This window comes from Pelophylax lessonae, assembly GCF_965119305.1.
Source record: "Pelophylax lessonae genome assembly, chromosome: 4".
Lineage (NCBI taxonomy): Eukaryota > Metazoa > Chordata > Amphibia > Anura > Ranidae > Pelophylax > Pelophylax lessonae.
In genome coordinates this window covers 668809954-668862166 of record NC_138771.1, presented here as the reverse complement: position 1 = coordinate 668862166, position 52213 = coordinate 668809954, and the positions used below count along the sequence as shown (strand labels likewise).

Below are 52213 nucleotides of genomic sequence, written 5' to 3'. Positions count from 1 at the left end.
ATAAAATGCATCAAGGACCAGTACTGGGTGGCAATGTACTTAGACCCCCGGTACAAACACAAAATGGCGGAAATGTTACCACAATCATAGAGGGTGGTCAGAATGTAGCACTTACAGGCCTTGCTGCGGGAAATGCTGCATTCTGCTTTTCCGTGCGCTGGCAGAGGAATTTCCAGTCACAGAGAAACAGTTGCGGGTAGCAATCCAACAGTGCCTGCAAGAAGAGGGCGGTTGGAAGATGTCTTGGTCACTTCAGATATGAGATCCTTCTTTCAGCCGAACCATTGACAGCTGTACTCCGGATCCAGCATGAGGGAACGCCTAGACCGACAGGTGTCCGACTACATCGGGTTAACGGCCGATGTGGACGCTCTGAGGAGTGATGAACCCCTGGACTACTGGGTAGGCAGGCTTGACCTCTGGCCAGAGCTTGCAAAATTTGCAATGGAAATGTTGGCTTGCCCCCCGTCCAGTGTCCTGTCTGAAAGGACGTTCAGCGCAGCAGGGGGGATCGTGACCGATAAGCACACTCGCCCAGCTCATGACAGTGTTGACTACTTCACATTTATAAAAATGAATGAGGCATGGATCTCGCCATCCACCCACAACAATTCCTGGTCCTTGGCTTCGCTACATACAGCGGCATAAAAGGCATTTCATGTCCATTGAATAGCAAATTTTTGGAGCCTTTCAGGGCCGACAATTATTTTTTCTGTTGAATGCCTAATGTACCTCCAGCCACCAAAAACAAAGTTCTTTGCTGTCAGTTCAAACCATGTGAGCTAATTTTTAGAGCCTATACAGGCCAACACTTACGGTTCTGTACCCTGTGAACGCCTACTGTACGTCTAGCCATCATATACTGCATTCTTTGCTGTCAGTTCAAACCATGTGAGCTAATTTTTGGAGCCTATACAGGCTGACACTTACCGTTCTGTGTACTGTGAACGCCTACCGTACCTCTAGCCATCAAAAACGAAGTTCTTTGCTGTCAGTTCAAACCATGTGAGCTAATTTTTGGAGCCTATACAGGCGGACACTTACCGTTCTGTGTACTGTGAACGCCTACCATACCTCTAGCCATCAAAAACAAAGTTCTTTGCTGTCAGTTCAAACCATGTGAGCTAATTTTTGGAGCCTATACAGGCCGGCACATACCGTTCTGTGTACTGTGAACGCTTACCGTACCTCTAGTCATCAAAAACGAAGTTCTTTGCTGTCAGTTCAAACCATGTGAGCTAATTTTTGGAGCCTATACAGGCCAACACTTACGGTTCTGTACCCTGTGAACGCCTACTGTACGTCTAGCCATCATATACTACGTTCTTTGTTGTCAGTTCAAACCATGTGAGCTAATTTTTGGAGCCTATACAGGCCGACACCGTTCTGTGTACTGTGAACGCCTACCGTACCTCTAGCCATCAAAAATGAAGTTCTTTGCTGTCAGTTCAAACCATGTGAGCTAATTTTTGGAGCCTATACAGGCCGACACTTAAGGTTCTGTGTACTGTGAAAGCCTACCGTACCTCTAGCCATCAAAAACTAAGTTCTTTGCTGTCAGTTCAAATAATGTGAGCTAATTTTTGGAGCCTATACAGGCCGACACTTACCGTTCTGTGTACTGTGAACGCCTACCGTACCTCTAGCCATCAAAAACGAAGTTCTTTGCTGTCAGTTCAAACCACGTGAGCTAATTTTTGGAGCCCATATAGGCCGACACTTACTCCTGTATACTGTGAATGCCTACTGTACCTCTAGCCATCAACAAATAAGTTCTTTGCTGTCAGTTCAACCCATGTGAGCTAATGTTTTGAGCCTATACAGGCCGCCACTTACTTCTGTATACTGTGAACGCCCACTGTACCTCTAGCCATCGTATACTACGTTCTTTGCTGTCAGTTCAACCCATGTGAGCTAATTTTTGCAGCCTATACAGGCCGACACTTCTGTATACTGTGTGAATGCCAAATGTACCTTTAGCCACAGAATACTACATTCTTATCTGTCAGGTACAGGCATGTGGGCTAATTTTTGGAGCCAATACTGGCTGACACTTACTTCTGTATCCTGTGAATGCCTAATGTACCTTCAGCCACAGAATACTACGTTCTTAGCTGTCAGGTAAACGCATGTGGGCTACTTTTTGGGGCCTGGAATGGCTGACACTTACTTCTTTATCCTGTGAATGCCTAATTATTCGGACTGGAAATGAAAAACAATGGGTCTGTAAAGGTTCCGCCAAATTGTGGAATGGATGCGGACCCATTTTACAGATGTGTGAATGGACCCTATATGTATTAGACAATGTATTTACCGGCTGCTGTCAGTTCTGGCTGACTTATAAAAAAAATATATATTTTTTGCTGTAAAAAAAAAAATTTAGGGCAACTTTTTCAATTACAATACTTCTGTTATGACATTGTCCATGTGCTGGGACTATTTGTGCACAGCTAGTATGTCTTTTGTGGCTGCAAATATGACCTAAAGGTTTTTAAAGTTCGCCTCCCATTAAAGTCAATGGGGCCTGCCGCGAACTCGCGGTTCGTGGACTTTTGAGAAAATTTGCGGCTGGCGTTCGCGAACCGCCCTGGCCGATGTTAGTCCATCACTAACCAGCATATCTCAGCATTGCATCCAGGTCCAGCCCCCTGGTCAGCAGATACTCTTATAACTGGAAAAGAGCAAGGCGGGGAGAAAGCTGAAGCTGCCCCATCCACTATTGTATCCAAGAGTACAGAGGTATGCGCGCAAGGGACAAGGCCCAGATCATGTTCCAAGATTTGTTTAGTGACTGTGTATCCCTCTAACAAACCTGAGTGTGCAGTAAAAATGTATGCAGTTTTAGATGATCAAAGTAATCGGTCATTAGCCAAATCAGAGTTATTTGATATGTTAACATTAGTGGTGAAACACTTTCCTACACTATAAAAACATGCTCAGGCATTATGGAAAAAACAGGGCATAAGGCGTCCAACTTCACTGTTCAGTCTATTGATAGGCAAATACACATAGAACTTCCCACAGTCATTGAATGTGACATGATACCTGATGACAGGTCGGAAATTCCAACACCTGAGGTTACACAGCATTTCTCTCATCTGAAATCCTTAAAAGACAAGATCCCAGAACTTGACCCTAATGCCCAAATTCTTCTCTTGCTAGGAAGGGATATCCTAAGGGTGCACAAGGTACGTGAGCAGATTAATGGGCCCCATAACACCCCTTATGCACAATGTTTAGATTTAGGTTGGGTTATAGTTGGGGAAATTTGCTTAAGAGAAATTCATAGATCTGTGCTGTGAACACTTTTAAGACAAATGTGCTGCCAAGTGGACGCACTTCTCTATTCAGCTATATGCAGGTTAAAGATATTTATGATGCTAGCAAACAGCCACGCACCCTCTCACTATCCTATTTAGGAACTGCAACTAACAGTGTAGACAGTTTAGGTGATAATGTGTTTGTTAGAACTTTAAATGATGAGAAATCTGCTATGTCTATTGAAGATGGAATGTTCCTTGATATAGTTGAAAAAGAGATGTTTGTTTACAAAGAAAATTACTGGGTAGCACCCCTACCATTTTGCTGGCCACGTCCTAGACTGCCAAACAATATAAAGCAAGCACAAAAAAGATTCCTGGCTCTACAACGCTCTCTTGAAAAAAAACCTGAGTTAAAAGAACATTTTGTGAGGTTTATGACGAAGATCTTTGACAACAACCAAGCAGAACCTGCCCCACCATTGGAAACAGGTGAAGAATGCTGGTACCTACCAATCTTTGGCGTCTATCACCCTTATAAACCAGAGCAGATCAGGGTATTTTATGATTCAAGTGCTCAGTATCAAGGCATCTCATTGAATGACACACTTCTCAGTGGACCCAATTTGAATAATACACTGTTAGGTGTCCTTCTGCATTTCCGCAAAGAGCAAGTTGCAATTACTACTGATGTACAGCATATGTTTTACTGTTTCACAGTTCGAGAAGATCATCGCAACTTCTTAAGGTTTCTTTGGTTTCGAGACAACGACTGTAACAAAGAAATTACAGAGTTCACAATGAAAGTGCATGTCTTTGGAAAAAGCCCTTCTCCTGCCATAGCCATTTATGGTCTAAGACAAAAAGCTAAGCAGGGAGAGTATGAGTATGGTGAAGATGTAAAAGAGTTTATCTTAAGTTTATCTTAATTATGAAATTTTTACATAGATGATGGACTCACTTCCTTGCCTACTGAAGCTGACGCAGTCAGTCTTCTGCAAAGGACCAGGGAGATGCTTGCAGAATCAAATCTAAAGCTACACAAAGTAGCGTCCAATAGAAGTTCAGTTATGGAAGCATTTCCAGAAGATGACAGAGCTAAAGATCTAAAGGATCTTGTTTTAGATGTCAACCCTCTGCCACTTCAACGGATCTTAGGAGTGAGTTGGAATCTACAGACTGACAGTTTTACCTTTCAAATATCCAGAGAAGTAAGGCAATTCACGCGAAGAGGTATCCTGGCCACAGTAAACAGTCTTTATGACCCACTTGGATTTGCAGCCCCAGTCACTATTCAAGGCAAAATCTTAGTTAGGGAGCTCTCAGTAGATCAATGTGACTGGGATTTCCCACTCAGAGCGAGAAGCTCAGTGGATGATATGGACAGAAGATTTGACTAAATTGGAAGATCTCAGTATTCCCAGATCCTATGCCCCAGTGTCACTGTCTTCCACAGTGCGAAGGGAGGTGCACGTTTTTTCTGATGCTTCTACTGTGGGATATCTTAGAGTTATAGATAGCCATGGTCAATGTAATGTAGGCTTTATAATGGGCAAGTCTAAACTAGCGCCAAGACCAGCTCACACAGTGCCACGTTTAGAATTATGTGCAGCTGTTTTGTCAGTTGAACTTGCAGAGTTAATTACAGAGGAAATAGACATCAAACCTTTTACAATTAAATATTACACTGACAGCAAAATTGTTTTAGGGTATATTCATAAAACTTTCAGAGGATTTTATGTATACGTCGCAAAACAGAATAACCCGCATTAGAAATTCCACTAATCCAGATCAGTGGCATTACATTACCTCTAGTCAGAATCCAGCAGACCACGGCACCAGACCAATTCAGGCAGCTCACCTGAAATACAACAACTGGTTCTCTGGGCCAGAATTTTTACATTGTGCAGATACAAGTGATCAATCTGAAGACAAAGTATTTGACCGCATTGAACCAAATTCCAACAGTGAGATCAGACCTGAAGTGACAGTCTTAGCAACTGAAGTGTATGAACGCCATTTAGGCTCACATAGATTTCTAAGATTCTCAAGTTGGAGATCTATTGTGAGAGGTATAGTGACACTTATTCATGTTAGTAAAGCATTTTCCAGCAGCGCACAGAAAGAATCGTGTACAGGCGGGCATTGCTACAAACGATTATACTGTCCAGTAGATTTTATGCAAGCAGAAACAGTCATCATCAAATGTGTCCAACAAGAAACATTTCTAGAAGAGTTAAAGTCTGTCGAAAGGAAATAAAATCCATGATCAAAGCCCAATTAAATGTTTGAATCCCATAGTTGACAAAGATGGACTGGATAGAGTAGGAGGACGTTTGTTTAAGGCAGACATGACTGAAAATGAGAAACATCCTCTTATAATTTCAGCCAATCATCACATAGCCACTCTCTTATTTAAACAATATCATGAGAAGGTAGTACATCAAGGTTGTCACTTTACTGAAGGTACATTACGTTCAGCAGGCTTATGGATTATTAGAGCTAAGAAGCTCATCTCCATTTATGTCCATAAGTGTGTGATCTGCAGGAAGTTGAGGGGAAGGCTGCAGGAACAGAAAATGTCAGATCTCCCAACAGATAGGCTCACTGTGTAGCTCCTCCATTCTCACATGTAGGGCTCGCGGGCCTTGGAATGTTTTGTCTCGTTATATTAGAGGACACCCTGCTGAGAGTAAGAGATGGGCTATTATGTTCACTTGTTTAAATACTAGAGTAGTTCATTTGGAGGTGATCGAATCCATGTCATCTTCAAGTTTTATTAATGCCTTGAGAAGATTTTTGTCTCTTCGTGGACCAGTCACACAATTCCGATCGGACCAAGGGACAAACTTTGTAGGAGCCTGCAAAGAACTACAAATTAACTCAGAAGATCCCGAGATCCAAAAGTACTTACTGGGTCAGGGGTGCACTTGGACCTTTAATGCTCCCTACTCATCTCATATGGGAGGAGTGAGGGAGAGAATGATTGGTATTGCTAGGCGTATTTTAGACTCAATGTTGATGCAAAATAAAAACATTTGACTGTCACATGATTTTCTTACTACCCTGATGGCTGAAGTTACAGCTATAATGAACTCTAGACCATTGGTTTCCATTTCAACAGACCCTGAGAGACCTGAAATTCTTTCGCCAGCAATGCTCTTGACTCAAAAAACTTGTAGATCTTTACAAGTGTCAGTGGAAGCAAGTTCAGAACCTTAATTCTATCACATCTAGGGCAGGTAAATATATTGACTTTTTTCTTCAGCTCCTGGTCATTGAGACTCCCTCTTATTTGAGAGACTCCATGCAAGTGATTAATATCCTTAGGGAGATACAGTTGGAGGAGGGCTGTCTTTTGGTGACAGCGGATGTCAGCTCTCTCTATACTGTTATCTCCCATGAACATGGATGTCAAGCAGTTGACTATTTTTTGACAAGAGGGGGTGCCTTACACCCTAAACAACATGATTTTGTTATGAACTTGCTTGAATATTGCATGTCCCACAATTTGTTCTGGTTTTACGGCAGATATTAGTTGCAAAACAAGGGTGTGGCCACGGGGGTGAAGTTCGCGCCTAGCATGGCGAACTTGTTCATGGCCAAGTGGGAGGAGGACGTTGTCTATGCCAAACCCAGACCAGAGTTGCGTCTTTGGCGGAGGTATATAGACGACATGCTCCTCCTGTGGGCCGGTAATGTTGAGTCCCTTCAGGAATTCTTTATAGAACTCAATAACAATGACAGAGGCATTTGTTTGCAGTATGAGGCAAGTGAGAATGAGATTCATTACCTAGACTTAAACATCAGAGTTGATGGGCATTCCATCCGTACTTCTACATTTTTCAAAGAGACGGATCGGAATGGTTATATCGATATGTCTAGTTGCCATCATCCGTCATGGCTTAGGTCTGTGCCAAAAAGTCAATTTCTTCGGTTACGTCGGAATTGCACGTATCAGGAAGACTTCCTGAGGGAGTCTGAGATTTTAAAAACACGATTTCTAGAGAAGGGTTATGACCCTCTAGAGATAGATCAGGCAAGTAATAGGGACAGAGAATCACTATTAGCCCCAAGATCTAGGGAGACAACTAATGGTTTTGATATTTCCTTTCTCACCACCTTCTCCAATCAGCATTTTGCAATAAAAAGAATCTTGCGGAAGCACTGGAAGGTGCTCCGCAATGACTCTGTCTTAGGACCACAACTTCCTGATTTATAAATGAGTGCCTCCTTTGAGGCTTCAAATAGCCCCAAATGTGATCAATCCACCTAAAAACTTTCCTTTTTCTTTCAAAATATGGTAGGTTTTGTTCCATGTCGTAGGTGCTCTATCTGTTCACTTAATGTACATCGTCTTAGGAGATTTCAAAGTTTTGAGTCCTCTTCTACACATGAACAATTTGCAATCAAACAGTTCATTACTTGTTCAACTAGGTACATGGTTTATATTATTGTTTGTCCTTGTGGCTTACAATATATCGGCCGTACCAAGAGGATGTTGTTGACCAGACTGACCGTGCATGTGGCTAACATCCATTAGGGATTTCCTCGCCACAGCCTTTCGAAACATTACACCCTCTGCCACAATAAAGATCCCAAAGGGACTGTGTTCATTTGGATTGACAAATTTTTGGCAGATTGGCGTGGCAGTCATATGGTAAGGGAGATCTCCAAACTAGTAGTAAGCTGGATTTATACGGCTAAGACTTATGCTCTGCATGGTTTAAATGTGGAGTGGGATGTGAATGCCTTTATAGCAAATGGATAGGTATTCATATCCCCCCCCCCCTTTTTCCTGTCTTTTAGCTGTCAAGTTTATGTTTTGCATGTAAGCTGTACATTTTTATGGCTATGTTTTATTTACATTTTATATGTGTTATTTTTATGTATTATGAGCTGCTCTGTGTTATTTGCTTGATTGTCCACAAGATGCCGCTGTTTCCCGATTTCTATGGTGAATAACAATACAGATCGTGTATTTACATAGGTCTGCCTATTATGCTAATTTTTATAGGCATAGGGAAATTGCTCTTTCTTCCATATTATCAGAGGTCTTTTTTGTTTAAGATTTCTGATTTGTTTTGTGACTACTGTAGACCGCTACTAGATTCATATCAGCTTGTCATCTCCTTTATTGGTTAAAGATGGCGCTTCTTTGTTTTGCTTCCGGTGTGGTGTGCGCTTCCCCCGGAAGTGACATACTGCTTGTCTCAACTATATAATGAGTATGGTGGCACCCGTTGACCACACCCTGGAAGAAGTCCAACATTGGATGAAACACTGCGTCGGGCGTGACCTGTGACGCGGGACGTCACTACTGAGTGAAGCAGTGGTCAAACATTTCCGGCAGATAAGCTCGTATTACCTGTAAGCAGTTATTTGGCATAAGAAAATAAATGGTGGTTTATTAGGTGTTGCACTATGGTTTGCTTTTTTTCTGGTTTATATGAGTGATCAGTCTGCCTTGTACCATCTGTTTGGAGTCGCACCTAATTGGCTTGATCCTGGAATCGCTGAGGATTTCTGGAGGAGCACTTTGGTGGATCCTTTGAGCCTTCTTTTATTAGTGGGACGGTAAGCGGCAGTGTGATTGGGGTCACTCTCTCTTTTTGGTGGTGGTGGCACTTCAAGGAGACCAATCAGCTGGACCCTACCTATACCTGGACTTTTTATATAGCGCTGCTTTTAAATAGAGTCCTGTGCGTTTTTGTGAGCACTGCGGTGGAGTTTAGATGTGAATTCCAGGCTATTACCTTCTGTAAGAACACATGTGAATCACACATCCAATCAGTTTTGAACATAAATCCGATTAAAAAAACAGCCCCCCCCCCCCCCTTAATCCATTCTAGGCTCTTTTGGGTTTGGTACGTATTTTAAGGGGAACACCACACCAATTTTTTTTTTTTTTAAATGGCGTGGGGTTCCCTCCAAAATCCATACCAGACCCTTATCTGAGCATGCAGGCTGGCAGGCCAGGAAAAGGGACCAGCGAGCCACCCCTTCTGAATCATACCTATAGGCCACATGCCCTCAACATGGGGGTGCTTTGGGGCAGGGGGGGCTCTGCCCTCCCCCACCCTGAAGTACCTTGTCCTCATGTTGATGGGGAGGAGGCAGTGATACTCACTGATGAAAGGTACCCTCCACCTCCATGATGACGAGAAGGAAACAAATATTATCCCAAGAGGAAAAAAAAGGAAAAAGAAAAACACTTACTATATAGTACAACTGGAGAATGAGTGTAAAGAGTGAGTGGGTATAGTCCTAAAATATATTGCTATTAAAGAATAATTGCAATCTCAATCCCCTCATTGAGGCCCCCCTGGCGAGAGGGTATCGAGGGAATAGATCCAAAATGTCTCCCTGGCCCATAATTTCTTGTATCGTTCGGCCTCTGGCAAGGTTCTGGGTATTTTGTTCTAGCTCCCATACCTGTAATCCGGTAGTGCTTTTATGGTGAAACTTAGCAAAGTGACATGGAACACTGTGTTTATCTTTCACTAGTTCAATGAATCGTCTATGTTCCCCGAAACGTCGCCTGATGGCGTGAATGGTACGACCTACTTATATTAAACAACAGGGGCAAGAGAGTCCATAGATAATAAAATCAGATGAGCAGTTATAGAAGTTATCTAAAAGTTCTATTTTTAGTGTGGATGTTTTTTTTGTCCATGATGGATGAATGAGCACATTTTGCAGAGGGCTTTTCAGCATTGGAACATTCCTACCAGGGGTATGAGTACAAGTGGAGTGGGGGTCACTGTGGGAGACTTGAATTTGCTGGGAGCTAATTTATTTTTGAGATTTGGCGCCTTGCAATTGGTGACTCTCGGGCGACCCTGGATTATAGCCTTTAGCTGTGGGTCCTCCTGTAATATGTTCCAATATTTGGCCAAAATTCCTTTCATTTCCTCATGTTGGGAGTGGAAGGTGGTGGTGAATCTAATTGAATGGTCCTCCTGGATTTTGTGGCTTTCTTTGGGGGGTTTTCCATAAATATATAAATAGTACCTCCGCCTAGTGCCCTATTTTTCAAATACAGACAGCTCCATCTCAGCTTGAAAAAGGAGCGTGGCTGCCGCACCACTCGCAGCGCGCATGCTCCGAAACACATCATCTATTAGTGACGTCACGATCTTGGGCCTGCAGCGTCTCAAGCCTTCGCCTTGGTCGGACTTTCCATCACCGTATAGCCGGCTTCATACAGAGACCGAGACTGGACGACACCGCTACTGCCCTGCAAACACAGATAACATCAGGACTTGACCTTTCGCCATTTATTGCATCAGATGTGCCTGTCTACCTCTACTTCTATGTGAGTTGATATTGTCGTTTTTATTGCATTAAACTGGAAACCTGCACTTGGAGGCGCCTCTCTTTCGCTCATCTTTACTACAGCCCTGGATACCTGGTTTCAGTTTTTCCCTTTGATGGCAGCCCTAAGCTCATGGACTTCCTAGTACATATCCAGTATATTGGATCTTAATACCCTTTATCTCTGTTATTTGGTTATATTCCTTGCCATCCCCTCCCCTTTGTACTGTATCTCTAGCACCTTACTCCTTGTTGTATGGGTTACATTGTTCCCCTACTCCTTCACCAAAAAAAGCATTAAAATGAAATAAAAACACACAGATGGTTTTTGACAATCCTTTATTACAAAAATAATGCCCCCCCCCCGTGTACATCCATTGTCAATCACGACACCTGCCACCAACCCGAAGTAATGAAAAGAAAGAAAGCTCCGGTCACACCGAAGGTTCCTGCTGTCTGCCTGCTCCGCTGTTTGGCAGTTGGTAAATAGCTAAGGGGTGGGAGAACCTGGTGACATCACTGATCGGGGGTACAGCCCCTGTGTGACACCACTGATTGGTGCATTTAAAGGAAATGATAGATGTAGTTTTAATTTTTTTTCCCTGATCACTGTGATTACCAATCAGAAGCTATCACAGTGATCAGGTGACCCGGAATCGGGAGTTCTGATTGTTAGTATGGAGCCGGCTTGGTTGGTTGGAGTAACAGGGGGGGGGATTTGTGTTAAGAAGAGGAATGGGAGATATGTGCTACAAGGGGGATTGGGGGGTTTATGCTAGGAGGGGGTGGGGGGATTTGACCCCCTGTACCCTGTCCTGCTGACACCATGTCCTCCGTTCTGTTGACTTTTGTTTTCTGTCTTGCTGACCCCTGTCCATTGCCCTGTTGACAGAAATGTTCTGCCCTGCTGACCCCTGTCTTCCACCCTGCCTACCCCTGTCCTCCACCCTGCTGACCCCTGTCCTGCTGCCCTCCTGACCTCTGTACACTGCCTTGTTGATCCCTGTCCTCCAGCCTGATGACCTCTGTACACTGCCCTGCAGACCCCTCTCCTTTGCTTTGCTGATCCCTGTCCTCTGCCCTTATGATCCCTGTCCTCCTCCCCGCTGACCCCTGTATACTGCCCTGCTGACCCCTGTATACTGCCCTACTGACCCCCCTGTCCTCTGTTTTGATAACCCCTGCTCTCCACCTAGCTGACCCCTGTCCTCTGCCCTGCTGATGCATTGTACACTGGACTACTGACTCTTGTACACTCCCCTGCTGACCTCTCATTCTCTGCCCTGCTGTCCCCCTGCACATTGCCCTGCTGACTCCTTGTCCTCTACCTTGCTGCCCACTGTATACTGCCCTGCAAATCCCTCTACACTTCCCTGATAACCCACTGTACACTGCCCTACAAACTAATAGCCTCTGTACACTGCCCTACAAACTGCTGACCTTATCGTATCCATTGCCCTAGTTACCCCTATACACTGCACTGCTGACCTCACATCCTCTGTCCCCATGTTATTTTTTTTACTGCAGTCCCACATCAGACAGGCAATATCTGGCCCTTGTTATCACCATTCCCATAGCTCCAAACTGTCCCTGATTTTGAGGAACTGTCCCTCATTTGGAACAAAGTCCCTCTGTCCCTCTTTCCTCCTCATTTCCCCCTCATTTTGGACTGATCTACATATGGCACTTTTCCACTGCAAGTACCTCGACTCCACTCGGCCCTGCTTGGCCCTGTTTGGTTTTCCACTGCATGGTACCGCATGGTACGGTGTTGGAACGGTTCGGTACGGTTTGCTTTTCCACTAAAGTAAAGTGGGTGGGATAACAATGATTTTCTGACCAATCAGTGGCTAGTAGTGACAAACAGTCAAGGCTGCATGCAAAGGATTGTGGGATATGGTATCGGTATGTTACCTCTTGGAACCACAACTGAGGTTGTACTGTTTAAGCAAGCCGTATCTTTCAGTTCCATGTAGTGGAAAAGCGCCGCCGTACCGTACCGTACCACACCGTTCCAACACCGTACCATGCGGTACCATGCAGTGGAAAAGCACAAAAGCGAGCCGAACCGTTCGGTTCCATGCAGTGGAAAAGCACCAATAATTAGTTGTATATAAAATGCACTATTTATCTTAGAAAAAGTGTTTCCCAGTGCTAAACCTTTCATTCAATTTCTAAATTGCTGCATTTGTAAATTCCAAAAGCCAGTATAAAGGAATAGTAGTGGTAAAAAAGCACCTTTTTTTGTACTATTCTGTGGCAAAGGGGTGTAGCCTTTGCCTACATACTTTTTTTAATAGTGTGGCATCAGCTGAAAAGCCTTCTAACATGGTGGATGGTTGTTCTGACATCCTTTGTAGAACTACAGAAGCCAGCCAGCCAGCGGTTCTGGGCACTTTTGGCCCCCTCACTCTCGTCCTCACTAACTTCCTCTTTTAGTAATGAACACAGACATGTGAGACAAAACCGCAGGTCTGAAATAGCAATTTAGAGGAAAAGAGATGCAGAAAGAGAAGTATGTCTTGTTAAGCTGAAAGAAAAGTTTGATTTTTTGCATATGCACTTGTGACGTAACTGTGGATATATAAGTGATGTACACTCCTATTTTGGGGACTTAGCAAGCAGACATTAGCCGGGCTGAGCCAACTTTCACTAGCGAATTAATAAAAGCTTGTTTCCTATAGAGCTTGAGTCCAAGAAGTCCATTTTGGTTTTGATTACCTATTTCCCGCTACAATAGGTGTCCCTCATTCCCATCTCAGAAAGTTTGCTTTCCCCCAATGTGGCAGTGGCCTCGGCTGCAGGGACATGTGCTCCTCCTCAACCGTAGATACAATTAATTGCTGTGCATCCACTTGCAGCAAGTGGCTGATACTGTCCTTCATTAACTCAACTGACTCCCGTATCTGTGGATGAGGAGGAAGAACATGGAGCTTTAGCTGCTACTGATGACTTCAAGCGTTTCTGTTCCTGGGAGACAGAGGAGGAGGAGGGTGAAGACTTAGTAAGCCACTCCACTATCTTCTCTACACCTTTGGATGTACAACAGGTGTTCTACCAGGATGAAAGACACATGTGTCCTACCTCTAGATGCTGCATCACAACCCCTGATTTGGCCTACGAATATGATTGCTGATCAAGATGTAAAAATTATTTTTTATTAGTGTAAATGTACACAATCATCATGGGTCTTGTCCTAATCTGGCTTCGAAAGGTTTATTAACAATTCAACAGAGAGCTGAGCTCAGCCTCGCCCTGTGCAGACGAGTTGTACCGGTTCAATTGTATTTTTAGCTCCAGACTTATACTTTCGTTTCTCTTCTGCTGTCAGCGATGGCGTCTGCTGATGTGAGAGCTGAGCTGGAATGTTCCGTCTGTCAGAACTTTTCTACAGATTCTGTATCCCTAGAATGTGAGCACAACCTCTGCTGGGTTGGTATGGAATGTGTGCTGGATACACAGGAGGGGTCTGGAGATTATTCCGGTTCTGTATGCAGAGAGAAATTTCAGGATCGACCTGAACTGCAGGAAAACATAACCATGAGGAACATAGCTCAGCCAGATCAGGAGTTTGGGGTCTTCTGTACCTACTGTGTGGACTCTCCTGTACCTGCTGTTAGATCCTGTTTACACTGTGAGGTTTCTCTGTGTGATAAACACCTGAAAGTCCACAAAAAGTCCCCAGAACACATCTTAACTGACCCCACCTTGTCAGTGGAGAGCAGGAAATGCTCCGTCCATAAGAAGATCCTGGAGTATTACTGCACTGAGGATGAGACCTGTGTCTGTGTGTCTTGCTGTCTGATTGGAGAACACGCAGGACATAAAATGGTGTCACTGGATGAAGGTTTTGAAAAGAAGAAGGAGACACTGAGGAATGTTCTGCAGAAACTTCTGACAAAGAGAGAGGAGACGGAGGAAAGAGTCCAGAGTCTGCAGGAACACAGGAGGAAAGTAGAAGAAGAAGCAGCTGGTGACACCGAGAGAGTCACTGCCCTGTTTATAGATCTCAGGAGACGTCTGGAAGACCTGGAGAAGAGAGTCCTGATGGACATCTCCGGGCGGGCAGAGCGGATCTCCATCTCCATCCGGGATCTGGAAATAAAGAAGGAGGAGCTGTCCAGGAAGATGGTGGACATTGAGAAGCTGTGTAACATGACGGATCCACTGACTGTCTTACAGGAATCAGACACAGGTGACTTGTGTGATACTGAGGATGGAGATAATGAGGACAGAGAGAGACATGAGGAACTCCTCCATGATGGAGGGGGTCTGGGTGTGGCGGGGGTCTTACACACAGGTTTATCTGATATAATAACAGAGGTAAATGTATATTTCCCTATACAGGGAGCTGCAGACATATTACTGGATGGAAACACAGCTTATAATTATCTACAGATATCAGATGACAGGAAAACTGTATCCAGGTCAGATATAGACCAGAATTACCCAGAAACATCAGAGAGATTCCAGGGTTATCCTCAGGTGATGAGCAGTCAGAGTTTCTCCTCAGGGCAACATTACCAGGATATGGATGTCGGGGGGTCAGAGAGCTGGAGAGTCGGGATGTATTACCCTGCAGACATATTACTGGATGGAAACACAGCTCATAATAAACTACATATATCAGATGACAGGAAAACTGTATCCAGGTCAGATAGGAACCAGAAGCGCCCACAAGCACCAGAGAGATTCCAGTATTGTCCTCAGGTGATGAGCAGTCAGAGTTTCTCCTCAGGGAGACATTACTGGGATGTGGATGTCGGGGGATCAGATGAATGGATAGTCGGGATGTGTTACACCAGTATAGACAGGAGAGGACGTAAGTCAGAGATTGGAAAGAATACCAAGTCCTGGGGATTGGACAGGTCTGGTAATCAGTATTTTGTGATACATGACAGTAAATTGACCCTCTTACCCACCAATATCTCCAGTAACAGAGTCAGAATAGATCTGGATTATGAGGCCGGGCGGATCTCCTATTATGATCTGTGTGACCCGATCCGACACCTCCACACCTTCACCACCACCTTCATTGAGCCCCTCCATGCTGGGTTTAATGTATTAAAAGGTTTTGTAAAGATATGTGGGGGGAGATGTGAGAATTCTGCCCAGAGTCCGGTGACATCACAGGAATGGGTGATGGAATTGGATCACTGATCAGCCAATGCTTGGGGGAAGTGGGAACTCCATAGATAGAAGAGCCAACCTAAAACAGGAAGTGTGTTAATGGCAGGATCACCAGGGGAAAATTAAAGAAAAAAGATTGGTAAGCTTCAATATATATCATGTTTGTGTCTGGGCTTATTACCACTTTAAGTCTTTGACCCAGAGCAAGCATATTGCAAATAAGAATCAGAAAAGTGGCAGAATTCCTTATCTCTATACTTGTTCCGGGTCAAAGACTGAGACATCATTGAAGCCAAAGCATCAGCATGACAGCCAGGAAACTAGTATTCTCAAAAGGAAAGTTTATCAGTGGCAGTCCCATGATTCTTTCATGACGGATGCCCTTTAAATATAATAAATGTAATTCATTAACTGACACGAAGATAACTGTCAGGTGTGTCTGGATTCCAGGGACAGTCCTGGAATTTAGAGGTTTGTCTCTTGAAATGTTGCTGATTGTAAAATAATTTTAATATAATTAATTTTATTATGATTTTTCTAATATGATTTGCATTACAGAGTCAGTTCACCTTCATGGTAATAATATTCGTTAATGGTCATTTTCTTCCTCATTTTCCTGTTTCTATCAATATCTCCATCTGCCTGGATTTTAGCTTTAAATAAGAGAAGACATCCCAACATTCTCCTCCTCTTCACTTTCCTAAAATTTTGTTAGATTTTTTTCTCTGAATATTTTCTCCTGAAGTCTCAATTTATATAGAGAAATGTTCTTTTACTCATATAGTGATGGGAAGTAATAAGGATTTAGTGAAACGGTTGAAATGATTTTTAGGGGAATGGGTGGACTGAGGAGGTGCTAGAACTCGTATTGTTCATGTCTAAAGGGGTCCCGGGAATCTTGTCTGCCGTTCACCAGAGGACCTGATTAGGAATGTTCATGTTTCTATTGGTCATGTTCTATTTCTATCACTGGAGTCACGTGATCAGTTCTGTCAATCATTTTTTGGATCTTTTATGTCCCAATCATGTCTAGTAATTAGAATTGATTGTAAGGAATCGTATTGTATTGGAAGTGATTTCTTTATAATAAATGGAGATGAAGCATTTCCTCAGATTGGGTTGTGCTGTGCTCACTATGATATGAGAAGTTCTAGATCCCCAAAGACCAGTGACACCAGGGTTACTGTGTATATTCAGGATGAGCCCCACCACTGCACACTGCGTGATCTGAGCCAGAAGAAGTCCCACCCACATCCACCAATGGGGATCAGTATAGAGGCTGACAGGGGGGAGGGGCTGGAGGGTGACACTTCTACACAGGGACCTCTGCAGCTCACAGATGAACATGACCTGAAATGATGGAGGTCTCCTGATGTCTTTATTATTTCAGGAAAATAGATAGATATTGGAATGGAGTCATTATACTATGATGGGGCTGAAATAATTCCCCATGATCCTTGGAGAGTATTACAGGAGATAGGTCAGGTACTCCGCTCCAGCAGAAATAATTACACCATATTGGTCAGAATCTTCCAGTCGCTGTCCAACAAGCACTAAGACATGAGAGCTGGAATATGATTGGTTGCTAGGAGCAACACAGGCACTTTCCTCTCAGACACATACATGGATTTGGGAACAATTTATATCAGTTTGATTTGTGAACAATGGAGTTCAGTAGATGATCTGCAATTGTTTACAGGATTATTACTTATTCTTTAATTGTCTAATGAGTTCTGCACTCTGAGGCCTGAACCGTGACTGAATGGAGTGGAATTGTGTCCTCTGTCCATGTAATGCACAATTTCTTATTCTCAGTTAATTTTTTGAAACTATAGAAATATATCTCCTATTTTATTTCCTCCTGATGATTCCATTGCACCCATAAATGAGGAGACTCCACGTTATGTATGAAGTGAAGGATGATCATGGTGGTCATTTCTCATTCTGACTCCAATCATTGTAATAGTGATGGATCCTTCCCTGAGTCCTCTATGCCTGGTCTGGACCGAACGGAGATGAGCATTGCCACCAGGCTTCATCCGATACATGAATTCACCAAAATACCCATCATCCATGGAGATCATATATATAACTAGGAGATCAATGTATATTATAAATGTAGTCATAGTTCTGCTTTAAGCATTTGAAGGTCAAAAGTAAACTTTCCTTCCTCACATCAGTAAGATGAGTCTTGTAGGAGAGAAGGGAGGAAATGACATTGAGGAAGGGGGAAATGACATCACAGAATATGGGAGGAGAGATAGGATTAGAATGTAGGAGAAGAGAGGAGGAAATTGAATGAGAATATGAGAGGAGAGATGGCAGATAATGGAGGAGGAGAGAAGAGAGAGGAGGAATGAGGAGAGAAGAGAGAGAAGAAGGAGGAGAGAAAGAGAAGAGGAAAGAGGAGAGAGAAGTAGAGAAGAGAAATAAAAGGAGGAAGGAGGAAAGAAGACAGAGAGAGGAGGGAGGAGAGAAAAGAGAGAGGACAGAGGAGAGAATAGTGAGAGAGAAAGAGAGAAGCAAGAGAGAGGAGGGAGAAGGAGAAAATATGGAGAGCGGAAGAAATAAGAGAGAGAGAAGGGAGGAGGAAGCAGGAGAGAAAACATTGAAACTATAGGAAGAGAGCAGACGGAGGAGGTGATGGGAGAAAGAGAAGGAAGGAGCTGAAAAAAGAGGAAGAGAGGAGAAAAAAAGAAGACAAAAGAAAGAGAGGAGGAAAAAAGAAAGAGACGAGGGAGGAGGCAAAAGGAAAGAGAGGAGAGAGAAGAGAATAAGAGAAAGGGGGGGGGAGAGAAAGAGGAGGGAAGAGGGAGGAGTTAAGAAGGGAGAGAGAGAAAAGGGGAGGCAGAGAAGAAGGAGGAGAAAGGAAGAGAGGGAGAGAGAAGGAAGGAGGAGAAAACAGAGAGAACAAGATGGAGGAGAGAAGAGAAAGAGAAGGGGTGAAGAAAGAAGAGAAAGGACAGCAAATAAGAGAGTTGAGGAGAGAAAACACTGAGCGAAAATAGTGGAAGGAAAGATGAGGAGAGAAGAAATAGTGGAGGAGGAAGGAGGAGAGAAAAAAGAGAGAGCTGAAGGAGGAGTAGTGAAGAGAAAGGGAGAAGGAGAGGAGAGAAGATAGAGAAAAAGGAGAGAGGAGAAGGGCAGGGATAGAAGAGAGAGGGAGGAAAAGAGAGGAGAAAGAAAAAGTTGAAGAAAAAATAGAAAGAGAGAAGGAAGGAGGAAGGAAGAAAGAGATGAAGGAGGAGAGAAGAGGCAGAGAGAGAGGATGGAGGAGGAGAGAAGAAAAAGAGATGAAGAGAGTAAGAGGAGGGAGGAGGGGAGAAAACAGGGAGAGAAGGAAGTAAGCGAGAAGAGAGAGGAGGAGTAAAGAAAAAGAAGATGGAGAAAGATGGAAGGGGGAGAGAAAACACAGAGAGGGGGAGAGAGTAGAGAAGAGGGAGGGGAGGAAGAAGGGATGAAGAGAGATAGAGGAGGGAGGAGAAGAAAAGGAAGATAGAGGAAGGAGGAGAGGAAAGGAGAGAGAGATGGGAGGAAGGAGGAGATAAGAGCAAGAGGAGGGTTGAAAAGATCAGAGGGAGATATCAGAAAGGAGGAGAGAAAATAGAGTGAGGAGGAAGGAGAAGAGAAGAGCTAGAAATAGAGAAGCAAAGAGAAAAAGAGGGGAAGAGAGAAGATATAAAAAGTAGGGAGGGGTAGAGAAGAGAGAAAGGAGGAAGGAGGAGATAGTAGAGAGTAAAGAGGGAAGAAGAGAGAAGAGGGAAAGATCAGGAAGGAGTAAAGAAAACAGAGGAAGGAGGAAGAAGGATAGAAGGGACAGAGATAGAGAGGAGGGATGAGGAGAAAAGAGGAAAGAGCTGAGAATGGAGAGAAAGGGAGCAGAGAGACGAGGCTAGAAGAGAAAGAGAGGAGTAAGGAGGAGAGAAGAGAAGAGAAGAGAGGAGGAAGGCAGAGAGAGAAGGAGGGATAGAGGGGATAAAAAGAAATTTGAGGAAAGAAGAGAAAGAGGGAGAGAGGAGAAGGGAGGAGAGAAAATAGAGAAAAGAGGAAGGAGAAGGAGAAAAAAGAGAGGAGGGCGGAGAAGTGAAATAGAGGGAGGAGAGAATAGAAAGCAATAAAGGAGGAGAGAAGAGATAGAGAGGAGGAAGGAGAAGCGAAAAGAGAGAGAGGGATGGTAGAGGGAGGTGGAGAAAAGAGAAAGAGAGGAACAAGGAAGAAAGAAGATAGAGAGAGGAAGTGGGGAGAAGAGAAGAGAAAGTGATGAGGGAAAAGGAGAGAAGAGGGAAAAGGGAAGAATGAGTAAATAATGAGTAAAATATGAAGAAAGAAAGAAAGAAAGAAAGAAAGAAAGAAAGAAAGAAAGAAAGAAAGAAAGGAGGAGAGAATAGAACAAGAGGAGGAACTAATAGAGAAGTTAGAAAGAGAGAATGGAGAAGGAGAGAATTTAGTGAGAGGATGGAGGAGAAGGGAGAGAAGCGGAAGGAGAGAGAAGAGTGAAAAGGACAGAAGAGAGAGGAGGGAACCGTATAAAAAGGAGAGGGAGGAAGGAGGAGGAGAGAAGAATAAGAAAGGGGAGAAGGAGGAAAGAAAGAGAGAGAGAAAAGTGGAGGGGAGAAAAGAAAGGCGAATTAAGGAGGAGGTGTAAGGAGTAGTGAGAGAGAAGAGGGAGGAGCAAAGAAGAGAGAGAGTGGAAAGAGGAAGAGAGAAGAAAAAGAGAGGGTGAAGTAGGAAAAGAGAAAGAGAGAAAGGAGAAGGAGAGAGGGGACAAAAAGGTTGATAGAAAAGAGAGAGGAAAGAGGAGGATAAAAAGAGGATAAATGAGGAGAAAAGAGAGGAGGAAGAAGAGAAAAAGAAGAGAAGAGAGTGAGAGGAGGGAGGAGGAGAGAAGGAGAAACGATGATGGAGGAGAGAAGGGGGAGACAGAAAGTGAGAGAATGAGCAATGTGAGGAGAGAAGAGAAAGAGAGGAGCAATGGGAAGGAGAATGAGAGAAGAGAGAGAGAGGAGGAGAGAAGAGAAAGTGAGATGGAAGGAGTAGAGAAGAGAGAGAGGATGAGGAAGGAGAGCAAAGAGAGTAAGAGAGAGGAGGAGGAGAGAAGAGAGAGAGGATGGAGGAGGAGAAGAGAGAAAGTGAGATGGAAGGAGTAGAGAAAAAGGAGTGAGGAGGGAGGGGAAGAGAGGAGAGAGGGATAACAGAGTGGTGTGTCGGATTTTGGATGAAATAGAGTTAATCTGTGGAGAGAGGAGACATAATTCGGAGCTGGGAGAGGAGATGGAGACACGGCACACACCTGGTCTAGGTAGGTCGGAGGTTTAAATCTCACCAATGACACTACAACTTGGGTGACATTGGTGTTTCCTCCATCTGTGATCTCCTTCTGATCAGTATGAGAAGATTCTCAGGTCCTCCTGGCTGCTGAGGTCCTGGGACTGGAATGACAAATACAATATTCCGTCCCACTAACTCTCAGCTGACAGATAACTAACAGAACTGACAGAAGCCATGTTGTTGTTGCATTCCAAAACTGAACTGACTTGTGTGGATTGTTCTGTAAGACTGCAATACAATCACATAATCTGAGGTTACAATATGATTACACATCACTTTCATATGTATACAATAAAGACATCTCTTTGGGGGTGAGGCTGGTGGCAAAGATGTGAGCAGCGTCTTTACCCGAGCTCCAGTGGTGTCACTCAATCCTGCTTATATCTTACGGACACAGAACAGCAGATCCCAGTGACTCCTACTTATCCTGCCTTCTGTCACATCACCCTACCACCCGACATGGGTAAAATCGGGCACCATTCAGTCAAAACTCTGGGAAACTGGCTTTCCAAATCCTCCCCGGGGAGGTTCCAAAGATGGCATCAGAGAAGCATGAGAAACACAAGTTGGTGGTGGATGATTTATCTCTCCCCGTGCCAAAAGCACTCTTTGTGGAAGAAATAGCCCCCCCAGCTCTATAAAGTATCTTAGACTCTCACAGTTTCCCTTCTATCTTGGGCTCTGCTCCCACTAACATGCCCAGAGCTGTTAATCCTGTAGGGTAGGGGGACCAGATGTCCCCGGTTTTCAGGGAAAGTCCCCGGACTGAGGACACTGTCCCCAGACAAAATCTGTCCCTGGACTGGATTTGAATTTTGCCCCCCCATTCCTCCCTTTTCAGCCTGGCCGCAGAGGCGCCCACTGTCACAGGAAACGGAGCCATGCTTGCAGTGAAAGGACCTGTTTTGCAGCAGGGAGCAGACCGGCTGTAACTTTAAGGGAAGACAGATGAATCCTGGTCCTCCTGACTTTGACGCACGCTACGTTTCCATGTGATGATGCTCAGTAGTAGCGGAAAAGTAGTAAGTGAGAAGGAAGAAGTTGCCTGTTAGATGTGTGTCATCTTCTGACCCGCCCCGATTCCAGAGGTTAGTAGCCTGCAGAGCGGTTAGCTGACGCTCTAAGCCATTCAGTGACTCCCATTCATAAAACTGGCTTGAAAAAGAAACCAAGCCAGTTTAATAAATGGGACTCACTGGTTGGCTGAGAGCTTCAGCTAGCTGCTTTCAGCCACTCAGAGGCGCAGCTGGGAGATCGGCGCTGGAGCACAGACTTTGGGGTTAAACCATTCTTTCCTTACTTAGACATCTCATTGGCTCAAACTTCCTCTTACTCTGGCTGGCGGAGGGATTTTCCTCCCAAAATGTTGGTATATTTTGTCTAATTTACCAACCTATGTGACCAAAAGGGTATTCAGGGATATTGATTCAGTTCTCTCCACATTCCTTTGGCACCCTAAATCAGCCAGACTCGGGTTGGAGACTCCGCAGGTTCCTGTTACTAGGGGAGGTTTGGAGTAACTCAATCTTCATCTTTATTATTTTGCTGCTCTGTTAGTTTATATTTGTAGCACCCTCCTAGGTAGGTGCTAGAGACTGCATAGTTTTAGGGTTTCCCCTGCTTACCAGGGGAACTGTCAGGCAAATTTAAGTACTCTGTGCTTAACAGGGAGCAGTGATCCATTGATAGGGTCTGCTCAGTTGGATCAGATGCTGCTCATGTTGTCTACCTGTTTCACACTGGTCCAATAGGAAGGGGCATATTGGACAGTGAGAGGAAACCTGATGAATGGGAGCATGGGTGTAGATACAGCCCTGGCCATTGGCATAAAGTGCCTCAAGGCATGGTGGGTGACTGTATTTACACCAAGAGAGCATGTGTGCAGGGGGTCTATGGCTGAGGAGCAGGGTCCCGGAGGGAGGGGGCTGCTGCCCCTCCTCTGTACAGGCTGCCATGCGGCTTCAGGTGGCCGACCTGAGGGCCGGAGTTACAGAAGCTGCAACCCTGATGTACGGCAGAGAAAGGGGATATATCTGTAAGGATCTGTTTCTGGTTGCTGTGGACCAGTGGATGGGTGCCAGCCAAAGAGGATACTGATTAGTGTCCCGAAGAGTCAGTGTTCATTGATTCTGCTGCCAGAGTAAGAAAAGGACTTTTCTTCTATACAAACCCCTATGGTTTAGCAGAGGGTCTGCTCACGGCTAGGAAAAGGGGTGGGCAGGAGGGACGGCTGCCCTGGGCACTATGTCGTTTCTTGTGAGGTGGAGGGGAACTGTGAGGAGATTGAAAGGGAGGGGATGTGTGTTGAGGGGGGGCATTTTGGGGGGTGGCAGGGGGTAAGAATTGCTAGGGGTAATGATTTAGGGGGATTTGTGTTGGGAGGAAGATTTGTACCAGGAGGGGGGATTTGGGGGGTTTGTGCTAGAATAGGTGATATGGGGAAGGGGGAGGAGAATGGTGCTAGGACGGGAAATGTATGTTGAGGGAGATTTGTGTTAGGAGGAGACATTGGAGGGGGGGGGGGGTTGATTTGTGCTAGGAGGGGTGATTTGGAGTTAAGGGGAGAGGATGTGCACTCAGAGGGGAAATGTGAGGGGTAGAGGATTTGTGCTAGGAGAGGTGACTTTTTTTGGGACGGGGCATTTGTGTTGGGGGGGAATTGGGAGGATGGAGGGCAAAGATTTGTGCTACTAAGGGAATTTCAGCAGGGGGGGGGGGGATTTATACTGGGGGAATTTATGCTCCTACATCTTAAGGAGGGGTGCAGTTTGGCATGTTCGCCTTGGGTTCTAGATTACCTTGTCCCAGTACTGGGTCTTCTATTTAGTTCAATTAAGTGAGGCCAAGGGAGAGTTGTCCTCTTTTGTACGTAGTTCAAGATGGAGTATCCCACTAATCCCTTTTCCTATCCAAGTTCTACCAACAAATACAAAAAAGAAAAAACTGATCATTGGATAACGAGTGGATGAGTGTGCACCTGGCTATGTAAAAATACTCAATCTTCTGGCTGCAGGATAATCAGAGGGAGACCCAGGGATCTTCATAATCATCAACCCCTATGGGGGCAATGCTACATTTTCATTGGTGACTTTTGCCTCAACTGAATAATGCGGCTACTGTGGCAGAGGCGGCGGTAATTTCCCCATACAAGACTCTGGCCAATTTTTTTTACAAGCATACACTTTTCACAACAGAGGGTACTGATATTTTATGGGTGTCAATATTTGCCAACTTCACGTTCAAGGGGCTACGCAAGCAGTCAGGCCAAACGATGCCATGCTGTGATTCTGTTGGTCTGTCTAGGGGATAGGAGTCACACCGGTGCAGAGATTCTGTCAGCTCTGCAGGGCAGGCTCAGAGATGGTTGACACCATGACAGCTTGAGCCAGGAATGGTTGAATGCGATAATGGCACCAACCTTCTCTCCGCCCTCTGATAGGGACACTTGACACATGTTCGATGCTTGGCACATGTTCTGAATCTGGTGGTGCAGCGTTTCTTGAGCAGATACCCGTGCTTCCAAGATCTCCTGAGGCATGTCAGAAAAGTCTGTGGCCATTTCCGGTGTTCATACAATGCCAGTGCTCGCTTATCTGACATTCAACGGGAATTCAATCTGCCCACCAACTCTCTCATTTGTGACATGCCCACCAGGTGGAACCCAATGTTGGCAATGCTGCAGCGGCTGCACACGCAGCAGAGGGCCATCACTGAGTACCTGCATGAGAATGGCACAAGGACAGGATCAGGAGAGCTTGACTTTTTATTGCCACGCCAGTGGCTTTTGATAAAGGATGCATGCATCATCCTGTCACCATTTGAGGAGGCCACAAGGATGGTGAGCTGGGACAATGCATGCATCAGTGACACTATCCCTCTAGTCTACCTGCTGGAGCACACGCTTCGTGGAATCATGGACAGGGCACTTGAGGCAGAACAGCAGTAGGAAGAAGAGGACTTCCTTTCCTCACAAGGCCCCCTTTATGCAGATATCATTCCTGCAGGGCCACAAAACACACAGGAGGAAGAGGATGAGGAGGAATTCGGTAGCATGGATGTAGAGGATAGCATATAGCAGTCTTCAAGGGATGGTTTTGATTCCCCAGAACCCCAGGAGTTGTACGTGGTTGGGGAGAGGGTACTCCTGTTGGCAATGTCATCCTTAGTGACCCAGAGGACTCAGGAGCTCATGCCTTCTTCAACTTATGTTGCATGGGCTCCCTAATTCTGCAAAGCCTGCGAAAGGACACAAGGATTTGTGCTATCAAGGAGAGGGATAATTACTGGTTGGCAACCCTTCTTGATCCACGTTACAAGGGTAAAGTTGCAGAGCTCATTCTGCCTTCGCAGAGGGAGCAGAGGATGAAACATCTTGAGTAGGGATGATCGAACGGTTCGGGTCCACCATCGGTTCGGCCCGAACATTGGGTGTTCGAGGTTCGGCCGAATTTAGAACTTTTTGCCCAAAAAGTTCGGAATTCGGCAACCAGAACCGCCCAAAATGCAATGCTTCAGGAAATGGGCTTTAAAAGCCCGTGATTGGACCAGAACCATTAGCAAAAGCCAATTGAGGAGGCAGGAGAATGCTAGGAATGTGATTGGAGTGACTAGGGGGTCCCTAGACCAATCATTAGTGAATACGCCCCCCAGTATATAAGATTGCCCCAGCCATATTCCCAGCATTGTTATACTGGACATGGAAGAGAGTGGAAGCAGTTCTGTTAATTTTACTTTAAAAGTGTCATTTAGCTATTTTTAGTGTGAGGAAAGGGATATCTAGTGTAGTTAGAGTGCTCCTTTACACTTAAGTTAGCTTCAAAAATGTAGTTTCTGTAGGGAAAGTGTTAAGTGTCAGGGGACCGTAGTGTAGTGTAGGGTTAACTGACAGTGACTGCTATGGCAGGGTGACAAAACCCTTCCATAGCAGGGTGACCGCTATAGAGAAATGATCATTTCTCTGAGTTGCTTCGGGACAGGTATGTGGCTTCTCACCAGCAAGCATTTTTTATGCTGCAGGGGCTGCCACTGCCAGTGTTTTTTTGAGGACATGTTTGATGTCAGACATGACATCTGAACATGTGTATAGGGGGTATATATAGACATATATGTCTGAATATATACCCCTAGACATATATAGGTGTGATAGTAGCAGAAATAAATGCTTGCGCTAATGAAATCATTTACAGTAATATATTTCTGCTACTATCACACCTATATATGTTTAGGGGTATATATTCAGACATATATGCCTATATATACCCCCTATACACATGTTCAGATGTTTTGCCTGCCTCAAAAGAACCCCAAAAAATGCCAAAAAAAACGCTAGCGTAAAAAAAAAAAAATGCCCAGGTGTGTTTTTGCTGGCATTTTTTGGGGGGTTTTGGAGGCAGGCAAAACATCAGAACTTGTGCACAGTACCACTATACACAAGTTCAGATGTTTTTCCTGACTGCAAAGAACCCAAAAAAATGCCTTCTATTAAACCGGCAAGGTGTTACAGCAGAGAAGCCATATTCCTGTGCTTAAAGTTTTCTAATACAAACAATCTTTTTTTTTATGGTTCTGGACATGCTACAGAGCTGAAACTTCACAGGTACACCTTTTAGACCCCCCAGACACAAAATCACACAAAAAAAGTTCTTAAAAATTGTCATTTTTGATAAAAAAGCCAATGATTGAAAAATTATAAAAAAAATAAATAAAAAAAATACAAAGAGATTTTTTGATTTTTACTTTGGATTTAGTATCTGGGGGGTCTAAAAAGTGTACATGTGAAGTTTCAGCTCTGGAGCATGTCCAGAACCCCCCAAAAATTAGCATTTTCTTATAATTTTTATTAGAACAGGTATACGGCTTCTCTACGGCGCTTTTTCTTGCATTTATCGGGCATTTTTGGAGGCAGGCATGACTTTTTTTGGATTTAGTGTCTGGGGGGTCTAAAAAGTGTACATGTGAAGTTTCAGCTCTGTAGCATGTCCAGAACCAGAAAAAAGATCATTTTTCAGTAGAGCAGGGATGGTGGGACCCCTCTTTTACACTTATATGATCTTTTTTTGGGGTTCTGGACATGCTACAGAGCTGAAACTTCACAGGTACACCTTTTAGACCCCCCAGACACAAAATCACACAAAAAAAGTTCTTAAAAATTGTCATTTTTGATAAAAAAGCCAATGATTGAAAAATTATAAAAAAAAAAAAAAAAAAAAAGATTTTTTTTATTTTTACTTTGGATTTCAGATCTGGGGGGTCTAAAAGGTGTACATGTGAAGTTTCAGCTCTGTAGCATGTCCAGAACCAGAAAAAAAAAGATTGTTTGTATTAGAAAACTTTAAGCACAGGAATATGGCTTCTCTGCTGTAACACCTTGCCGGTTTAATAGAAGGCATTTTTTTGGGTTCTTTGCAGTCAGGAAAAACATCTGAACTTGTGTATAGTGGTACTGTGCACAAGTTCTGATGTTTTGCCTGCCTCCAAAACCCCCCAAAAAATGCCAGCAAAAACACACCTGGGCATTTTTTTTTTTTACGCTAGCGTTTTTTTTGGCATTTTTTGGGGTTCTTTTGAGGCAGGCAAAACATCTGAACATGTGTATAGGGGGGATATATAGACATATATGTCTGAATATATACCCCTAGACATATATAGGTGTGATAGTAGCAGAAATATATTACTGTAAATGATTTCATTAGCGCAAGCATTTATTTCTGCTACTATCACACCTATATATGTCTAGGGGTATATATTCAGACATATATGTCTATATATACCCCCTATACACATGTTCAGATGTTTTGCCTGCCTCAAAAGAACCCCAAAAAATGCCAAAAAAAACGCTAGCGTCAAAAAAAAAAAATGCCCAGGTGTGTTTTTGCTGGCATTTTTTGGGGGGTTTTGGAGGCAGGCAAAACATCAGAACTTGTGCACAGTACCACTATACACAAGTTCAGATGTTTTTCCTGACTGCAAAGAACCCAAAAAAATGCCTTCTATTAAACCGGCAAGGTGTTACAGCAGAGAAGCCAACCCCCTGAGCTGAAAGTTTTCTAATACAAACAATCTTTTTTTTTTCTGGTTCTGGACATGCTACAGAGCTGAAACTTCACATGTACACCTTTTAGACCCCCCAGATCTGAAATCCAAAGTAAAAATCAAAAAAATCTCTTTTTTTTTTTTTTTTATAATTTTTCAATCATTGGCTTTTTTATCAAAAATGACAATTTTTAAGAACTTTTTTTTGTGTGATTTTGTGTCTGGGGGGTCTAAAAGGTGTACATGTGAAGTTTCAGCTCTGTAGCATGTCCAGAACCAGAAAAAAAAGATCATATAGGTGTTAAAGTTAAAGGAGGCTCCCGAACCACATCCCTGTTCTACTGAAAAATTATCTCTTTTTTTTTCATGGTTCTGGACATGCTACAGAGCTGAAACTTCACATGTACACCTTTTAGACCCCCCAGATACTAAATCCAAAGTAAAAATCAAAAAATCTCTTTTTTTTTTTTTTTTTTTTTAATTTTTCAATAATTGGCTTTTTTTTTATCAAAAATGACAATTTTTAAGAACTTTTTGTGTGATTAATAGTTAATGGGGCATGACCCAGAACCCTAGGCACTTTTTAGGGGCATTTATTGGGTTTTGGGGCTTCAAAATGGTGTTTTTTGATTACCGAAGTTCGGGTCCCATTGATTTCAATGGGGTTCTGAAATCCGAACCGAACTTTCGTGAAGTTCGGGTGTTCTGGTCGAACCGAACTTTTCTAAAGTTCGATCATCCCTAATCTTGAGGAGGCCTTGAAGAAAAATTTGTGTAACGCCTTTCCAGACACTGGGAGGTCAACATTCTCCGAACGGGTTTCTGAGGCATCGTTCAGCCAAAGGAGGAGCGGTGGAGAAGGCGGCTGGCTGACCGATGCCTTTAAACAGTTCTTTAATCATCAGCAGCACCCAGAGCCGTTAGGTTTAAGCAACCATCAGCAGCGTCTCCATCATATGGTGCATGATTATCTAAGCGCAAGGGCTGAATTGGAGACCTATCCATCTGAGCATCCACTGGGTCTTGAGGATGGACCACTGGCCAGAACATGCTCAATATGCAATGGAGCTACTGGTCTGTCCTGCTTCCAGCGTGCTTTCCAAACGGACGTTCAGTGCTGCTGGAAGTTATATGCTGCCTATCCTATTCCTCTACCTTAATTCTGCTAGCTTCCAACAATGTCTATGGTTTAGGTCACTACCAACCCCCAAGGCCTAATTTTGCTGCACTTGTATGACAGGTGCATACAATTTAAATGTCATATGTCATTTGTAACAGCAGGCCCTGTCCCTGTGTCCTGCTAACTGTGAGGGGTTACAGTGTTCAGGCACCACTGACACCAAAGGCCCAATATGTTTGCACCTGTATGACAAGTACATGCAATTTCACATTTGTATGGTTTTCTTACCAGCAGGTCCCGTTCCTGCACCCAGCAAGAGTAACTGCGAGGGCTTGGGTGCAGTGTTCAGGCACCAACACCAAAGGCCCAATTTTTGGCACCTGTATGACAAGTACATGCGATTTCAAATTTGCATGGAATTCTTACCTGCTGGTCTCATTCCTACGCGCAGCAAGAGTAACTCCGAGGGGTTGCGGTGTTCAGGCGCCACCAACAACCAAGGTCCAATTTCAGTTCCTGTTGATACTAACCTTCCAGGTCCCCATCACTCCAGCCAGTTTGTATAGCCGCCACCCAACCTTGGCTAGGTCAGATGACAGCACAGCGCCCCCACTAGATAACTGATAAGAACACATACAACACTTGATCTTTGCCAATTTTAAATTTGTATGTCATTTTTACCAGCAGGGCCCATTCCTGCGCCCAGCAAGAGTAACTGTGAGGGGTTGCGGTGTTCAGGCGCCACCAAGACCCAAGACACAATTTTTCTGCACCTCTATGACAACTGACAAGTACATGCGATTTCAAGTTTGTATGGAATTCTTGCCAGCAGGTCCCATTCCTGCCCCCAGCAAGAGTAACTGTAAGGGGTTACGGTGTTCAAGCACCAACAACACCAAAGGCTACATTTTTGGCACCTGTACAGTACATGCGATTTCAAATTTGTATGGATTTTTTAGCAGCAGGACCCATTCCTGCGCATAGCAAGAGTAACTGCGAGGGGTTACGGTGTTCTGGCACCACCCACAACCAAGGCCCGATTTTCCTGCACCCGTATGACAAGTACATGCAATTTGAAACTTGTATGTATGTTTGTATATGACATTTTTTCCTTTAGAAATGTCCGTATAGCTGCAGCAGGCTACATACATCGTAGAGATGCACTACTTTACAGACACATTCAGGGAACCCCTGAATGTGCCTGTGGAGATTGAAGCAACTTCCTGTGGGGACACCGAAGAGGAGGAGCCAGGAGCACTGGCCGTGGTTTCAAGAAGAGGAGGATCCGGTCTGCTCTGTGCAAAACCATTACATACAGAAGGTAAGTTTAACATGTTCATCATAAAAATAAAAAAAAAATAAAAAGTTTATAATCATTTTAAAAAGGCTGGGAGGCTAAAAGGCACCAATCTCGCAACTTCTGGTGAGCATTGCCATTTGTGTCACATCCACCCTGTTAGGGTATTTCTCTATAGAGTTTATAAAACTGATGAATTCGGAACTCTAAAAATTACCCAATCAAATCCCTGGTGGAACACTAAGGGCAAAATTGCTTTTTCCTGTATTTACCAAGTCCAAACATTCAACTCAAGTCTTAGGCTCCATTCACATATACAGTATGCAAATTGGATACATTTTGAACCGCACCTCATTCACATGACATGCAAATCAAACCACCTTTGTATGAAGCCAGTTAACATATCTGCCATGCAGGGGCAGTTCGAATTCGCTGCAAATTTAAAAAGAGTCTTGTGCGTTTTTTGAGCACTGTGGGGCAGTTCAGATGCGAGTTCTAGGCTATTGCCTTTTATGGGAATGCATCTGGATCGCATATCGGATCAGTTTTGAACATAAATTTGATCATAAAAAAACAGCATGGGTTCCCCTTGTACCCTGCCATGCTGACCCTATGTTCTCCATCCTGTTGACTCCTGTTCTATGTCTTGCTGACCCCTGTCCATTGCCCTGTTGACACATATTTTCTGTCCTGCCAACCCCTGTCCTCGGTTCTGCTGACCCCTGTCCTCCACCCTGCTTACCCCTGTCCAGCTGACTCCTGTACTCCGTCCAGCTAATCCCTGCACACTGCCCTGCTAAACCCTGTCCTTCATTCTGCTGACCCCTGTACACTCCCCTGCAGACCCTTCTCCTCTTCTTTTCTGATCCCTGTCCTCTGCCCTTATGACCCCTGCCATCCTCCCTGCTGACCCCCGTATACTGCCCTGTTGAAACCTTGTCCTCTGTTTTAATAACCTCTGTTCTCCACCCAGCTGACCCCTGTCCTCTTGCTGATGCATTGTACAGTGCCCTGCTGACTCCCTGTCCTTTGTCATGCTGATCCCCTGTACACTGCCCTACTGATTCTTATACACTTCCCTACTGACCTCTCATTCTCTCCCCTGCTGACCCCTGCACACTGCCCCGCTGACTCCTTGTCCTCTTCCCTGCTGACTCAGTGTCCTCTGCCCTGATGCCCACTGTATACTGCCCTGCTAACCCCTCTACACTTCCCTGATAACCAACTGTACACTGCCCTACTGACTCTTGTACACTCCCCTGCTGACCTCTCATTATCTGCCCTGTTAACCCCATGCACACTGCCCTGCTGACTCCTGGTCATCTGTCCTGCTGCCCACTGTATACTGCCCTGCTGACTCCTTGTCATCTGCCCTGCTGCCCAATGTATACTGCCCTGCTAACCCCTTTGAATCTTTGAAAAAAGATTTGCAGACAGCACCAGCCCTAGCTACAGTAAAAAGGCATGCACCATTTGCTTTACAGGTGCATACATCTGAAAATGCTATTTCTTCTGTGTTGCTCCAATTACAAGGAGCAAATTGGAGGATTTTGGGATATTTCTCTAGGATTTTAACTCCAGTCGAGTTTTGACACACGTGTAAAACAATTGGTAGGAGTTCCCTATGCAGTAAAAGCAACTGAGCACATCGTAGGAATCAACAAAATTATCTTACAAACACCTCATTCCACCCTGAAATTTCTCCTTGAGAAATATGTTTCAGGTGTTTCAAATCAAAGATTTTCACAATGGTTGTTGGCTAAACAGATCCAGGTTGAACATAATGCAAAGTATGTACTTCCTCAGTTGATGGAATATAATGGATTGGAACATGAGTGTTCATGTGAAGTCCAGGATTCCTACTCTCCTCTGTTTCGCAGAGAAGACTGATGAACAGGACTCTTTCGAGGCAATCCTTCCACTCTATAAAACTCTGGTCCGACCGCATCTGGAGTATTCTGTCCAGTTCTGGTCGCCAGTCCTCAGGAGGGATGTGTTGGAGCTGGAGAGAGTCCAGAGAAGGGCAACTAAACTGATTAGGGGATTGGAGGACCTTAATTATGAAGAGCGTCTGCAATCGCTTGATTTATTCTCCCTGGAGAAGAGACGCCTGAGGGGGGACATGATAGCAATTTATAAATATCTCAATGGGGATCTCAGCTTAGAAAAAAAGCAATTCAGTCGAAGGGAATGCATGAGGACTCGAGGGCATACATTGCGATTAGAGGAGAAACGTTTTAACCTCAGGCAACGTGGGGGGTTCTTTACTGTTAGGGCTACAAGATTATGGAATTCTCTACCACAAGAGGTGGTTTCTGCGGGAAGTATGGTGGCTTTCAAAAGACTCTTAGATGTACATCTCAAGGATCAGAACATTCGGGGCTATGTGAGATAATCAGAGCCACACACACACCTACACAGGTTGAACTGGATGGACTATTGTCTTTATTCAACCTCACCTACTATGTAACTATGTAACCAGTGTTTGTGGATGGTTCACGATACTGTGTTTCAGGAGAGTATTTTGCAGGTTATGCAATCTGGTTTCCAAATAGAGGATATGCCATACAGCACAGACTTCCAGGACATTTTTCAGCCCAAAAAGCAGAACTGTTAGCCGTAGAAACAGCACTGACTATAAACATTGAAGAGAACCGCGGTCCACTAGCAATCTATAGTGACAGTTCATATGTTGTGCGTTCTTTTACTGACTATTTGCCAATTTGGAAAAGAAGAGGTTTTGTTGATGCCTCAAACAAAGTTTTGGTACATAAAGAAATACTAGAATCAATTTTCACACTAGCAGAGAAAAACCCTTGTGTTTATTCTATTGTGAAGGTTCCAGCTCATAAAAAAGACAATGATGAATTAAGCATTGGTAACAGGACAGCTGACACATTAGCAAAAGAAGCAGCTGTTATTGAACAGTCAGAGATTCCATCTGAATCAGTTTCAGTGAGTGTAGTTAGAAAAACAGATACACAGATTCCCTCATTTGCAGAAGAACAGAAAAAGGATCAGTCCCTTTCTGCTTCTCAGGTTGATCCAAAATCTCCCTTTGTTTGTGAAAACGGGATTTTGTGTCATGACTTAAACGGAATTCTGCGTCCTGTTATACCAAAACATTTGCAGGTGGAATTCACAAAATACAATCATGAAAGTTTAGGCCATGTAGGTAAGCAGAAATTACTTGAGGTTCTCAGAGAGAAGTTTTTCTGGGAAAAAATGGAAGAAACTCTAGACAGTGTAATTCAATCTTGTCTAATTTGTGCTCAAGTAAACCCCAGACCAAAGGGACAAAAATCTCCCTTACAAAGAACTCCTTCAGCTAATGGTCCATGGTCCACATTACAAATTGACTATATAGGACCACTAGAGACAAATATGTATACAGCGCTATATAAAATAAAATAAAGTGACAATGTGCATCATATAAATCAATAAACTCGCTTACAGTGCAATATTGATTTATATGATGCACATTGTAACTTTATTTGATTTTATATAGCGCTGTATACATATTTGTCTATAGTTCATTTCTCCCATTAGTGAAGGAGGTTTTTTATAGCTGCTGTATTTTCTTTATGTGTCCCAAATTATTGGGTCTTAACACTATACCACTTTATATTTAATTGATTTACCTTTTTGCACAATATATAGGACCACTGCCAACAGGAAAAAATGGATTGAGATTTGCTCTCATACTTGTTGATGTATTTTCAAAATGGGTTGAAATTTTACCTGTGCGCACAGATGATGCACTAACAAGTGCGAAAATGTTAATTAAGCATGTTTTTCCAACTTGGGGGATCCCAATGAACCTCAGTTCGGATCGAGAATCACATTTTACAGGTAAAATAATGCAAGCAATGTGCAAAATTTTGGGAATTCAACAAAGATTTCATGTTCCATACCATCCACAATCTGCAGGTATTGTGGAAAGAATGAACAGGACTATCAAGTCCAGAACTGCAAAAAAGGTTACTGGACAAAGGAAGTACATGGGTAGATGCTGTACCTTTTGTTCTCATGAGTATCAGGAGTACAACATCCTCATCTATACAATACAGTCCTTTTGAACTAATGACAGGTAGGAAAATGCCTCTGGTATTTCCACACAAACCTTTTTTGTCTACTCCGCAGAAAGAAGCAATTGAGAAAACCAAATGGTTACAGATGTTGCAAGACAATCTGAACACTATTTTGCCACATGCAGCTTCTCACATGCAGAAAATGATTCCTCCACACTCCTCAAAATTTGAGAAAGGTGGACAAGTCATGATTAAAACCTTTCGGAAAACCGAACCGTGGCGAAGTAATTGGGAAGGTCCTTTAAAGATTTCGGACACATTAGGTGTAATGATACAAGTCCAAAGGCCTCTCAATTCTGTGAAAAATGCACGGAGACAACAAAAAATATGGGTTCACACTGATCAATGCAAATTGTTTATGCCAAGATAATGATATTGCATTTCTTTAGCAGATACGGTATCCGATAATCGAACATGGAGAAACAACAAACTCCAAAAGAAATAAAGAAATCATCAGAAAATCAGAAAGAAAGAAAATACATAAAAGGGAGAAAGTTCATCATCACAGGACTCCTTTTTTCTTTAACCACTTGCCAACCGCCACCCGACTATATACGGCGGCGGTCAGCCCCTCCCAGGCAAAGTGACGTACCGGTACGTCACTAGCCTGGGAGCGAATAGGGGGCGAGCGCCCCCCGCCCCTGCTCGTACCCGACGAAGCCGGCGCGTGTGACCGGCAGACCCGATGTCCGCCGGTCACTCACGATCGTCGGGTAGAGAGGGAGAAAGGCAGGCGGCTTATGTAAACAAAGCTGCCTGTCATTCTCCCCTGTGGAAAAGAACAGATCACTCAGTCCTGCTATGTAGGACCGTTGATCTGTGCTGTTACACACACAGCAACATCCAATGACAGTTAGAAACACGCCCCTAGGGACACACTTAACCCCTCCCTCTCCAATAAAGTTAACCCCTTCCCTCCCAGTGTCATTTTTACAGTAACAGTGCATATGTATAGCACTGATTACTGTAGTAATGTCACTGGTAACCCCCAAAAGTGTCAAAAATGTCAGTCAAGGGTCCGATCTGTCCGCCGCAATGTCGCAGTACCACAAAAAAAAAAATGCAGATCGCCGCCATTACTCGTTAAAAAAAAAAACAACAAAAATGACAAAAATCTTTCCCTTAGTTAGTAAACGCAATAACTTTTGCGCAAACCAATCAAAATACGCTTATTGTGATTTCTTTTACCAAACATAGGTAACAGAAAACAAATTGGCCAAAAATTTTAAAAAAATTAGATTTTTACATTTTTTTTTTGGGGGGGGGGGGGGAATTTCATATAAAAAAATGTGAAAAATATTGTTATTTTTGCAAAATTGTCGCACTTTTTTGTTTATAGCACATGATCAAAAAATCGCACAGGTGATCAAATACCACCAAAAGAAAGCTCTGTTTGTGGGAAAAAAAAGGACGTCAAAATCATTTGAGTACAGCGTCGCACGACCGCGCAATTGTCCGGTAAAGTCACGCAGTGCCGAATCGCAAAATACCCCCCTGGTCAGGAAGGGGGTAAAATCTTCCGGGGCTTAAGTGGTTAATGACATTTTTCTATATACTGTACAAACTTACAAGACTTTTTCCAGCTCAGCAGAAGAGAACCAGACTGAGACCCTGCATAAAAGAGACTTACAACTATCAAGAAATAAGAGATACTTTCCAAAATACAGTAACTTTGACACAAGCAAAGATATATATGGATTCATTTGCATAGGTTATGGGACTACGTGTTGTATGGAAATATATTTTTTTTCACAGTAACACTAATGAAATACATGCTAGAATAGAATCCAAAACAGAGTTTATAAAAATGCAAGGATTATATGTACATAATAACAAAACTGGTACATATGAATGTAGTTTGACAAATATGGGATTCTGGGTTATTGTTTTAAAAGGAAATGAGTCTACAACCTGGACTGGTGATTTAACAACAGATAGGATAAGTATTGCTTCTATGGGAGGATCTAAATCACATATTTGGTTTTTAACACAAAATTATATACAGTTTATAGATCCTGAACATTTAAGTCAAAGTAAAGGTGCTTATTGCAGTTGTTGATTTGATTATTCCAGATATAAAAGTATCTCCGCAATCTCTTAATGTTACAGAAGGAAGAGATTATTTAACTTTGAGATGCACTACGCAAATATATTTACCTCAAAATTCACTATTAACTTGGAAGAAAAATGGTGAGTTGTTGGGTAGTCTTTTCCATAGCCCAAATAATATAATTCGGAAGGGTAATTTTGGAAATATAGATTGGACAGATAATAGTTTTATTTATCATCACACTAGTCCAACTCTAAAAGACACAGGTATATATGAGTGTTGCATATCATTAGAAAATTATCCTAAGAAACTTAATATTAGCAATGTTATCGTTTTATCCCCTGAAAAAATGAAGTGTACTAATGGAAAATGTATTTCTGCCAGTCCTTTTCAAATGAATCATTTCTTAACCACTTAAGCCCCGGAAGATTTTTCCCCCTTCCTGACCAGGGCCTATTTTGCGATTCGGCACTGCGTGAATTTAACGGACAATTGCGCGGTCGTGCGACGCTGTACCCAAATGAAATTGATGTCCTTTTTTTTTACCACAAACAGAGCTTTCTTTTGGTGGTATTTGATCACCTGTGCGATTTTTTGATCATGCGCTATAAACAAAAAAAGAGCGACAATTTTGCAAAAAAAACAATATTTTTCAAATTTTTTTATATGAAATTCCCCCCCAAAAAAATATAAAAATCAAAATTTTTTAACATTTTAGGCCAATTTGTTTTCTGCTACATGTGTTTGGTTAAAAAAAAATATAGCAAAAAGCGTATTTTGATTGGTTTGCGCAAAAGTTATTGCGTTTACTAAGGGAAAGATTTTTCTCATTTTTATTGTTTTTTTTTTTTAACGAGTAATGGCGGCGATCTGCGATTTTTTTTGCGGGACTGCGACATTGGGGCGGACAGATCGGACCCTTGACTGACATTTTTGACACTTTTGGGGGTACCAGTGACATTACTACAGTAATCAGTGCTATACATATGCACTGTTACTGTAAAAATGACACTGGGAGGGAAGGGGTTAATTTTATTGGAGAGGGAGGGGTTAAGTGTGTCCCTAGAGGCGTGCTTCTAACTGTGATTGGATGTGGCTGTGTGTGTAACAGCAGAGATCAACGGTCTTACATAGCAGGACCATATGATCTGTGCTGTTACACAGGGGAGAATGACAGGCGGCTGTGTTTACATTAGCCACCTGCATTTCTCCCGCTGTATCCAACGATCGCGAGTGACCGGCGGACATCGGGTCCACCGGTCACACGCGCGGGCTGCTTAGGGAATGAGCGGGGGCGGGAGCACGCCTCCGGCGGCACGCGCTCGCCCCCTATTGGCTCACAGGCTAGTGACGTACCGGGAAGGCGCTTTGCCTGTGAGGGGCTGACCGTCGCGTATATAGTCGGGCGGCGGTCGGCAAGTGGTTAAGAGAAGGACATTTTGTGATTATGCTTTGGAAATTTAACATTTCTGAATGGAAAATTTCATCAAGGTATCCTAAATGTCTAGAGCAGGGCTTCCCAAACTTTTTTGGGCCGAGACCCACTTATGAATACAGATTTTTTTTTGGGACCCACTTGCTTGTAATTGAATATTGTAAAGCGCTACAGATATAGCGTGCCCACTTTCAATGCAGAGAGACCAGCGTGCCCCCCTTCAATGCAGAGAGACCAGCGTGCCCCCCTTCAATGCAGAGATGCCAGCGTGCCCCCCCTTCAATGCAGAGATACCAGTGTGCCCCCTTTCAATGCAGAGGTGCCAGTGTGCCCCCTTTCAATGCAAGAGATGCCAGTGTGCCCCCTTTCAATGCAGAGATGCCAGCATGCCCCCTTTCAATGCAGAGATGCCAGCATGCCCCATTTCAGTGCAGAGATGTCAGCATGCCCCCTTTCAATGCAGAGATGCCAGCATCATCATCCTCAAAATCAACCCAAAAGACCTTTAGCTTATCTTGTATACTCTTCACAGACACAGGCATGATGCCACACTACTGACCTAGGTGAGATGTTAGTTCTTGTGTCACACAACAAAGCCTCTGGATAAGGCCGCTTGCTGACCTTAGAAGTCCTCCAACCCCAGGCCGATATAGAGCAGGCGATATCCTGCACTCAGGGAGTGAAATTGCCATGCTCTATGGGATGTTGCACTATGCACCTGTGTCCCGACAGTCAGACAAGTACACAGTGCCAGCAAGGCCACAGGGAGGGGCGTCTTCACCGCCAATCGTATCTATGCACGGACAGTGTTGCCGGACAAACCATGAGGCCTGCACAGCAGCAATGCACACACACTGTCTCAGGGTCAGCACAGCACAGACACGGAAGACACAGCACTATCACAGCACTATTCCGGCGGAGCTGCGCCAGCCGCGGCTTCCGCCGGGCCTGGCAAGATGACATCTATGCACCCTCTTTGCTAGGCGACTGCCGGCGACCCACTCAGATGCGGCTCGTGACCCACCAGTAGGTCGCGACCCACAGTTTGGGAAGTCCTGGTCTAGAGTATTTAGCTAATATGGAATTGGGTATCGATAAATGGTTTGGAATTAGTAGTAAAAACATTAACAAGAATAAACAAGGTATTGTAGAAGGTATCCTTGGAGGAGTTGGTAAGTATTACCAATAGTATGGATATTAATACATTAAAGTCTGATCTAGAAACAGCAGACTTAGTGGGAAGTAAAAGTATTAAAGTTCAGAGAAATTTAAACCAAATATTAGAAAACATGATAATGAAGACGGCAAAAGTTATAGGCCCATCTATAGTCCGTTTACAAAATATAACTTTAAATTTCATGGACAGTGAACAACATTCCCACATAGCCAGGATATGTCTAGAAATACAGACAGAGTACTCTACCAATTTCAAAATAATAGCTCAAGCATTTCAAAGTGGAATAACCCCTCTAGGTATTTTACAAAATTTACCTAATGAATATGTGTTTGCAAAGAATTATACAGATTTAAGGGTAAACAAATGGGTAGGATGTAATCAGCATGAATGCTTTAGTACCTCAATGATTCCTATAGCTGGGAGAGAACAACTATTGGTTCCAATTACAATCTTAGGATTACCAGTTAGTGATACTCAGTTGTTGTATTATCAATAAGCCCGCATTCACACTGCAGCGGCACAACTCTGTACTACTTCGGGGGGCGACTTGTGAAGTCCCGTGCACCGCGACTTAGGCGCGACTTGCACGGACTTCATATAATGAATGTCTATGCAAGTCGCTCCGAGGTCGCCCCGAAGAAGTACAGTACCCTTTTTCTAAGTCGGAGCGACTTGTGCCGCTCCTATTAGAATGGGTCCTATAGCAGTCAATGGACCACAAGGGACCGCGATTTGTCAGGCTGACAAGTCACCTGACAAGTCGAGTTAGTGTGAATGGAGTCTTACGGTTAACAGATTTCGCTTTGAATAATGATAACCAGAACAACTAGATTTATCTTCTTATTTACATTTTCAGTCAAAAGTAATCTGTTTGCCTAAGCAGGACAAAGGTATTTTCATTCTTGTTTCCATAATCATTCATTGTGTACAGCAAGAATAGAGAAATTAAAAACTTCCTTAGACTTAGTTACTCCAGTAGGAAAAAGGAAGGTCTGTTTTCAAGTTATGACTAACACTGAAACAGTAAAAGCAGAGATTATATTTAAGCATGAACAGGGAAATCTACAAGGAATAGAGCATGATTGGTCTGAGTTTTCAGGTCATTCATGGTGGTTAAAGTTTAAACATACTGTATCAATGTGGGGAAAAACTTCAGTTACTACTGCAGAAGGAAATATATTATTGCATCCGTTAGTTATTATATTTAGTATTATGATATTATGTATTTTATTTCAAATCTGTATTATGATTAGAATGAAACGATTTTATAAATTAATTAAGAAAGAAATGAAAAAAAAGGTGAAGAAATGATGACAGGTATATTTAGACGAAGAGTTACTTCTGGTTTAACTGATCAAGTAATGAACAATGGTACATCTGGAGCAACTGATTAAAAATGTGTATGAAAGGGCCATTAATGGAGTGTGCGTGAGTTAGGAAATATAATAAATTATATTTAGAGGGGATTGTAGAATTATTTTTATTAATTCGGCTTTATCATGGATTTTACAATTATGCCAACTTTCACAGGTTCTCTTTAAAACATGTTACTGGGAACCTGGCATAAGGTCAAATCCTAATATAGAAGTATGAATATCATCTTGTCCAGTTGTCTTCCATTTGTTCTCTTGTCCAGAGTTCATTGCTTGAGAGGTCAACAGGTCAGTGGCTAACTTGTCAAATATAACTTCAGAGATACTTGAGACATACTAAACTATGAAGAGAATAGTGGGTTATCTATAATAAAGTTAGTTATTTAAGTTAGTTAGTTATTTAATATAGTGCGCTAGGAATTGTGTGTTATGATATATATATATTCTTTATTGAAATTGATTATCCATTTGTAAGTTTGGTTAATGTTTTAAAGAATGTATATGTTACAAAAGGTGACCCTTTTAACTTGAGAAAAGGTCATAACATACTATGTGTTTCAGTCAATCAAAGTAGTTCAAGTCTAGTCAGCTTTTTGGTCATATACATATTAGGAATTATTACTAATATGGTAAAAAGAAGAATATAACTGCGCTAACTACTCAGATCCAGCAGCAACTTAAATTGTGACAAACAACAAAAAACGTATATATAGGTAAGTTGCGCTAAATTGTGATGTAGTGACAGAGAATGTAAAAAAACACAATGGTTGATGTTATAACCACAGATGAATGTCCACATAAATTAACCAAGGGTAATGTCCAAATTTCAGACGCAATCCAAAATCCGGAATCCCAAAGTCAAAGGTAGGATAAGTCACCAAATATGTAGTCTCCTTACCAGATAGAGAGAAAGAATTCGCCCAAAAGTCACAGAAGTGTATTGGATCCAACAACCTCAGATCAGCGAACTCAAATTGTATCTCAATATTAGGTGGCGATTGCATGTAAAAAGAAATTGAGAGGCTTCCATAGCATAATACTGTTTAACATTGGTATAGATCACCCCAGGAAGTGCAAGCCATCACCAAAGCCGACCAAACACCAGATAGATAAGAGTGAAAAGGCACCGACACCCTAATATCCCAAATGCTTACCAGATGTCAGGTGTATAGGGCAAAAGAAGAATGACAAAAAGAAGCCACCAAGAGTCAAAAGGACCACTCCCGACAACACTGCCTCTTACCAAATGTTGATAAGGTGCGAGCCAAAAATCTCATAGGTGATCTTCAGGGTGAGCGGGATGGCTAAACGATTGCTCCAAGTCCCAACACTATAGAGGGCTGAATTCAAAGACAACCTGCTTCTGTCTAATGGTTTTGCACAGAGCAACCCTGATTCTTCTCTTCTGGGGTCCCCCACCAACACGTCTGGCTCCTCCTGCCTTCAGAGTGCTGTGTCTGTAGTCCGATAAAGTCCTTTACACAGCATACATTTGTATCCAAGTTTCAGGGATAAGTAGCCATGCTCCCAGTTGCTTCCTCACATGGAGACATCCACAGACTCACAGAGATCTAGGTACTAATATGGGCATCACACATTTAGCTTAAACTGTATTAGGTCATAACTGCATTATGAGTTTTGAAGGTCTGAAGAACAGTATAAATACAGTACACTCTCACATCTCAGGGACACTCACACACTCCTTCAACACACTGAAGAATTTCCCATACATATTGAAACTCACTTCATTGTTTTCTTTAGGCCTACACACTCTGCCTAACTTCAACAGCTGTTTCACAGACACCTCATGGTAGCAAGAGCTAACAAGAAACTAATCTTTACCTCCTTCTTATTTTGCTTACAAAGTACTGACCTGTCTTTCTTTTTACATTGTATTTATGCTTGGTGCCAAGTGTGATTGAATAAACTCACACTTTGTTTTAAGTCGGCCTGGCTAATGAACTATTTGAACAAGCCTAAAAAGACGCTACAGATATTTTTTAATATCTGCAACATTTTACAGCCAGTCAAGTCACCCCTGTGTCCTTGGGACTTAAATCTTGTGTACAAAAGCAACCCTTTGAGCCTATCAGGCATATTCCCTTGGTTCTCTTGATAAGAAAATTGGTCTTTTTGGTTGCCATAACCTCGGTCAGAAGGATGTTGGAATTGGTGGCTCTTTCCTGCAAAGAGCCACTTTTTGATCTTTCATCAGGACAGGGTGGTCTTACGCCCTCATCTGGCCTTTTTTGCCTCAGGTAGTTTCTGGTTTTCGTCTAAACTGAGATATTGTTCTACCTTCCTTTTTTTCTGAGTCCTCAGACTACAGAGGAGAAATTGTTGCATTATCTTGATGTAGTACGAACAGTGAAAGTATATTTAATAACGTCAGCACTAATTCGTAGTACTGATGCTTTCTTTATCCTGCCAGAAGGGCCTAAAAAAAGCCAAGCAGCAACTAGTTCCACTATTTCCAAGTGGATTCGTCAAGTCATTGCTTGGGCATATGGCTTAAAGGGTAAAGTTCCACCCTTTAGGTTAAAAGCTCACTCTACTAGGAGGGTAAGTGCTTCATGGGCAGTGCATCATCAGGTGGCTCAGGTTTGCAAAAATGCTACTTAGTCTTAAGTTCATACATTCACAAAGTTTTACCAAGTGGATGTAAGAGCCCGAGAAGGGGCTCAATTTGGAAGTAGCGTACTTCAGGCAGCAGTATAAGCTCCTTTTGTCCAGTGGAAATTTTGGGGTTACTGTGTCCCCTCCCCCCATGGGCATTGCTTTAGGACATTCCAGATAGTCATTATTACTTACTCTGTGTCCCGTGATGTACGATAAAGAAAATAGGATTTTTCCTTTAACTTACCTGTAAAATCCTTTTCTTGGAGTACATCACAGGACACAAAGGTCCCTCCCCTCTTTTCTGGGATCTTCATTGCTTGCTTCAAAAACTGAGGTTGTTCCTGTATGGGAGGTGTTATATGGGAGGAACATCCTGTCTATTGGTTGCCAGTGTCCAATCACCTAAAGGTAGCGTATAACCCACATACTCATTATTACCGGCTCTGTGTCCTGTGATGTGCTCCAAGAAAAGGATTTAAAAGGTAACTTAAAGGAAAAATCCTACTTTTAAGGGCTGCCTGTAAAAATACGGGCGGTTGGCAACACTGGTTAAAAATTAATTTAAAAATTATTTTTTATAAGTGTAAATGTACACAATCACGGAGCTTGTCCTAATCTGATATCAAAAGGTTTATTAACAAATTAATGAGAGCCGAGCTCAGCCTCGCCCTGTGCAGATGAGCTGTAATCAGTTCAATTGTACTTTGAGCTCCAGGCTTTCAGTTTCATTTCTCTTTTGCTGTCAGCGATGGCGTCTGTTGATGGGAAAGTTGAGCTGAAATGTTCCGTCTGTCTGAACTTTTCTACAGATTCTATAATCCCAAAATACGAGCACAACCTCTGCCGAGACTGCAATGATCTATGGTTGGGTACACAGGAGGGGTCTGGAGAATATTCCTGTTCTGTATGCAGAGAGAAATCTCAGGAAGGGCCTACACTGAAGGAAAACCAGACCGTGAGGAACATAGCACAGCCAGATCAGGAGGCGTCTCAGGTCTTCTGTACTTACTGTTTGGACTCTCCTATACCTGCTGTTAGATCCTGTCTAAACTGTGAGGTTTCTCTGTGTGATAAACACCTGAAAGTCCACAAAAAGTCCCCAGAACACATCTTATGTGACCCCACCTTGTCCGTGGAGAGCAGGAAATGCTCCGTCCATAAGAAGATCCTGGAGTATTACTGCACTGATGATGATACCTATGTCTGCGTGTATTGTTGTGCAATTGGAGGACATAAAGGACATGAGCTGCAGCCACTGAATGAGGCTTATGAGAAGAAGAAGAAGACACTGAGGAATGTTCTGCAGAAACTTCTGACAAAAAGAGAGGAGACGGAGGAAAGAGTCCAGAGTCTGCAGGAACACAGGAGGAAAGTAGAAGAAGAAGCAGCTGGTGACACCGAGAGAGTCACTGCAATGTTTATAGATCTCAGGAGACGTCTGGAAGACCTGGAGAATAGAGTAAAGAGGGACATCTCTGGGAGGGCAGAGCGGATCTCCATCTCCATCCGGGATCTGGAAAAAAAGAAGGAGGAGCTGTCTAAGAAGATTTGTCACATTGAGGAACTGTGTAACATGACGGATCCACTGACTGTCCTACAGGAATCAGACACAGGTGACTTGTGTGATACTGAGGATGGAGATAATGAGGACAGAGAGAGACATGAGGAACTCCTCCATGATGGAGGGGGTCTGGGTGTGGCGGGGGTCTTACACACAGGTTTATCTGATATAATAAGAGAGGTAAATGTATACTCCTATATACAGGGAGCTGCAGACATATTACTGGATGGAAACACAGCTAATAATGATCTACAGATATCAGATGACAGGGAAACTGTATCCAGGTCAGATAGGAACCAGAATCACCCAGAAACACCAGAGAGATTCCAGTATTGTCCTCAGGTGATGAGCAGTCAGAGTTTCTCCTCAGGGCAACATTACCAGGATATGGATATCGGGGGGTCAGAGAGCTGGAGAGTTGTGATGTATTACCCTGCAGACATATTACTGGATATAAACACAGCTCATAATAAACTACAGATATCAGATGACAGGAAAACTGTATCCAGGTCAGATAGGAACCAGAAGCACCCAGAAACACCAGAGAGATTCCAGTATTGTCCTCAGGTGATGAGCAGTCAGAGTTTCTCCTCAGGGAGACATTACTGGGATGTGGATGTCGGGGGATCATGTGAATGGATAGTCGGGATGTGTTACCCCAGTATAGACAGGAAAAGACGTAAGTCAGAGATTGGAAATAATAAGAAGTCCTGGGGATTGGATAGGTCTGGTGATCATTATTATGTGATACATGACAGTAAAGAGATCCCTTTACCTGCCAATCTCTCCAGTAACAGAGTCGGGATATATCTGGATTATGAGGCTGGGCGGATCTCCTTTTATGATCTGTGTGACCCTATCCAACACCTCCACACCTTCACCACCACCTTCACTGAGCCCCTCCATGCTGGGTTTAATGTATTAAAAGGTTGTGTAAAGATATGTGGGGAGAGATGTGAGAACTCTGCCTAGTGTCTGGTGACGTCACAGGAATGGGTGATGGGACTGGATAATTGATCAGCCAGTGCTTGGAGGAAGTGGTAACTCCATAGATAGAGGAGCCAACCTAAAACAGGAAGTGTGTTAATGGCAGGATCACCAGGGGAAAATTAAGGAAAATAGACTGGTAAGCATCAATATGTATCATGTTTGTGTTTGGGCTTATTACCACTTTAAGACTCCGTTCACACTGGGGCGACCTGTCAGGCGATCTGGTCGCCTGACAAGTCGCCGTGGGTCGCCTGCCATAGAGCAGCACAGGACTCGTTCTAATTGGAGCGACACAAGTCGCTCCGACTTAGAAAAAGGGTCCGGAGATTCTTTGGGGCGACCTGGAGCGACCTGCATTGACTTCAATGATATGAAGTCCGTGCCGGCCGCTCCGAGGTCGCAGTGCGAGCTGCGCACCGCGACTTCACAGGTCGCCCCGGCAAGTCGGGTCGCCCCAGTGTGAACGGGGTCTTAGTCTTTGCCCCAGAGCAAGCATATTGTAAATAAGAATCAGAAAAGTGGCAGAATTCCTTATCTCTATACTTGTTCCGGGTCAAAGACTGAGACACCATTGAAGCCAAAGCATCAGCATGACAGCCAGGAAACTAGTATTCTCGAAAGGAGAGTTTATCAGAGGCAGCCCCATGATTCTTTCTTGACTTTCTTGACCTTTAAATATAATAAATGTAATTCATTAACTGACACGAAGATAACTGTCAGGTGTGTCTGGATTCCAGGGACAGTCCTGGAATTTAGAGGTTTGTCTCTGGAAATGTTGCTGATTGTAAAATAATTTTAATATAATTAATTTATTATAATTTTTCTTATATGATTTGTATTACAGAGTCAGTTCACCTTCATGGTAATAATAATCGTTAATGGTCATTTTATTCCTCATTTTCCTGTTTCTATCAATATCTCCATCTGCCTGGATTTTAGCTTTAAATAAGGGAAGACATCCCAACATTCTCCTCCTCTTCACTTTCCTAAAATTTTGTTCGATTTTTTTCTCTAAATGTTCTTTTATCATATGAAATGTTCTTTTATCATATAGTGATGGGAAGTAATAAAGATTTAGTGAAACGGTTGAAATGATTTTTAGGGAAATGGCTGGACTGAGGAGCTGCTAGAACTAGTATTGTCCATGTCTAAAGGGGTCCCGGGGAATCTTGTCTGCCATCCACCAGAGGCCCTGATTAGGAATGTTCATGTTTCTATTGGTCATGTTATATTTCTATCACTGGAGTCATGTGATCAGTTCTGTCAATCATTTTTCGGATCTTTTATGTCCCAATCATGTCTAGTAATTAGAAGTGATTTTAAGGAATCGTATTGTATTGGAAGTGATTTTTTTATAATAAATTGAGATGAAGCATTTCCTCAGATTGGGTTGTGGTGTGCTCACTATGATATGAGAAGTTCTAGATCCCCAAAGACCCATGGCACCAGGGTTACTGTGTATATTCAGGATGAGCCCCGCCACTGCGTGATCTGAGCCAGAAGAAGCCCCACCCACCAGTGGCATAGCGTGGGGGGTGCAGGGGGGGCCAGCTGCACCGGGTGCAACATCTGGGGGGGCGCAACTGCAGTGTCACAATGTCTGTCTGACATGCACAGTTTACACACTGTCTGCGGCTGCCTCCATCTTTAGGCTGGGAGATGTCCAGCGCGGCCGCCCTATGGCTGAAAATGGCGGGTCGGGGCGGGGCTGGACTGTGCCTCATCTGTCCATTGGTGTAGGGTGGGATGGCGTTGCAAGCCAAGGCACCCTACACCAACTATGCTGCCTCTCCTCACTACTCAGTCAGTTTAGCAGCGAGTGAGTCAGCAGCCTGGCGCTGTCACAGAGTGTTTTTTTTTTTTAATCACCTGATTAGAGCCAGAGGCTCTAATAGGCTTCAAAAAAGGGTGGACCCGGGGCGCAGAGCAGTGCGCCCCGAGCACACCCATTGTGTGACAATAGCGAATGAAAATTCGCTATTGTCACACGGATCCTACTCCTGGCCGAAAGGGGGCGGGAGGGGGCGGGAGGACTCGAGGAGACGCGGGTAACTGAGGAGAAACGGCCGCTGCAGGTAAGTCTCTCTGCATTGAAGGGGGCACGCTGGTCTCTCTGCATTGAAAGGGGGCACAATGGTCTCTCTACATTGAAAGGGGGCACGATGATCTCTCTGCATTGAAGGGGGCACGCTGGTCATTCTGCATTGAAAGGGGGCATGCTGGTCTCTCTGCATTGAAAGGGAGCACGCTGGTCATTCTGCATTGAAAGGGGGCATGCTGGTCACTCTGCATTGAAAGGGGTCACGATGATCTCTCTGCATTGAAGGGGGGCACGCAGGTCATTCTGCATTGAAAGGGGGCACGCTGGTCATTCTGCATTAAAAGGGGGCACGCTGGTCATTCTGCATTGAAAGGGGGCACGCTGGTCATTCTGCATTGAGAGTGGGCACGCTGGTCATTCAAACTTGTATTTAGATGCATTTTACTTTAATTACATCAGTATTTTCATAACAAACAACACATGTGCTTAGGGGGTAAGGGTTTCTTTAACTAATCTAGTGGAAGAGACTAGAGAGCTAAAATTCCGTGGGTTAGGGGGCGTAAATTACTTGCCTTGCCCCGGGTGCTGACAACCCACGCTACACCACTGCCACCCACATCCACCAATGGTGATCAGTATAGAGACTGACAGGGGGAGGGGCTGGAGGTTGACAATTCTACACAGGGACTTCTGCAGCTCACAGATGGACACGACCTGAAATGATGGAGGTCTCCTGATGTCTTTCTTATTTCTGGAAAGGAGATAGATATTGGAAGGGAGTCATAATACTGTGATGGGGCTGAAGTAATTTCCCATGGCCCTTGGAAAGTTTTACAGAAGATAGGTCAGGTACTCCGCTCCAGCAGAAATAATTACACCATATTGGTCAGAATCTTCCAGTCATTGTCCAACCAGCACTAAGACATGAGAGCTAGAATATGATTGGTTGCTAGGAGCAACACAGGCACTTTCCTCTCAGATACATTTATGGATTGGGAACAATTTATATCAGTTTGATTTGTGAAAAATGGAGTTCAGTAGATGATCTGCTATTGTTTACAGGATTATTACTGATTTTTTAATTGTCTAATGAGTGCTGCACTCCGAGGCGTAAACCATGACTGAATTGAGTGGAATTGTGTTCTCTGTCCATGTGATACGCAATTTCTTATTCTTATTCTCAATTCATTTATTGAAACTATAGAAATATTGTTCAGTTTTCTATTGTATCTCATCCTGATGATTCCATTACACCCATATATGAGGAGACCCCACATTATATATGAAGTGAAGGATGATCATGGGGGTCGTTTTTCTTTTTTGCACTTATACATTTTTTATTAAGGGTTTGAGATAAGTCTGTACAACAAAAGTATACATTATAATCATGTAATTTAACAATGTAGGAAAAAGTAGGGTTCTTACATAATTTTTAATACAAATATATAGCAATCACAATCTCTTATCCCAATTTATCTGCAGTACCCTACTTCTATTCCTATATAGCCAACTTGTCTTCATGATAAAGCTACACATAGTACAGTCTCTTCCCACCCTAACTTTCCTTCTTTTATACCTACATAAACAACCCTCAAACCCCCCCCCAAAAAAAAAAAATAAATAAAACCAAACCAGAGGGGAAGGAAAGAGGGGAAAGGGAAAAAAAAAAAGAAAAGGGGGGGGGAGGATATTGGTCCCTTCCATTTCCTGGCGGGCAAATGTTACCTCTACCCAAAGAAAAATACTCAACGCTTACATCATACTTCCATTCGATTTTTCAATCTAGTAGTGCTATACCTTCTCTCGATAAGATAATTAGATTCCATGCTCCCCACGTCTCTATATATTTTTCCCTCTTATGTTGAGCTGTCATTACTAAATCCTCCATTTTGTTTATTTCCTCTATTTTCCGAACCCAACCTGCTATTGTTGGAGATGTTTGTTTTTTCCAGTTAAGGGGTATACAAAGTCTGGCCGCATTTGCAAGATGACATATTACCGATTCTTTATATTTCCTCATTGATGAGTCATTTAGTTGTAGAAGAAAAAAAGGCGGATCTTCCGGAATCTCAACTTCTGTAAACCTTTGCATGATCACTCTAACCTTTTTCCAAAAGTCCGTCAATTTGGGGCAAGACCAAAAAATATGGATTAACGATTAACGTGCCCTCTTCTACCGAGCAGCGCCAGCATCAATCCGAGTTATTAATCAAGATTTTGTGTAATTTATATGGAGTGTAATACCACCTTGTCAATATTTTAAAATTTGTTTCTTGATATTTAGTACATATAGAGGATTTATGGACAAGGTTGATCATACTCTGACGCTGCTCCGGTGAGAAGGCACGAGACAACTCTCTCTCCCATTTGTCAAAATAAGATAACTGACATTGCCTTTCAGGTGTATTTATCAGATCATATATTTTGGATATCACGTGATAAATATTTCCTGTATCTGAGCAGTATCTTTCAAAGGTTGTCAATTGACGGTTATAATTCTGAGGGTTAGGGATTGAACGAAGAAAATGTGATAATTGAAGTGCGTTCCAGAAGGGAAGTCTAAAAACATCCATCTCATTCATTAATGTCTCCAGAGAAGGCTATTTATCTTCCCTTAAGAAATGTACGGCTTGAAAATGACCTGTCATACTGAGAGATCTAAAAGATTGTGCCTCCATGCCTATGGGAAATTTTGGGTTCCCCAAAATTGGGAGTAATGGCGAATCATATGTAGATAAAACACAAAAAAAAAGTTCAGGCGCTATTTCTGAATGCAACGTTCCTGTGATATCCTGGCCCCAAGGGCTGTGGACTAGTATGACAGTACATCAACTGCACCGCTGGTCGCCCAATCCTTGACATGGGATGGTGTATGGAGAAGTTCAAACAGAAAAAAAGTTCTTGACAAAGCTATACATTAGGGAAACATGTAGTTGTGGCAATCAGAGGCTCCACAGAAGCCATCGTATCATTCTTTCCGTCCCGCCCGGCTTCTTGTTTATCTCCGCGGTGCACTTCCGGCCTCTTTCGATGACGTCATCCAAGCGCGACTTCCGTTCCTCACGGAAGACACGGCGGTAGTCAAACGCATTGGCCCCGGTCCCAGGAAGCGGCCGCACACTGGACCGTGTGAGCCATTGTCATCGGAGGTCGGCATCTTCCACCAGAAAGTACCCTTCTTTCCTCCCATTTGGGTTTTTGAGGTACTGTTATCCCATGATTTCCACCAGGGATCTCTATGGCACCCTGAGGAGATACAGAGGCTTTAAGGTTTGGCTTGAAAGTATGCCAATTGTTTTATTTTAACTTGCATGTGCATATTAAATTTCTTAAGACTTTACATGAGAACATTTTTGGGGCATTTATTTCATTTCATGCACGCTAGAGCGCCATCCTTTTTTTCTGTTTGAACATATGTAGATAAAGAATTCTGGAAGCATAGTTGTGAGCAAATTTGTAACGTCGTACCAATTAACTGATGTGATTTCATCTCTGTTGGTAATTCACCGTAGCACCATAGTGCTCTATTAAGTGGAATAAGTGTATGTGCCTGCTCAATTTGTACCCAGAGCTTAGAGTCTCCATGACGACACCAATCAATTTGTCTTCGAAGGTGTGAAGCTTGAAAATATTAACGCATATCTGGTAAAGACGCTCCTCCCGATCTTTTAGACAGCGTTAGTAACTGTCTTGAGAGACGGGGTTTCTTATTCTCCCAAACAAATTTGATAAATATTGAATTTATTTGTTTTAAATAATAAGCTGGGACCTTAATGGGTAGTGTTTGGAAAAGGTATAAAAATCAAGGTAGTATAGTCATCTTTAGCAAATTACACCTACCAAACCATGTATGTAAACCTGTGTTTTCTATTTCTCCAACTGAAGGGGGGGTTTCAGTTAAAAGAGGGAGAAGGTGAAAGGAAAGAGAGGAGAGAGGAAGAGAGAAGAGAGTAAGAGGAAGGGGGGGGAGAGGAGGGAGGAGGAGGGAAGGGACATAAAGATGAGATAAGAGGGAGGAGTTAAGAAGGGAGAGAGAGGAAAGGGGGGACAGAGAAGAAGGAAGAGGAAAGAAGGGAGGGAGAGAGAAGGAAGGAGGAGAAAACTGAGAGAACAAGATGGAGAGAAGAGAAAGAGAAGGGGTGAAGAAAGAAGAAAGGACAGCAAATAAGAGAGTTGAGGAGAGAAAAGCCTGAGAGAAAATAGTGGGAGGAAAGATGAGGAGAGAAAAAATAGTGGAGGAGGAAGGAGGAGAGAAAAAGAGAGAGCCGAAGGAGGAGTAGTAAAGAGAAAGGGAGAAGGAGAGAGGAGAGGAGAGACGATAGAGAAAAAGGAGGGAGGAGGAAGGCAGAGATAGAAGAGAGAGGGAGGAAAAGAGAGGAGAAAGAAAAAGTT

General features: G+C 43.2%; 2 protein-coding genes across 2 annotated transcripts; both read left to right on the top strand.

Annotated features, from left to right (window-relative positions):
• Positions 1-14015: 14015 nt before the first annotated feature.
• On the top strand, positions 14016-15737 carry LOC309553091 (E3 ubiquitin/ISG15 ligase TRIM25-like; the record flags this gene model as incomplete). Its single annotated transcript, XM_082253990.1, has 1 exon — positions 14016-15737. The coding sequence occupies one exon, from the start codon at positions 14016-14018 to the stop codon at positions 15735-15737; it is 1722 nt and encodes a 573-aa protein (XP_082110116.1).
• Positions 15738-44643: 28906 nt separating this feature from the next.
• Positions 44644-45902, top strand: LOC309552469 (E3 ubiquitin-protein ligase TRIM39-like; the record flags this gene model as incomplete). Its single annotated transcript, XM_082253440.1, has 2 exons — positions 44644-45132; positions 45358-45902. The coding sequence occupies 2 exons, from the start codon at positions 44644-44646 to the stop codon at positions 45760-45762; spliced, it is 894 nt and encodes a 297-aa protein (XP_082109566.1). The 3' UTR covers positions 45763-45902.
• Positions 45903-52213: the final 6311 nt, after the last annotated feature.